The following is a 72,089-nucleotide window of genomic DNA, read 5'->3' as shown; positions in this document are numbered from 1 at the left end:
ATCTAGCCTTTAATCTCTGGAGTGGAACTCCACTGTGGTGCAGCAGTGTCACAAAGTCAAGGCTCAAGGCCATATTCACCTCCTATCCATCTTACTTGCTCACAGAAGTACCTTCAGGATATGTTCTAGGGCAGCCCAGCTGGTACTCAGAGAGATGAACTCTGTGTGCACCCAAAACATGGAAAAGCACTCAAGGGCACCCTTATTTCCATGCAGTGCACACAGGCCCCACATTTCTGTAAAGTCTCTGCCTGACCCATTTGCCCTCGAAAACATATCCTATGACCTTTATCAGGTGGACAAGAACACCTGGAGTGAGACAGAAATGTCTCTTGCCACAGGTAGAGATGGGATTTGTGTGCTGCCTGAGCTCAGGCCAACTACAAATGAGAGTGGGAGCGGAGTACCTAAGATGCTTTTGTGCCAGAGGACCCTTGCTCCAGCCCAGCTAGGAGTCCATGCCCCAGGGCTAAAGTACTCACAGCCCCTCTGCCTCCACTCCTCTTGCAATAGCTGTGATCATCTCCCTACCAGCAGCACTGTGAGCATGAACACAATAGTGTGGGAGCTCCTGTGGCTGCAAACATAGGATATAGGCAGGAAAGCTGATCTGACAAAGAAAAAGTGGAAAGGTAGAAGCTCTTTCCTCGAAACACTTCTGTGAAGCACAGAATAGGGAGGCAGAAATGAATAATCATATCGTTGCCAAGTCCTAGCACAGCACAGCCATGAGTCAGGTCCCAAAGAATCGTAAGATTTCAAAGCAAAATGATATTTTTGTTCTTTCTATTTTCCATCTGATTTTTTGAGTCCCTAGGGTTCATATGCAACCATTTCCTCCATTAGAAGAATCAAGATAAGGTTTTGCCCTTGTCACTTATCTCCAGAAAATATAATTGAAACAAACACACCAAACAGAACATAGATTCCAGTGAAACCCCCAGAGCTATTAGCCTTCTACTAATCAGAGAGGTGTAGAGAAGTTTAGAAGAGCAGAAGAAAGCTGGATGTGTAAGAGAAAAAAGCTACACACACCTCTTTGAGCCTTTCTTTAAGGCAATCAGAGACTGGAAGACAGGAGATAAATTACAGAGGGTGGTAACAGTCATACACCTTCAGAGAAAATTAAATTCTCATTAGTTTTCTTTCCACCTCAAAGAGACTGCAGCAAGTACTGAATTTAGCTAAGACTGAAATGTTGAATTTTAGCTAAGAAAATTAAAACTCAGATGTATAGTATGGATAATTAGTGGCATGGCTAATTGGTAACTTCCACAATCTGTTCTCCTGTGAAACATAAGATGATTTATATTTATGTAGACTGCAAGTGTGAAAGTAATGAAAAAGAAACATTTGTGTATTTGCAAACATTGCATTACTTTTTTTATTGATCAGGGTGCTATTAACAGAAATGCATTTGAAAAAATTCACTGATTTTTTTGTCGATGTGTGATGCACACAGATGAAGTTGTTGTGGGAAAATCTAATTGACATTCATCTTGTCTTCCCAGCAACATCCACCACATCCGTACTGCTTTCCTGTCCCTACATGTTAAAGCACGCCGCTCCTGTCTGGGAGAAGGCCCTGCAGATCACATCGCTGAAGTACAGATCTGAGAATCTTTATGAATGTGGGCAATCCAGATGCAATTGACATCTTACAGGAAGCAAAATAAAGAGGGTTTTGTGTCCATGTTTACAGTGTAATGAATAGTGAGTTTAATATCAGGCATCAAATTTATCCAGGTAATAAATCACACCAAAATAAATCAAAGTCTTATTGTGCTGAAAACAGCCTTTTTTCTAACTCGTTCTTCTGACATTAAGTCTTTGTATTGCTGTGAAACTTGATTGGTAAAAGCAAGTCATTGAGAAATATGAAGTTTCATAATGGAAACAAAGGCATCAGGATTTTCATCCAGTTTAAAAAATCTAATGTTAAAAGCATAGACATTTAATAATTAATTACTGAACTGTCATCCCAAGTCCCCACCATTTCAAAATTTCTTTTTCAGATCCAAACCCTTCTTTCTTTTTGTATGGTATCCAATACAGACATATTACAATATTCCCAAGGAAACATAAAATTCTCTGCTATATCTACAGGTGAAATCTTTGCAACTTTCTAAATTAGAGGATTGTGTTAGGCAATGTTTTGGTTCCCTTAAACATATTGAAATACGCAAATGCTTGTGCGCATCTGCAGAGAAATGGAGATGCCTGTCTGAGGAGTCAGTGAGGAGGCACACATCAGCAGGACATTGAGCCTGAGGTGCTGGCAACCCCCAGCCTTCCTCTCATCAGGGATCACTACCACCTTTGTGCCTGTGTCACCCTACAAGCAGATCCCTCAGCCCTGCTCAGCTTGGGGCAAGGCAGAGCTCATGCACACCTGCCTGCAGAGGAGCACATGGCTGATACCAACAGCCACTCACCTCGGTGATCCTCCAGTGCATACAATGCCCCCTCTCCTCCTCCACAACTGTTTTACCCACGAGGGACTTCAACATCTGACGTTGTTATGCATCTGAAGTGCAAGTTTCTTGCAGCATCTTCACCTGAGGGATGGTCTCTTCTGCTAGGAGATGACATGCTGGTGGTGCCATCAGTCAGGTCAGCAGAGGAAGTATCTAAAAGCTCATCTATATTCATACACGCTCAAGTTCACTTCCCTGCACCCTCGTCTCCCCTCTGCCCCTGAAAAGTCTTTCAGCTGCAGGGAACTTCTCCGGCTTGTACTTGCCTGGGCCCTTTCCCAGCTAGTTCCTGAGTGAACACAAACATGACTCAGCTTTTCCTTTGAAATAGAAGAAATTTGGTTCTCTTCACATTTCCAGTTTGGTATGCTATGACAAAACACAGATCTGTCTTTCACTTTGTTTAGAAGATGTGACGCCAGTAGCAGTTGTGGATTTAATTATATTTCATCTGCAAGAGAATCTCAGTTATGGTTTTTATGTCTCTTCTGACCTCAGAAAGCCAGCTTTAAGCAGATAGTGCATTCTTTAATGTCACTGATTGTGACTAGATCTGACTTCGGTCCTCATAAAAAAAACTACTACTTTTTGTCCAAAATGTTTATTTTGGCAATTTAAAAATATCTCTTTCATATAGATATATTTGTGTGTGTGTATAGATACATATATTGAATAAATGTCATTGCATGATGACTTGTATAATTATTATTTTAATTTCATATGGAGAATGCATAATGAATGTCTTGGTACATAAATACATTATTCAAAATGTCTTTCATGCACGTACACCAACAGTAAAACTTCTCAGTAATCCTTAGTCAGCACAACCATAAGAACATAAAAAGAAAGAAAATATGTTTGCAAAGGTTGAACTCCCCTAACTTATGCCTCTCCAAAGAAAACCAACTTTTAATAGTCCTCATTTTGTTACAAATTTAATAATATTCATTATACCTGATACATACTTCCTATAAGCTATTGCTTAAGGATTTGTAGCTGTGCAATATTACTGTCACCTTGGCTTAGATAGCTCCTCTGCTCTAGCTTCCTAGCTCTGTATCAGAGATGTTTTATTCACTTAGCTCAAAACCAGCACCCCTCACTGCTTTGATGTCCTCTTCTGGTGGGACTGACTTTTTTATCACAATTTAGTGACAGACCTTTAAAAGCACCTTGAAGCAGGAGAGGCAAGGAGGAGCTGGTATTGCATGTAGCAACGCAATAAGCGGAACATTAGAATAATGGGGAGGGACATGTAGCTATTAGAAAAAGAGGGTGGATCAAACTCAGTTCAGCTCCCTGCCACAGCAATGCCTCACCTGTGGCAGGTGTGGATGACTGCAGGACTCCCAGCCCCTCTGCACAAGGCAGTTCAGTACCTGCACCAACTTCTGACTTAGGACACCTTGGGGTGCCTGGTCTTCTTCCAACCTCTTCAGCAACCCTCAAGAACCAACTTGGGGTCACAGGTACCACTTCAACACAGAGAGGTTGAATTTGAAATTAACTCCAGTGGGTAGAACCAGCTTCTGCTCAAATCACTGCCTAAAACCCAGTCCCCAGCTTTCATCAGGGACAGGCTCACTTTTATCCATGACGCCTTTCTTCTTCTGACTCTTTCCTACTTGGCCCGCTCCCATTCCTATGTCAGTGACATGTCTTTTGTGTGTCACTTGACTGAACATCAGTGGAATATAGTGTACATGAAACATATGTAAGACATAGGGGCACCTTCTTCTGCTGGAGAATCAGCTCCCTCACAAGGAAGGTTGTTTTATTTTCCTTCTTTCTTGTTCTGGGAGGGTAAGGGAGAAAGAACTGACAAAATGATATTTTGAAGATGTAGTCCCACTTAAAAAATAAAACAAAGTGAGCAAAGAGGGAAAATTCCTTTTCCTGCATTTTTTGTGATACTTCACTCATAGAATCAGGCAGCAACTCAGGGTTGGGCTGGTGGGTGGCTTTGTCCTGTACAACATTGCTGTGGCAGGACAAGGCAATGCGTCTGCCCTCATCCTGAAATCAAAGACCTGAGAAATACAGTGTCTACACTTATGGCTGTTACTACTGGTATGGCAAAAAATATGTAAATCTGGATTTGAAGTATATTGACTGGGATCACAAATACCACAACCCTGTCTGCAAAGCACTGACACTAAAAATTCAGATAGTACAAAAAAAATCTGTGATGGGTTTACTTTGTCTGGTACCTGCAGGCTTTATGACTGACCAATTACCATGCCTGCCTGATCCCCTCTAGAGTTTAACCAGCCAGGCCAGCACACACAGGCAACAGAAATGTGCTTGATATGATTACATAGAAATGCGATCCTGCGCCATACCTGATCTGAAACATGTACTTTTGGGAGATCCAGTCAAATACGGATCCAATGTTAGTAGTCATGAATTCATAGCTCAAGAGGTTACCAGATAAAAAACTCCAGGCCCAGAAAACAGTCAGGGATTCATGGAAATTGAAGGCAAAACCAATCAGTATTGCAAATTGCTTCTTCACATAACAAAGCCTTTAAAATCTTGTTCTTTAAAATTTTAAGCAATTTTTAATTCACTTAATGCAGTGGATTGTACTGCTTTTCTGTCAGGCACTTTTTTCAATCCATATCATGGGGGAAAATGCTTTTCAGAAGTCGAAGGATTGGCTGGAGGAGCCAATTCTTAGGCTAAGTGTGTTGGGGGAGATATTGTTATCAAACTGAAATCTAGCTACCATACAACTTCACAGCTAAGCACAAATCATGAAACTAACCTTTCTGTTCACTATTTGGGAGCCACAGTAGCCCCTCTAAGATTTTACCTGGGTTCAAAGCAGTTTCCTGGTTCAGTTTGATGCGACTTTTAAGCACTAACACAGATCTCGACAGATCTCTGCAAGACATCTCTGTGTGCTGAGCTAACACTGGCAGTGCAGAGAGTCATTCTGACAACTTTAGTAATGCTCTGAGGAGCGATTATAAAAATATTTAACTTGAACAGTTTCTGCTTTGTGCCCCTGTAGGTTGGTAAGAGCTTGTTTCTGCCCACTCCAGGCAGAGCCAGTGTGGCTGGGCGTGTGTGCCTCTGTGGGTGTGTACCACAGCCACCCAAGGGCGTTGCATATCCCTTCCCTCCCTCTGCAACAGCCTCACTGGCCTGGGGCAAGAGAACTCCTCCCTGACCTTCTTCACAGGCAGTGGGCAAAAAGACAGCAAATTTAGCCCTGGGGGACTGGGCTATTGATCACCAGTCCCTACGGTAAGGCAGGACCAACAGAAAATATGAGCTATTGTGCAGTTTGATCATGATCTACTGATCCTCCCTAGGCTGCTGGAAATACTCTTGTCTCAGTGCAACACCCTGGCTATAGGCTTTGGGGAAACTGCTTGCAATAATTACAGTCTGTCATAACATGAGTTTATTACAATGGTCGCGTTCTTGTAATAGGCAGAAATGTTTTTTCCCTTATGAAATACACAGATGCTGGAAGATTTATGTGGGTAATGCAAACAATAATGCCTTCACAGATTACAAACCACAGCTGATCTGCATATACTGTACTGAAGAAACACCAAGAGCAGTTTATAAAGTCATCTGTCTAAAGCTAAGATTTCAGTAAATTATTTACCTTCAAGGAAGGAATGTACTGTCTTTCAGTGCTGCTTCTAATTTGTTGATAATTACAAGTTATTTGCTGCCACTTAAAACTTGGGGAGAGGGTGAGGGGTTTTGTCTGCTCAGGGGGGTGCCTTCTGTTGGCATTTTAAGAATGATCAGGCTCCTCCAGGAACCAGGTACAGCATCAGTCTCTTCAGGTAGCACTAGCATAAGCGGGTTTTAATATCTGAACTCTATTATTATGGCTGCCATGGCTGAACATAGCAGTGGAAACTTCGTCTGTCACAGAACAGGCAGCCAGACCCCTGAACTGTAGCTTGCTTATAATGATTATGGGAGCTGAAGGTCCTTAAGTCTAAAACAGTATTTCCCTACCCTTTTGGATCAGAGAGCTACATAATTTGGGGGTGAAAAAAGTTCTCTACTGAATAAATTTAATTGCTTAAATTGGCCTACTGCATCCTTTCAGAGCTCTCAATGTGCTTGATGCTTAACTTCCTACTTTAATTATTTTTTGAAACCCCAGAAACCCCCAGTATCCACAATACCCAATGCCAATTAATTCTATTTTAACAACGTTTCATGAAGTTTCATCTCCTTTTATTAATTTATTTGAACTTCCCACCTGATGATTTTGCCCCCTAATTCTTGTACTACAAGAAACACTAAGCAGTTCAACCCACATCCATTTTCTCCCTTTCGCTATGTTTATCAGTTGCTAGTTTATCCTCTCTCAGTTATGTCTCCTTGGGCTTAGAGATCTTGGTGTATTCAAGTATTCCTAAGATGAAAGCTATTCCATATCTTCAGTGATATTTGTTGACCTTCTCTATACCTTGTACAATGTTCCTGTACCCTTTCTGAGAGGAGCACACAGTATTCAGAGTGGGTGCTGTATCACAGATTCATACAGCGGGGTAGTTTTACTGCTATAAGCAATTTAGTATCTTCAGCTACTAATTCAATTACATTTTGGAAAAATGCAAAATGAAGACTAAAAATAAATGTTTGTAACTTCAAGTTACAAACAGTAACTTCAGTGATCTCCCACTGATTCTGGGACCTGATAGTCAAGCTCAAATTTCTCAAGTCTAATTACTGATTTGGGGAATCTAATTGCCTTACTGGAGCGCACAATGCTAAGTATTTTTGAGGCTGTATGCAGATATTTACCTGCCTACATTCTGTTTGAAAACTCATCTCTGGGGAAAAAAAATTGTAATGTTTTTGTTTCCTTCTCCAGATTGCTATGTGAGAATAGAGTGGGAATGAAAACTCATTATCTTATAAGTTAGAACACTACAAATAGCAAATCTCCCCTCTGCTTCTTTTTTCTACTGGTATTTTCTCTGTTTGCTCCTAGAAGTTAAAGACACAACCTGTTGCTGTAATGGGCCAGAAGGAGTCTCTTAAAGAACTCTATTAAGCGAACATACATATGTATATGATTTTAATGGTCACACAGTAAGGAAAGCTTTTCACTTTATGAAGCTGGCTATAACATATGTAGCCTATATACAAAGTTATATTGCATAGCTACAGCACTTTTTATCACAGAGCATTCAGGTACTTTGAACAAGACCTAAATCAGTATAGGTTCTCAGAAGCTCATGGAGATGTGATGGTTGAAATTAGATAAGATTAAGCCATTTTCTGACCATGGCAGAACCATATCTTTCCTGACCTTTTCCAAAGGACTTCCAAGGGCTCAAACAGCATGATTTACCTTGCTATAGGAGGTCCAGACAGTCTTTATACAGTTGCAAAGATTTTTGGTCACAGCCATACTGCTGACAAAGGCATTATTTACACTGACTGGTCTGATAAGAGAATGTAAACACTTTAAAAGTGCCATTCCTCTTGCACAATTAGCTCTTGGCTGCTGAATCAGCGCTCTGGGGACAGCCCTTCCTGCCAGCCAGCCCTCCTGTTGTTTAGCCTGCTCCTCTCTGTGCTGCCATTGCACCATCTCTCTTCTTTAGGACTCCACATGAGCCTCAGAGAGCCCAGCAAAGCCTTTTGCCAGTCAGCACAAAATTATCATGCTCATTTTCTAATCCAAATATTTAATAAACTAAGAAATTAGAATAGTAGCCGAATGTGATAACCAGTGACAATTCTTACTGTACATGCATTTTCTTTCAGGTGAAGTGCACTGTTCTGAAATTACCGAACCAACTCTCCTAGATTAAAAATGTGAAGACTTCCAGATAACTACTGACTAGTTTAAAATATTTTTTGTTTAATTTGTAGGTTCTTGCAGAAGCCCAATGACACCAGGTAGTAAACTGCCGTGCTATCTGAGTAGACACAGACCTATTGCATTAGCAAAACAGACAGCACCATTTGAACTCCTTCATCAATCCTGGGTAAAAATCAATGGATTCAAACCTTGGAAAAAGGTTTATCTTTTATTATCTTGTAATAGATAACAGCAGAGCTGATCCAAAAAGTGTTTGTATCCCATAAGCTGCCATCCACACCTGTCAGCCCTGAACCCACACCTTCCCTGAACCATAGCTACCGTGCAGGCTGAAAGACAGCAGTACACAGTCTGAGTGCTGCTAACTGGTTGAGATGCCCAGTAAAAACAGCAGCTGTGGCATGGGAGTGTGGAGAGATGACAGAGCCAAGCTCTCCTTGGAGATGCACAGGGGTAGGATGAGAGACACACACTCCAACATGGGAAATTCCAACTAGATACAAGGCAATTACTTGCACCATGAGGGGGACCAAGAACTAGCACAGGTCACCCAGAGAGGCTGTGGAGTCTCCATCCTTGGAGATATTTAAACATGGTCTGAGCAATCTACCCCAGCTGACCTGCTCTGAGCAGGGCACAGGGCAGGTGGACTAGATGATATCCAGACATCCAAACTCAATTATTCTGTGATGCTGAGAGTTTATGGACAGTTACTATATTTCAGTTGAAGGAGCACTAGTTAAGAGGTTATGAGGATTTTTATATCACTGTAACTATCAAGGAGAAGTAGCAAAAAAGAATTTAAGAAAATTCAGGGACAAGAAAATAACCATTACCTACTAAAAAAAAAAAATAAACCAGAAATGTAGATGTTGGAGAGATGCTTCCCAACCAAATTATCAGCTGGCAGCCCAGCTTATCAGGAAATGGAGTTCACTTAGTCATGGGGAATTTCCAGCATGCCAGAGTGTATTTGAAATCAGATTTGAGATGAAAAATACAGATCATATATTTTACAGGAAAAATCAAAAATATCCAGTTAGTAAAAAAATTTAATACTGTTAAAAGATTATCACATAATACACACACACACACACACCTACCTGCATGAACACAAGTAAAATATAAATAAATATTGAAGTGCAACAAGAATACCAACACTAAAAATTCAAGAAAAGTGATACAGAAGAATCAAAATAAAACAAGGAGAGAATATCCCAATGGGATCTCCCAATTCAATTTTGAATTTCTTTGAAACTTTCCCATTGAAAAAGCCATTTGTTTTCAACGTTCTGCTTTGTGAAATACATCTTGTACCCTGTGGAGCAGCATTTTCCAAAGGGAAAGTTCAGTTTCAAAACTTTACATCAGTTCTCTTCAACTATTCCTCCATGAGCCAGTATCTTTGAGGAATACAATTTCTATTATCCTGAGCCAAGGTTTTCCTTTCCTCACAATAAAGCAGCGAATTCTTCATGTTTGTTACACATTCCTGTCGTGTTTTATAAAACGGCATCTACAAATTTTACTGCCCTGTTTTTTTCCGGACCACCCTAACAAACAACTTCTGCTTTATTTTTAGAATTAGCCTGTCTTACTGGCTTTTATTTTCCTGTGCCACCCTAACATGATTTACTGTAATTCAAATTTAACTATTAGTTTGCTGCACTGCACACCTGATTACAGCACAAATAATACTTACCGATTTCCCCACAAGTCCCCCATCACTTAGGCTATTTGAGTACCCAAGTGCTGACAAACAGAAAGGACATAAACACTGTAACTTTCTTACTTCAGAGTATGGAGGAGAGGTAATCAGATTGGCTTCCCAGAGATCCCAGAAATCCTAGCAATCAGTCCTCACAACATTGAAAGCTGTGACACTGTGCAGTATGTCCTTGGGTGTAAGTGTATAACATTTATGGAAGTGAGTTATGGCCAAGAAAGGAGGTCTGTACTTCCAGTGGTGTAATGCCACGAAAGATCATGTTAGAAGAACTGTATTGCAAACCTCTGTATTGTGCAGTTTCAAACTGATGGCAGTGAAAAATGAGACTGAGTGGGGCTACTGCACAGTTAGTGTCTGAGGCAGCTGCTGCTCCACAGTTGGTCAGGAAAAGGTTAAGATTTTCTGGAAGTGGTGTCTCCACAGATGGCAAATTCCTCTTTCTGTTCAAATGAGACTGTCAAAAACAAAACAACCTCTTTCCCAGAGAAAGAAAACTCATTTTCCACGAATTCAACCCTCTCTTCTTCCACCATTTCCTCAGCTGTTGGTTCAGTGCCAGCTCTCTGCATCCTCAGCCCTCACTCCCTACAGTTCTCAGAAAAGATTGTGTTGTTTCCCAGCCCTGGTTGCCCTACTCTTGCCGTGGACATTACGTTCCCTTTTCCCCTGCTCTCATTCCTACTTTTTCTCTCTTGCCTTTGTAATTCCATCCCCAGTCTGCAGTAGCATGTGCTGTTTGAGCAAAAGACACTACCTCTCCCTATAAAATCTGACTCATTCACACCTCTGAACTCAAAAAGTTAATTGCCTCGGGGGTTCATTCATCTCAACAGCATCAAGCTAAGCCTATTTTTCTGATGATTCTGATATTTCAAATCTGTGTGTTACCGGGTTTTTTGCAGATCTTCACTAGTTTTTCTGTGACAATCTTCATTTTCTTCACTGAGAAGATGTTCTTTAAATTCAGCAGACTTAAAGAGCTGCTTTTGGTAGGCTTTTTTTTTCCCTTCCGGCCTTCCTCCAAGGCTTGAAAGGCTTCTCTTACATTCTCTCTTTTCTTTTTTTATCATGTAAGAAGAATTAACTGTACATCACAATGGATAGGAGCTCAACCATCAGAGTTAAACATCTTAATTAACTCCTTTATCCTTCTGTGAATGCCTGAACACTCATCTGTGAGAATGTGGATGTACAAATTTGCCATTTCTATGAACCTGAAACTTTTTCAGTAGGAGACCTATTTCTTCAGGAGGTGTTCTAATTCTGTTCTTGTCTATGGCTCTGGGGCATCCGTAACTTACACATTACGGCATTTGCAGTCTGTCTCATATTTTCACACAGTTATATAAATAGGGGGGTTTATATTCTAAGGATTTATATAAAAATCTGCCCAATAAAATAAATAGCCTTTATTAGGTAAACAGGTCACTAGGAAACCAAAGTATTGGTTATTGTAACTTGATGTGAAAAAACACATTCGTATGAGAGGGTCAAATTTTTTAGGAATTTCCATAGAATTTCTGAATCTCAGACGTTTCTGTAGATCTTGGCTGCGTGTGCATGCAGATGCTCATTTAGCTTGTATCTACATACATGAATCACATGGCAAAAGTGGAGCTGCACACTGATGTGGCAAGGATGGACTGCTAGTGGTATGGCTGGCTATAGTGTTTTCATCATTTTCAAGCAATGCAACCTCATATAATTGCTTTGTTTTGAGTACATACAAAAACTGCGGCAAAGCTGAGGAATAAAATCCCCAGCCTCTGGGGGGGGCCAGGGCCAGTTTTGGTTTTAGAGCACCTAAGGCGCTTGTAACAGAAAACCTCACTTCTGTAAGAAGATCCTGCATCCAGGAAAAGAAAAATACTTTCCATAAACTGTGAAATCCTTTTGTGATGAAATATTATCACGTGTATTCTAAGTATATGACACACAAAAATTATTGCTTCACCATCTATTCCTACTGTGTGTCTATGTTTTGAACTCCACTTTCACTCCCTTCCTAATTCTAACCTTCCCTAATCAGCACCTCTCCCAAAATCAGTGATCTCTGCCAGCACCTGACTGCCCAAAGTGCCCTTGTGTACCACGCCTTAGCTGGCTGGTTCACTGATGACTGTGCCAATTACTCCCAATGAGAGAGGGTTTCATGGGCAAAAGGAATGGAAATCAGTCTCTCGTTTTGTTAATCATAATTCCAATTATGCAAACAATACACTATTTTTTCTTTTAGGCCTGTTTTCACAGTAGTACCCATGAATTTTCATGTAGCCTTTGAGTAAGCTGTACTGACTGCCTAAGTTCTTTCATTATAAATACTATCTAGAGCTGTTGATCCCTGGGCTTTCCTAGCTCAATCAAGGGTGAAATCTAGCTCACTCAGTCTCAGCTAAGGAGCAACTTGTTTACCTAGCACTCAAATGAAGTCAAGCCAGTCAGTTTCTACTTTGAAAATCCTTACAAAATATGTCTCTAGTAACTACAAGTTGTTTCTTTGTTGCTAAATCAAACTATCCTACGACAAATTGTCACTTTTAAACAAATTGCAGTTGCATAATTCTCACATTTATGTAGATAAATGTTAAATGAGAACAATGTGGCAAAATTCCAGATATCTTACTGGAAAACAGAAAGGTTAATTAATCCTCAGTGTAGTTTAAATCATGAACAAATAAAAATGTTTAAAGAGTTCCGCGGTTTAGGTTTCAGCAGAGGTTGCTACACATACAGCAAGACTCTGATGCTTTTCATCAGTGTGTGTCTGGTTGCCCAGAGATTTTTCTGTATAAGTCCCAGAATTTAGAGATTTACTTTTATTCACCCAATGGGCCTTAGGCTGAATGGCTGAGCCAACTTATTAGGATGCTGAGACATCCTTCTAGTTTAGGCTCCTCATTTCTCCCCTTTCCCATCTCCCCAGCACTTGATATCTTTTCTTTTCCCTGCAGAGATCACTGTTGTCAGTTCCACACCAGAGACAGGTGATGACCCCCAGTCTGGCATTTCTTACCACTGGAGACCCAAGGGTGTACTCCATGGTAGGAATTTGCCTATTGAACATGTCATCAGACAGCTCTGACATGAAAAACCTTACTCTTTTGCCATGGTTTCTTGTTCTAGACATCATATTTTTCCAAAGGTCTGACTTGTTCATTTATAGAAAAAATAATGAGCCATTTTGCTCCTTGTAACATTTAGTGAGAGATCATAATTTCAAGGAGACACCCAGATTGATAGTTCTGATCCTACATCAATCAGAGGAGCTTTTTTCCATGACTTTGAGGGAATCAATCAGCCCCCAAACCTCATGAATGATGCTTACAGGTGAGTTTGTATTTACTGCTGGCTGTTCGGGAGTGTGCCATATGAAAAATCAGACCTGCAGCTGCTGTACCAGGGACCTCAGCCCTGAGTACACGATCCACTGCCTAGTGCAGCGAGCGTGACCAGCACAAGAAAAAGGCGACACACCCAGTATCAATGGTTAAAGAGCTGAAACCTGATCTGATACCTTTGCAGAAGGACAGAGAGGTAAAGGACTATTAATGTGTATTATGAGAAGGATGTGAATTTGAGTGGTGAAACGGAACTGTGAGATAAACCACAGGCAAAACTATAGATCTGAGTTTTGTATTTATTTTCTATGAGAAACTAGAACCTTGCGCACAAGAGCACTTAAATCTAGGGATTAGGACTTTGGACTTGAATCTAATCTTTCCATCTTTTTAGGCTTTTCAAAGCTGTGTTCAGATTTGATCTAACACAAATTCAGACCCAGACCCAAAATCTCAATTCAGACCCAACTCTACTGAAAATGAGTTATCCAATTTATGTCATTTAAATCCAAATCTGTCCAAATTCCTAGGAAGTTCACCCTCAGCTAAACAGATTCTGAAGTTCTATGGTGATGTTCAGGTTCAGATACCAGAAACATCTGGAGAAATTAGGATACACAGAGTAGGAGGAAAAAACAAAGATGGAAATCAAAATGAAAATAGTGAGAGGACCAGCTGACTGCCAAGAGAGGAAAGACACGCTGAGAGGGCAAAGAAGGAGACACTACTGCATAGCTCTGTTCACACTTCTGCCAGTTGTAGAGTGGAAGCTGTAGAGATAGGTCAGCATGCAATGTCTGTATTATAATAAATCTTGGTTTTCAGGTAGACTTGCTGGAATGGAAACTCCCATCCTAATGTGATGCAGCTCTGGGACTGAAACTGACTTGTACCTCTCTTGGAAATGATGGCACCTGACTGCTTCCACCTTGTGAGCAGGTATTCAGTATTTCAGCCAGTTGACGCACTGACATATGGTGTAGACATGACATGAGTCTGGGGTAACAGGCCCAAGCAAAAGTAACTTAGTACCAGTGACATCTCTTCAGTGGTTAAAGACCCTTATATTGAAATTCAAATCTCGGCTTCTTCTAAACTGAAATGGTAAAATTCTTTCTCCAGCCCCAAGAAGGTCATTTCCATAAATGGAGCCATATGTGGAATATTACTGTCTCAGTTTTGCTATTCTTGATAAGGGAGGAAACCACAAATCCTTGATTGCTCTGTACTCAGAAAGACAGAAGGAAAAACAAGTGGCAACATTAAATGACCACTTGCTGTGCCAGCACAGCCTGAGATGTATGTAAAAGCTGGTAAGAAATAAACCTGAAACAACCTTTTTTTGATTCTCAGCAAGACCAAAGGTATAAACCTCCTCACACACAGTGTCTCCTTGGTCAGCAAGATCCAGATGGGCTGTTGAACTCAGCAGAAACTGCTCTGTGTCAGTGCTCACTCTCTCTTGTGGGTCACCACTCAAAATAACTCCCCCAGGTGCTGCACAGAACCAAAAAGGTCATTATTCAAACAAGAAAGGTACACTTAAAGAGTCATGCAAAAAGCACCTTTCCACTGCCTTTATAAGGGCAGTGACACTGCAGAAATTCAGCAAAATTATCGTGCAAATCTCAACGTGATATTGTGAGTTTTCTCCTTTTCGATTATCCACATTTTTATTTACCTATTTATCATGTGCACATGTGAAAACTGTGCATCCAGCCCCAGGTGCAATTGTTGCTGTACTGCTTTGAACACAGCTCTGTGCAAAGCTTTGGCATACATGGACCAAGTACAGGCTCCAGTGAGACCGACACAGAGCAGCAATGGTCATGCTGCAGAAACACTCAGGGGTAAGAGCAAGGCCATGTGTGGAAAGGAAGCCCAGACTATGTGCCAGAGAAGCCTGATAGGATAAAGAGGTCTGAAATTGCAGGGTAGTTCTAGAATTCAGCTAAGACTTGAAGAGAGCTGCAGTGAACAGAAAACTGGACTGAACAGAGCCTCACAAAACTGAGAGGAAATCCTAGCAGTGTTTAAAAACTTCATGAAAAAGAGAAAGCAGAAGCAGTAGCTACAGGAGCAATTGAGATCAAAGGTGGAGGGTTTTTTAAGGTGGAAGAGTCATAGAATCACAGAATATGCTGAGTTGGAAGGGACTCACAAGGATCATCGTGTCCAACCCTTAGCCCTGCATAGGACCATGTGCCTGAGAGGATCATCCAAATGCTTTTTGAACTCTATCAGGTTTGGTGCTGTGACCACTTCCCTGGGGAGCCTGCTCCAGTACCCAACCATGCTCTGGGTCAAAAGCTTGCTTGTATTATGGAGAAAAAAATTGCAGAGCAAAAAGAAATTAAAGTGGTAACCAGAAGAGAGTAGAGAAGAGAGGGGTTCAACAAGAGATCAGACTCCAGCAGAGGTATATTCCCTGCTTCTCATCCTACATACCCCTATTACCAGCCATAGGGTGCCTGTAGCTTGTACAGAACCAGCATGTTCCCTAGACAGCTGCTTGATTGATCGTATTCCTCTTTAACCATTCTGGGATGTGTTTTTAGGGCCTTTTGGCTGATCAGATCTACCTACATGACATCACTGCAGTGGGCCAAGGAGCTATAATGACAAATCTGTTCTGGACTCTTGCACCCATGAGTGTAGGCACATATAGACTTTGGGCATGAACTGTGCTCAAAATACACCAAATTTTTTAAAGCATTTTTTCCCCAAATTGGTGGCATAGCCCAGGAAATGAAATCTGGTCTCTAGAGCATTGCTCTGTGACCTACAGTGCATTTCTAATTCCATACCTCAGACATAGTGATTTGGTGATAACTGTTCACAAAGTGAACTTGACATTACCACATAGCAAACGCTGGGAAGTATCTTCCAAGTTAAAACATTTGCAACTCTTTGACAGATGTGGAGAAAGTTAAACTAAAGTGAACCTCTCTTTTTTTTTTTCTTTTCCTTTTGTGAAACATTCAGCATTTGGCTCAGCCCCAAAATTATGTTAAATGTACTCTGTGCTCACACAAGAGTTTGAGGATGTTGAGCATCCCGGAGGACTGGGGACACAAGTCCAAGGCTAAACTTTTCTTAGGAAAACATTTCAGGTTACCTTTAAAATCATAGGCCAAATGGCAACAATAAAACAGGTAATAAATTACTATCATAACCAGAGCCCCATATCTCCTTGCAAGCAAACATCTGAACAAGACCAAACTACCGGCAGTACAATAAAACACGAAGGGTGTGGAGTTTGTGTAACATGAAGACATTATTTCTGCTTCATGAATCTACTTATAGAAAGAGGAATGAATTTCTGGGAAGTAAGCAAGTTCATTTAAACGAAAAATAAATTTCAAAGTGAATCATAAAAAGGGGAGGGTAAATGCAGAGATTACTTTGTTTTGAACTCCGTACAATTGTTCAATAAAAATGTCTGCTATTCAAATTTAATTTTTGGTTTAAACATTATAGTTTCTTTTGCAAAAATTTTGTTCTTATCCTATAGGCACTTCTTTCATTACTCTTTTTTTTAGGCTCTGGCTTCACAGGGACATGAGAGTTCATTCCCATAACTTTGCTTCCAGGATTGTGGGTTGCTTATAAGTCTATCGGAAGGTGTGGAGTGATACTTTCAGATATGGACACCAAGGTTTTCCTGCAAAAACAGGACAAGTCAGCTCAAAGTTGGAGAAACTAGATGTGTCACTACTGTAGAAAATAAAATAAATCCCATCCTCCATTATTTCTTCTGAAGCTACAATATAAATTTCAACTATAAGGAACCTACTTCTGATTTTTAACTTAAAAATGCATATTTTTAGAGTAGCAGGGGGTTATTTGGCAAGTCAGCCCCTGCTTTTTCTCTGCCTTTGATCCCAATTCCACTCTTCGTGGTCCTCTTCAGCAGGACATATCAGACATTTACCAATGTCAATTTTTATCAAATGTTGTAGCCATATTTTACTCACAGTTTCCTTATTCTCCTGAGAGCTGAACCAGCTGACATTTGTGAATTTAACTGTTAGCATGATATATCTTAATTCACATTTGTACTCCGCACAGAGTGGCAAGGACTGCCAGAAGAAAAAAGAATTTTTAACAGTAAAATTTCCCATGGCTTTTAATGGACCAAACTCCCTATGGTTTCCTACTGCATTTCCCTGCCCTTGAAAATCCAAACCAATATTAATATTTAACAGTTTTTATAGCAACCCTTATACCAGGTTTTTAATATTCTTTAAACAGATTAATGAATCAAACCTTCTAATACCCAAAAAAAATACAATTGGCATTTGTATACATCAGATCCCAAAGACCTCGAGAAGATAAAAATAAAACCCAAAGTCCACTGGAGCCAGAGAAAAGACATGAGGTGACACCAGGGACATCAGGACCACGGGTTTTGCCATCTGCTGCACTAAAAGCTGTGAAAAAAAAAGAAAGTTCCTTATTTACCTGTAGGCTTGTCCTTCTCTTGTGAACATCAAACTCACCTGGAGCATGAAGTGTTTCTGGAGATTATGGTGTTGTTTTGGCCTGGTTAATATTGCTTTTTATAAAACTTTTTATCTTGCTTTTCAAACAATGCTAGCACCAAAATGACCTGCCAGCTTTTGTTTTTAAAGTAGTCTGACTGGTCAGATTACCAGGAATAACTATTAAAGCCAGGGGCATGTGGTAGCCAGAGATCCTCTACACTTGTAAACAAGTACTTCTATAAAACATTGCTTCAAGCAGAGAAATGTGGCAGATAAGGCACTGCTGGATGACAGTTACATTTTCCTCAAAGTAGGAAAAAAAATGTCATAGTTCCCAAAGGCCCCATCTCTGTAGGCCTGAAATAGAGCAAAAAATTAAAAAGAATGAAAAAGAAAGCAAACACTGTTTTCCATTTGTCAAGAACTGCCAGTAATAAAAAGACAATGAACAAGCCTTTCTTCCACTGTATGTAATATTTTTGCATCTTCGTGAATGTTCTGTATACAAAGTATACATAGAGATGTCAAGAAAAATAATGCCATTAGTGCAACTACAGAGTTGAGAAAACAAGCACTTCAAAGGCAGGAAAACAAAGTCTTAAAATGAAATGCTATCCTTGAACTTTACTCTCCTATATTTATTCTAAAATATGGGATTTGTTATAGAAATAAACAGCAGAAATATTGGTGATACCAACAACACAAAACCTGTAAAACCATTTTTTATACAACTCAGCATAATATCCTCTACCAAAAATAATGTTCGGCCCTTCTACATCTGTAGGCTGGAGAACTTCTGCTCAGCTAGTTTTCTGCAAGCTTGTCATACTTGAATGGCAAGGTGTATTAATTAAACTAATTTTGGTTAAATCATCTTGTTGTTTAGTTATCCTCGCACAAAGAAAGTGTGGTTTTGTTTGGGAAAAAGGTTTTTAATGTGTTTGGAATGAAAAATGCAGTACATGCATTCTCCTTTATGTGAAGGAACAAATTATGAAACTCAAATTTAGTAAAATTGTACACAATTGGGACAAGGATTTAGAAATCTAAACTAAAGATCTCCTATCAGTACTCAGTATTACTACTAATATCTTTTTTTAACCCACTCAAATGGTAATGCTCTCATAAATTAGGCAACACACACTCTGAGTACATCCAATTTTTTTTTTGTTTTGTGTGAAATAAAAATAATAATGAATTAATTACCTGTCTGCATTGATATACATCAGGGGCAGTACATTAAATGCTTTACAAATTCATCATTGAACAAAGTGTTTCTGTAGGCTAACATAAATTAAATGTAATATTAATTCCTATGTTTGGGGATTAGAAACAAGAATTCTTGCAGAAAGATGGAAGTTATTAACTGGAAACACAGAAGAGAAAACTGAGGATACCAAGACCACAGCACACCCATTACACCCAAATGTAACTATGAACTAAGTAATGTGGTCCTGGGATATGTTTCCATTAGAAGTGGAACAATATTCATGGCAATGTGCAATGCATTTCTTCACCTAATTCTGAAATATTTTCTATACAATTCTAGTCACCCATTGTTCAGAAGGGATGAATTCAGGATGCAAAAGCAGTGCAGATGACTGGCATGAGCCAAAGAATGGATAGGCTACCAATACATAAGAGCACAATAGGTTCGTTTGTTAAACTTAGGGAAATGAAAGTCATTAGTGAAATAGGGATACATCATAAACACCAGAAAGCTAAAATAACTTCTTCAGCTACTGGATAATGCTGATACTTGATGGAAATTGGAAGTATGACATTTTCACCATAATTTAGATTTTTAACCAGCAAAGGAATAGGGTTCTGAAATAGACAATAAGAAAAGTGGAAATAGAAACCTAACTGGGTTTGCAGAGAAACACGATTAACTTGTGAAAGGGGTTGTATGATACAATTGTTTGCAACAGGACAGACACAGATCATCCAAAATGTCCTTCTGAATTGTATCATCCTACCTAATTGGTATTAATCCTATAGGTATGGTACAACCCACAGGATTTCCGGGGTTCAGCCATCCGTAGAAGATTGGGCATCACCAATGTTTCAAGGATTGCAAGAACTGACAAGTACTACCATCTCAAACTTATTTTTTAATTTAAATTAAGAGGTCTTGGGCAATGCCTACTCATGTTTACTTCTTTCCTGAAATCACTCTGGCTTGCTGTGGCTATAGATGTGCAGCCAGTGGTAGTCAGTGCTGAAAGCACCTTCAAGTGCATGGGTTACCCAAGTCCAGGCTGTGCCGTTTCATCCCTTCCCAGGCTCCTCTGCTGAGCACTTCCCAGTGACACATCCCTGCTGCAAACTGCCATGCATTGAGCACAAGCACTCAGAGAGCTGGAAACCCGGCATGAAACATGCAGTAAACCCAAGGGACTGCAGGAGAGACTAGCAGTGTTGAAGCAGCCAGCAAGAGGACAGTTTGTTAACATGAGCTGTGGATCTTGGAGTGTTCCAAGCCCAGCTCTTTGACTTCATCCTCTTTTCATCAAAGACCATCTTTCTGGATGGATGGGGTAGTCCCACCCAGGGGTCACTTTCTGGTCTATTTGCAACCTTGTCACCACACATGATGTGGAAAATTGCGGCTATTGCGTACTGAAATGAAGTTTTGCTCACCTACAGCCATTGCCTGCCGTTCTTCCTGCAATCTCATTAAGCCATGTTTTGCTTTGCTGACACCAATGCTGCCAAAAAGATCAGCTGGCGAAGGAGACTGTGTTAGTAATGTGGCTGGCACCCTGCCTGCTGCAGTTGAGATCACTTCTGAGCACTGTCTCTCTACTTGTGGACTCAGAGGGATGGTCTAAGTCTCTCTCCTGTTCAGCTTCTCAATGATACAATGTGCTTGCAATTGGGCTATTGCACTGGCCTTGCCCCATAGCAGTGATAATATCTATAATTGCTATTTTTCTTGCCTTGTATCTTCTCTTCCCTAACCTGAGTTTTTGTACTACTCCATGATCCTGTGTCCTTGTTCTGCTTCTAAGGCTCCAAGCAGCCCTGTAGCCCATTCCCCTTAATTCATGGAAAAGACTCTGGTTTGCTGGGAGATTTTACTTAAATTGTTTCTAATTTGGGTTAGAATGTTTCTTTTTCAGGCATTTCCTTAGGAAGCACTCATCACTCTCATTCAGGCAGGTCTTGTATTTCAGAGATCAGAGATGCCAAACACAAACTCTGTCTCCTTTGCACAGTCTATAAACAACCTTGACTGTAGAAACTAGGATAGGGTTCATTTCACTTCACCTTAGCCATCTAAAAGTCAGCCTCAGTCAATCATTTAGATTCTCTCTATAATAACAGGAAAGGGGAAATTTCTTTCAGAAGAAAAACTTCTCCCACTCTGACAAAGTGGGGCAGTCTCACCCTCTGGAGAGGTCTCTCTCCACTGAATGCAGAGCATGTCTAGGACACTTAAGACTCAGAAAATAAAGGTAGATGAGATCGATGATTGATGGTCTATGTCTTGACAGTATTTCGTAAACAGAAACTAATTATTTCTGGCTCTTAAAAGCTAAATAAAACTTTTAGCCCATTTCAGAGAAGGTAAATAGAAGTGCATAGAGAATATATGACCTGTCAAAAGACAGACTGGCAATCACTGTCATAGTCACAAAACAAAGACAAGAGACCTTCCATCACAATGCTAAGACCATTAAAGCATGCTTCTTTCAACAAACATCTTTTTACTTGTTGCCAGCAAACACCTCAACAGCAGTTTTACGGGGGTTACTAATTGCTTGTAGTGCCTTGCCTTTGAACAGCAAAAAAAAAGTAGTCACACACAAAGGATACTCTGGAACTGAGTGGCCAGTCCATGCCCTCTAACTCTTTCAAGCAAGCTTGAAAAAAGCAGTAAAGTGCCACATCCAGAGCAGTTCTAAGTGATACTTCACTGTTCCGGATTCAGTAAAATTCCAGTGGAGACAGTTGTACCAGAAAAGTGTTTGTTTGTTTGCTTTTTTGTTTCCCAGGAAAGAAGGGATATGAGCAAAAGCAGTCTTTCCTCTGATCGTAACTGTGTAAGGCTTGTGAGCTCCAAACGTATTTTCTAGTGTACAGCAGACCTTGAGCCTTCACAAGTACTATGTCACTTCCCATGTAAAAAGTAGGCCAATAAAGCTTCAAGCTCATAGGTTATCCAAGCCACTATATATGTGTACCTGTAATAATATATGTACTTACACATATTTGAGTGTACCCAGAAATGTTTGTACACAATTTTTGAATTTTTAGGAGCTAACTCTTGATACTTAAATATTTGTTCTTACTAATGAAGTATACAGCTCACCAGAAATTTGCAGGCACCTGAAGGAAAACCCCAGAGAGATATTTTTCACTTTATCAAGCTGGACTCAGCCTTCTAAAGAGACCAGCAAGATCAGGAAGGGAGAAGTATGGCTATAAAGCCAAGGTGAATAATTTGTGGTGCAATGTAGTTGTAAGATCACTGGGTAAATACCCACCACGTCTCTAATCCACTGAGCCACTGAACTCCCCACTGCATGAGGAGGGTATGTTGTGGAGCAGCTCAGCTCTGTCATACAAGGGGCTTCATAGGAGCCCTGAATTCTTACTGCCAGCTTATCAGAAACAGTCATAAGACAAAGAAGGAATTGCTCTTTTTCAAACAGTTCCGTAGCTGAGAGCAGAAAATAGTGGGTTTGTTTGTGGTAAAGATAGCAGTACACCCTGCACTCATGCTGCTACTGTGCAGAAAGAGAAAATGTAAGAATGCAATGCAATAGCATTTTAATTTCAGGTTGCAAATACTCTGCTCCTCATGCCCCAAGTTTCATGCCAAGGAAAAGCTACAGCATGCCAGAAAGGAGCTCTTTTCAGTGAGCAGAAACAAAGCTGAGGAAACTGGAAAACTACACTGTTTACTGCATTTAAACCCCCTTCTTATGGTAAGCAACAGCCACACCAGCAAGCCACAAACCAAAAGACACCTTAATGGTCCAGGAAGTTCAGAGATCTTTGAGTTAAATATTGAGTAATGCAGGTGCAGGCTGCAGATGGGAGGTTTGGGTGTGAAAGCATGCCAAGTGCATAACAAAACTCAATTGAAGAAAGCCAGTACTAAGATCTCAGTCTGAATTCATTGCACATAGATGGCAGGAATTCCACAGATACCCTGTCTGAGAAACAAGAGAGTTTTCAAGGTTCCTCAGTGTGCGAGCCACTGGCATAAAAAGGGACCTGCATTGCTTTGCTTTCTCTCAACTAGAGTTATCACTAGGCACACCCAAGTACATCTCCTGTTAAATATGCGGGGGCAAATAACTTCTTGGTGCAACACAGCTGAAGAGAATGCAGAATTTAGCCTGTATTCACAGAACCAATGTGAATACAGAATCACCTTACTTCTTTCACTCCTTCTATGCACTTTGTGTTCTTCTCTCCACTGGAATACGTGAGCCATTTTTAAGATTGAAATAAACTGTTTTGGTGTGTTTTCTTATCTATCAATACAAAAACAGGAACTCTAGTCTGTAAAATTGACAGAAGTTCAAGCAATAAATGAAATTATAAAGGGAAGGGAAAAAACCCCCACAACAACACAAAAAAAACCCTCAAAGACAAATAAATGAGGAGGTGGGGGTGTATTTGGAAAGAAATCAGTTCGGCCTGAAAAGATGTGGCATCTTCCTAAAGTAAACAATTCTTGCTTGGCTCCACAGCAACATTGAAGCAATGCTTACTGCAAGTCTTAAAACAGTGGCAACCACACAATGGAAATCCACCTTGGATAACATTCCACTGAAGACTCAATAGCTTGTTGGTGAACGTACTGGCTTAGAGTTTCTTAGATCAGGATCTTTAAAGGAAAAAATATAATCTCCCTAAGTGTATGATGTATCTCTATTTAAAATGAATTTTAAAGTGAAAAAACTGTAACACCAGCTTGCCTTACTAATGTCTGTCTACATAGCTACACAATATTACTTATCTGATTCCTGAAGGTGTTTCCTCTTGGAATTGTTGAGATGTTTACTAATATCAAGAAGATGCAAATATTTGGTTCTTACCCCATCATGGTACTTCATCTGTAAACTATAGGAAGTAATAACATAGGTGACTCCGTTGCACATAAAGCTTAGTGAAGAGCAACTCTACTACAGTAGCCTCTTGCATTTCCTTGGAACTACTGACATACTGGCATTAAGAATTTGGACCATTGTTCATAACAGTGGTTTTGATATATAAAGCCTGCACTAACTACTCCATTACTCTTGACACATACTTAAAAGAGAGACTTTATGATTTATTCTTCATGTCTTGCATTTCTTCGCTTAGATTCCATTTCTACCTAACCTTTAAAGCCAGCATTCTAAGTTTACACATTATTAGTTATTATAACTGCAGTATATTAGATTGGACACATACATAAGCCTTTGTAGAATCCAGGAGACTTCACAAATACTGAAATTCTCTCTTCTTGAGTATATCTTTGAAATTTCTCCTAAAATTGTACTCCAACTTCAGGATTTAAATAGGATTTATCATTAAATGGGCTGTTGCTGGCTGTTAACACATGGGTGAATTTTGTCGAGTGGGTGTGTATGTTGATTTTCCACTCTAGAATTTCTGATCCTCCCAAATCTTCATTACTGCCTGCCAAGATCACTGTTGTTGGTTTTGGGTTTTTGTACACCTGAAGACACATTTATGACCTTTGTGGTCAAAATATTCCATATCTGATCCTTTTTCCATTCACCTTTAACCCTCTTCCCCAGCCCTGATCATAACAGCTTAAAAAAAGTTTAAATGGATTGATGACCTTTTAATTAATTAGCCATGTAACTAAAAGCTAGTTTGTTAACAGAGTAAGTCTTGGTTTCTGGAGTATTGTGGAAAAAGCATGTTGCTGAGGACTTCTCTAAGTTGATGGTGCCCACATAAGTTCTAACTTTCTAAAGTGCTTATTTCCAAGAACTTCCAGCCCCAAAGGACTGGTGGTTGCAAAAATTTTCCTTGGAAGATCTGAGAGTTTAAAGACCTCAGACTTAGTGGCAAATTTTCCAGGAAGTTAACAGACCTTTTTGAGTGAAACATTAATTTGTATTTTGATTTATATAATTATGTCCCTAAAGTAATAAAATTCAACTGCTTTTGAAAATGAATGTTATTTTACCTGTCATATTTTTTTTAATCGTGTTTCCTTAAAGCTTGACCTCTAAGTTGAAGTATCTTTTCTATTTTCACATTACATCTTAAATAACTCACACATTTTATTCTCATCTCTGAAACCCAATAAGTAAAAACTCTGATTTAAAACTTCTGTATTCTGAACTCATAATTCTTACCTGCCATAAGCACACTCCAAAAAGAGAAGAAACTTTGTGCCAGAATAGAATACTATAATTATATCACATTTCTTTTGAAAAAGTCGAGTATTCAAACATAGAACAAAAAAAAAAAGTTGTAAATTGCATTAAAAGTAAGAGCCATTAATGTTATCCAAGAAAAAAAACAACATGTATTCTGTACAAAACTGTAGGCTCCACAAACTCCAAACACTAAATTTCCAACTATACCTGACTGACCAGTGGCAGTTTATCCAGGCCTTTTATTAGAAGTATGCACAATATATTGCCCTCTCCAGATGCTCTCTGAAAAGGTTTCATAAAGAAGGGAGATGGCAACAGGCACAATGGAAGGGGCCAAAGAAAGACTTTGAATATTGCATGCCCTGAAGAGATGACAGAGCAGATTCGATGCCTGCAGAAATAAACACATCATGTTTATTTATTTATAAATTATTTTATTTGTAAATTATTTATTTATAAATACAGCATTTATTTATTTAAATAAATCAAGCTTCAGAATTGCTACAGCAGATTTTTATTATGGTATCTCTAAATAACTGTTTACCAAAGGTGGAATTTCTTCACTGATGTGAATCTGCTTTTGCCATGTCTCACCAGAAGGTTTTCCTGAAGCAGTTCCTTTGAGAGGTGCTCACCATAGGAGTAGCTTTGCTGTTCATAAGGGATTCAAAGAAGCCTGAGGACAGCATGCCTTCAGTGCAGACAGAGGAGAGTAAATTGAAAAGCCATCTTCATGTTCTCATAATCTTGTTCTTCTTAGTTCCATGTAATCCAGACATCCCAGACAGACTCTTCAGCTGGCACATGAATAGCAGTGCTCTCCCAGCAACAATACACTTCAAATGCAGCCCTTATAATATTCCCGTGGCTCTTCCCACACCCACCCCTAGTAAAAACCTCTTACCAAGTTTCTCAAAGTATCTTTGAACCTTTGGAAAGTGGCCACACATCTGCATCTATTCTCGTTTCAGGTCAATTGTCTCCTCTCTAAAGACCTCTTCCTCTCTTCCATCTCTCTTGCATACTATGAAAGGACACAGTAAGGATAAGGATTTCATCTACAGATTTTATAGATCCAACAACCCATGTTTTGCTGCCTGTGTGACCCACAAGAGGTGAGATCTAATTTCTGGATAGTTTTTAATAACTTTTTCCTGTTTTGGGAACTGTTTTATTTCTGTTTAAGTGTTACTACAGATACTAGAATTCAGCCTCACCAAGTTACATAGCCAGCCTCTGCAGAAGTGAGGGCAAGGGTGTCAGGAGGGACATAACACCCTCCTGTGCAAATCTGATGCAGAGAGCATTTGCTGCAAAAGCGCTGGGAGGGAAAGGTACCCTTCACACCTCTCTCTAGGTCTGAGAGGCTGTGTGCCTGCCCTGAGGCCCACAAGGGACTGAACATGGCTGAAGCATCTGGGAACAATTGTGTGAAACTCAATTAAGACAGTCATTAAGAACATTGAAAGGGTAATAGCAGATTTTGTTCGGACACAGAGAGACAGCAACACATACTAGCAGACATTCCACAGCTTGGAAACAGAAATGAAGGTACATTGCATTTGTCTGGACTACTCAGGACAATGACGTGCACAGAAAGCAACCACCCTGGAAGAAGCTAACTCTAGGCCCAGGGTGTTGGTGTGGCCATGCATCCCAGCTAAGGAGCCCAAAAAGCAGAGCTAGTGAGTTGTCATGTCACCGCTGTCTCCATGCCCAAGACGTGCGGTGGTGGCTGGCTCAGCATGGTTCAAAAATCACCAGCTTGCTCAGAGCAAACTCTGAGCAATCTTACCTAACCATGGTGGTATGCTTACAGCCTCAGGCATTTTCCTATTACTCATGAATATTTCTTTATCATATGGTAGGGAAAAAGAAGTTTCTAAACCAACTTGTAAATTCATTTGGTTTTGTCACCATCATGTTCATAATTTTGGGAATTACTTAGAAAAAGTCCACTATCCTCAAAGTCTATCAATTCTCTATTGCTCCACCAAATACAGCTAAATTGCAAGTGGATACCTCCATGTGAGAAGGGGAAGGATAGTTCACTGCTTTCCCAATGTTTTCAAGAAAGCAATTTTTAGTTCTTGACCTCTTGAAACATTAAAGCCAAAGTCCATAATTCCAAACTGAAATAGGCTTTTGAACATTCAACAAAGAATCTAATGATTCAGACACTAATTTTCACCCTTCCCCACTCACACTACCTGTTTTCTATGACTGAAGTGATGATCATGCTTCCCTATTTCACAGAGCTGCAGCAAAGACAAATTCTCTTAGCGAGTATGTGGTGCTAACATCAAAGTCTGACGAAAAGGACTGAAGAAAAGCTGAAATGGAAAATCCCTGCATCCAAGGCATATAAAATGTCTGTTTTTTATTTAAACTACTGTCTGTTGTAATCTTGCCTTTCTTGACAACTGCTACAAATGCTCCTTTTACAACCAGTACTGATGTTGTGGCATCTTTAATAAAACAAGGAGAGAGCTCAACAAAACAGAGATATGAGGGACAGTCATTTAGGACCAGAAGTAAGATTTAATTAACATCACATGGCAATATAGGCAAGCAGATTTTGTGAAGAGAAGCTTTGTTTCACCTTTTGTGCATATACTTGCTACCCCAGTTTTATATCTTGCAGCTCCTCAAATGCCAATTATACTGATATCAGAACTTTTAACCCATACATAGTTTTTCATTAAACAAAGGCCATTTAGATACTCTTCACAAGCTACAAGTGCAGTGCTGTACTTGAAATAGTCTCTGACACCATTCAAAATGTACAGTTAGTCCACCTAAAGAAGCAGAGTTTTCCCAAAGCATGTAGAACAGGTCAGACACAGCTCCATCACATTTGTGTATTTAACAGACAGGGTTTACGTAAATATAAAGAGGGATAGTAAATGATCCAGCACTGAGAAGACAAGTCATGACTCCAGTGCTTGTAGTGCATACATATATACACAGACAATTCAATCCTATTTCCTCCTTCAGTCATCAGCAATAAAATAAAAACCCACACACAAAACAAACAAACAAATAAAAAATAGCCCAGGCTGCCTTGAGAAATGCCAACAGAGAAGAATTTCTATAATATACTGACTCCCCCACTGTCCTGATTTTGGCTGGGATAGAGTGAATTTTCTTCCTAGTAGCTAGTACAGGGTTGTGTTTTAGATTTCGAATGAAAATAATGTTGATAACACAGATGTTTTAGTTGTTGCTGGATAGCGCTTACTCTAAGTCAATGACTTTCCAGCTTCTCGTGCTCTGCCAGTGAGGAGGTGCACAAGAAGCTGGGAGGGAGCATGGCCAGGACACTTGACCTGAACTGGCCAAAGGGATACTCCATAACATAGAGTGTCACACTCAGTAAATGAACTTGGAGGATTGGCCAGAAGGGACCGATTGCTGCTCAGGGATGGACTTGGAATTTGTCAGTGGGTGATGACCAATTGTATTGTGCATCATTTGTGTTTCTTGGGGTTTATTTTGCACTCTTTTCTTCTTGGTGTTTCCCTTTTCATTACACTTATTTTAATATTATTATTAGATTTTATTTTATTCCCATCAACCCACAGGTTTAACCTTTTTTCCCTGATTCTCCTCCCCATCACACTGGGGGCAGGGGCAGAGCAAGCAGCTGCATAGTACTTAGTTGCCAGCTGGGTTTAAATCACAACACTCACTTTTTGACAACCTGATTCCTTCAAAAGTGTCTCAAGATGCACATTGAAAACCTTAGGACTTAAAAAGAATCTGGTTGTTTTTGAAAATATAATAGTAGCACGAAGTGATGTAGACAAAGGAACAGAAATGGTGAGTTTTCCCTTAAAGCTTAGACTGGAAAATGTTTTTCTGGTCATAGTCTTATCTGATTAATGAAAAATTTTGAAGGTGTTTGGAAAAACATATTGTACAAATGCTTTTCCTATTGTATTGAAAAAACAATGAGTACAACTGGAAGACTTGCACATATTGTGAAAGATTTTCTTTACTTCCATGTCATTTAAAGGTCAGTATTTCTTAATGAAATGCTGAAAAATAAACTGGAGACAGGTACCTAGTGACTCCCCCAACTTCAGATATTCTGAATGCCACATCCACTTTTAACCCAATACCTTTTCTTTTACAATCCCATAGACTTTTTTTGAATTATAACTACTGTTGGAGTATTTCAAAGAAATTCAGGCCACTTTTACCGATCAGTTCAGTGTGGTTCTTTGCTCAGAAATGCCAGTGTGACCTTACCATTTGCTGAATCTGTAAATAAGTAATTATTTGGCTTACTTATTAAGGTAACACACCCTAGCTAGGATGAAAAACCAGAACTACAAGATAATCCTCATCTCAAGTTTCTGTTGGGTGTACTGTCTCAAAGTATTTGCCCATATTGTATAAGTGAAATTTCATCTAGCCTTCATATTGTAGTTGGACGTGTAAGGCACAGGTGGTCAAAGCAATAGTCATCTAACAGGTGTTATCTCTCATTAATTTATGAATATATAATCTTGCTTTGCAGATAGATATATTTTCCTATATTTCCTATATTATATTGCTAAGTATATAACAAAAAATTCTGTCAAATCACTTTTCATTAAAACAGGTGGATCAATAATGGTATTACTAGATATCTGTGTAGAAGGCAAAGAATTACATTTCATAGAAGAGGTCTATATTTTATTCTATAGCTGATATCACCCAGAACATTAATATTTTTTTAATACACTGAAATTCTAAATATCATTGCTTTATAAAAAATAATTTGGAAGTATCATGAAAATGCAGTTATGTTAAAAAATTAGATATGGTGATATAATAAAAAATATTTTTGTAATTATATGTTTTCCAAAAAAATTTTTTTTTTTTTTTGATATGGTGATATAATAAAAAATATTTTTGTAATTATATGTTTTCCAAAAAAATTTTTTTTTTGCTTTTGATACTTAGAATACAGAGTAACTGAAAAGGAAAATAAAAATTATAGCATTGCTGTTTAAAATAGAGAACAGCACTTGTTCTGTTTTTACACAACAGATACCATTCTTAATGGAGAATATAGGACTACATATAGGTATGTAAGATTGTAGCCACGGGCCATTCTTCCACTTGGTTGATAATGTCTGCATTATGGGAATTTTAACTTGTAATTTGTTCTCATTCAGAGAATAAGAATGAATTCTATTTAACAAGTACAACATCTTATAGCTAGAAGCTGCCATGAACAGCCTGATTTTAAAGTACATAATGATCCTTATCTTCCCCTAAAAGTGGTACTTAATGCAGAATCACAGAATCACAGTGTTGGTCAGGTTGGAAGGAAGCTCAGGAAGTCATTTAGTATAATCTCCTGTTCAGAGTTGGTTCAGCTCTGAGTTCAGAATGGGTTTGTCTAGGCTTTGTCTAGTCAGATCCTGAAAACCTTTTGAAAATACATAAGAGCCTCTCTGGGCAACCTACTCCAAAACTTCACAGCAAAACAATGTTTTTTCTTGTTTTGGCTACAATTCCCCTCCCTCATTCCCTCATTTTTGGGACCAGTCTCCCATTCTCACACTGTGCTCCTCAGCTTCAACTTCACCTTCTCAACAACCTCCATTAGGTGTGTGGGAGATGCCGTTAGGTCTCCTGACACCATTTCTTCTCCAGGCTGTCACAGCCTTTACTGAAATACTTATTTTATATAGTGATATTTTTAATATACAAAAATTAGACAAAGATGGCAGCTAGTACAAACTGGTCAGAGTCTGCAAAGGTTTTTCAAACAGCAAGAGAAGGAACAAATATCACACCAATTTCAGTACACTCTTCAGTCAAACAAATTAAATTCTACATTTTGTCTGATAATCATATCAGCACCTCACAATTCGGGGAAGAAATGTGCTAACTTTTCAGTAAGTATTCAATGACAATTGAGTAAAAGAGAGACAGCATTTTTCAGCTCTACATTAACTTTTCAAGTTCTGCTGGTATACGTTTTTCAAACAATACCAGCTTTGCAAGGAAACAACAACAACAAAAAAAACCTGTTTCCCAAAACTGCATGCTTTTGGAGTTTGTTTTTGAATATTTAGCATTATGAGTCATTTTTGACTGTGGAAATTCCAGTAAGTCAATGGAGTTACATCACACCTGAACTGGACTCTTTAATTCTTGACAGTATATCCTAAACTACACAAGCAAACAAACTCCCCAGATGTGAAAGGAGGAAAAAAAAAAAAAAAAAAGCAAAAATGGGGTTTACCATCTTCCATATTTTAAGACAGCTCTCAATCACCCTAATTAGACCCACAGTTGTTCCTCCATTCTTGCAGGACACATAAAAACCTGTGATCTCTGGATATATGAGACCTACAAAGGTCAATCTGTATCCTACTCAAGTTATATAAAGCTGAAGCCATGCATAATAAAACATGACAAAATGGGTAAATAAATTAATGAAACAAACAAAAAAACCCTCAATAAAAAATATTTTGAAATTTACCTATTTTCCCATCTGTCAAGCAAATAAATAATAACCAAAGGTCTAGTAGCCTTAACTATAGCCTACAACAGTTAGATAGCCTTAACTGTGTTCTGGAAGATCCAAGGTTTTCCTTGATTTTCCCCCAGGAGTAACCTGGCATTACTCTATTGAGCTGACTATCTGAGCAAAGTCAAGTGATATGGACCTCATTATGTGATATGGTACATGTGATATGGACCTCAATGGATGTAAAATAGACACCTCTAAATTACTTCTTGCACAGCAAAGTCAACTTTGATCTGTTAACAATTCAACTTTCTGTCTAACTGGTGCATTACAAGATTTTTTTGAGAATAGCAAAGAGCAGAATTACTTCTCTCCACTTCCCATCAATTCAAGACTTTCAGAGCATATTTTGGAATATGGAACAAATCTTTATACAGTGAAAGTCAACAGAGGAACTCACTTCTTATCCACGTGTTTCCCATTGCTTTCTGTTGGGAAGGAACAGTGGACAAAAATTAAGAGCAATAGAACATTTATAACCAAACCACCGACTGCATATATTTTTCTATGAGTGAATCACATCATCTTTCTGTTTCCTGTTCTACACTATGAGAAGAAATTCCAGCCCCAGTACTGAGGAAAACGTCATTATAGTAATAAAGCTCAAGAACAGTATTGAGACAGGGCACCTACACACTGAGGCTGTGTCCTTCATTATAACATCATCCACACCTCTTCTCGAGTTCATATCAGCATAAATTTGAGGAGAATTTGGTCTCCAGACCCAACAGTCTTCACACATACATATTGGCTATTGCTTCCAAAATTGTTATTCTTTCTGCTGTGTCCCCCAACTACATCCTGGACACAAAAATCTTTCTACACTTCAAATAATGAAATTCAAGCTCAGCACCCTTCAGTAGCAATTACATCTGCAACAAAATCATGTCTGTTCTCAAAAACATCAACATACAACAAGGAATTCAACACAGACAGCCCCCAGCCCTCACATGTTGCCTCTGTAATTTTGATTACTGAAGTGGACTTGAGGGCAGAGCCTCAGAGAGTTGATTCTTATTAAAAGCAGCCATGTGCAACTCAGTGATTTTAACTAGAAAGAGCAGCTGTCCATCCTTTCCTTAAGTGAGGCAGTGAACACAAAAGAACCTTGTGTTGTGGTGTTTGAAATTTGTTTCTACACAAAATGTGAATTAATTTCAGGGCTGAGGAACTACAGTAATTTTCTTGGTCCTCGGGACACAGGAAGGGGCAGGCAGGAGGAGGAACCTGGGCTAGGTCAGGCAACAGGGCTCGTCATCCACATGTGGGCAGGAGGGAGGCAGGGAGGGGTTCACACATTTGCCTCTGCCCTAAGCCCCGTGCACCTCAACACCAGCTCTGCCCAAGCTCCTCCACTGGTTTCCTCGTGTCCACACCTGTGTGACAGAGCTGGGAAGCCTGGCTACTCACCACCACCTTGCCCTTCCTCCAAGCAAACAATAAGGTCCCAGTTATGCAAACACCCAGTTTGACTCACAAGTTGCTCACAAGTAGCTAGAAGATGAGAGCCCACCATTTCAATATGGGAAGTTTCAATGCAGTAGAAGTGCATCTGAAGTTGTGCTGTGAGTTTTTTAATACCTGCAAAGGCCTTTCCCAGGGACACTACCCACACAACTCCCAGAACAGCATAGGAATATCTGCCAGAAGACAAGGCTGAGTCATAGAATTCACAGAAGGATATGTCTATACTATAGTCACAACTGATGTGACTGTAATACTGTGTAAACGTAGCCAGGCAAGCTTTAAATTAGCTATCCTGGACACTGGTAGTAGCCTAGCCTTTGAGTTCAGGCCAGCCTAACCACTAAAGTATTTACCCAGCTCTTTGGGCATGTTTTCCAGACAGCTACACAGTCCACACCACCACAGCTAGACTGCTACTAGCTCCCCAGTTGACTAGTTTTAAACCAGCTCAGGTATGTCCATGACTGCAGCATAGACATACCTAAGCTTTTAACTCATTTAAACTTCTATTTAAATTCATACTGCCTCAACTTCCACATTTCTAACAACTTGGAATTAAAGCATGCATCATCACCATACTGTGGAGATTAAACATTTGGGGTACAATAAATTAATAGCAGTTTAAGTATAAAATTTATGGTTCTTCCAAGATGTGAACTGTGTTTAACAAAAGTAATGAATATTGCTGGCTATGTGATGACCTCTCCCTCATTCCTTCCAGAAGCAGTTCAGTGAGTACCAGATGTATGAGGTGACTATCTGACCTGAAACTCTGCAGAATAGAGTAAGTTTATACATGGATATCCAAATACTTCAAACATGTCAAGGCCTTACCCTCTATCTGTAGACTAAGGGAAAAGTCCACTGATTCCAGCGGACATTTTCCCTGCATAAATATCACTGACTATATATATAGTACATTTTGTAACACAGAGCAACTTGGAAGGAATGCCAGCTGAACAATGGCATTGCCTGGGTCCAGCAAACTAATTCCACTTCACCCCATAACCTGAAGCTCAGTTAAGGACTGAAAAAGTACGCAAAATTCTTGACTACTTCTTTTATTTTTTTAACCAATTTTTGGGAAGCCGATTATGGTTTTTACCTATAAAAGCCATAAATTTGCGTACAATTTCAGTCACATTCATCACAGTGGTAATTCAGCTGAATCAGGGTTCATTTCACCAAACGGCTGGATTTCATCTTTTAACAGACATCCGAATATATTATACCCTTTCATTTAACATTTTAATACCAATTTGTTTACACCAGAGATCCATATGTTCACTTCCACTCACTGTACATAAAACCTCCTGTCTGCTTATATAAGAAACTTGGGAACATGGATCTCAAGGCCCCATCATATCAAATGCTCCATCTCATGGCAAGGGCTCATGGCATGTGCTACAAACCAAAGGACACTCAAGCAGCATTCTTTCTTTCAATACCAGGGATTTGCATATTTTCTTCCTTCCGTTTTGAGAGAGAAGTCATTCAGCATGTCAACCTTTGAAATGCTACGGGGATGATGGGCAGAGCAGAGATGGAGGAGGTGTTGTGCTGTAAGATGTTAAGGGCTGCCATCAACCAGTCCTTTGATCTAGAAACACTTCCAGACCTGCTTAAAACTGCTGGGTCTGCTAACCAGATGGCAAGGACTCTCTCTGCTCCCAGCTTCTCCATCTGATTTTTCAATTCCCATTAAAATCAATGAGATTCTGCTCCCTTCAGAATTTGAACTTCCCTTCAAGTTTTGGAATTGTTAAATTATGAAAAACCAAATTCAAGAAGGAACAAAATGCTGACAGGTGTATAGTATTGCTTGACATTGCAAAAGCATCATTCACAATTCCTCCCTCTCCTCTCTACCACTTCACATGAAAACCCTAAAATTACACTGGATTAAACCAGGTTCATCTGAGGCCAGAACTAGGTAATAGCAAGAAAAGCTGGTGATTTCACCAGAAGCAGCATGCTGGCTACTACTAAATATTTTGGCATTTTTCATGATTTGATATCGAAACAGCTCTGCCTCTGACCTAAGGGTTCTAGTTAGCTGTTTAACTTCTGCTAGTCTCAGAATAAAAAGAATGCAAACCTGGGACATAACTACTTTATCTTGACACGTTCGTGCAAGAGAACTACAGCAGCTCCTTTTCACAGCCCTAATGAAATGTTTTGTGCCCATGTGTATGTTATAACACAGCAATTCTGTTTACTTTATAGGCTTACAATAAAAAAATGACACTTGATGAGCTACATGATAGTATTTCAACAATACCTTGTTGTGACATGATACAATGTAATTACTTAGCAGGAGATACTACAATTTATTGTTATGCCACTGAGTCATACCCTTCAGGGCCTCAGATTGTTGTCTTAATTTGCTTTTTTAAAGCCATATAGACTACCAAGCTAAGTCAAGGGATGCACTGAAACATCTCAGAAATAAAGACATAGACTGAACATGCACACAGCTGTGGCGTTTGAAAACACTTCCCCAACCCTTCCCCTTTCCTTTTTCGTTTTGTTTTTTACAGCATTATTGACTGAGTCTATAATAATCAAAGAGAACAGACATTTCAACCCAAACATACAAAACCCACAGGTATATTACATTTAGGGTCCTTCAGGCAGTTAAACACACAGACTGGTCCTACAGAGCTGGAGATATTCAGTCCCTACCACTAACTTTACCAACGAAAGAAGGTAATCGGAGTCCCACAGGATGACCTCTCCATTTACAAGTATCACTGGCTTTTCATCTGTCCACACAGTTTGCATTGGACAGGGCCTTGCCAAGCACAGCATTCCCCTCTTCCTTAGCCTCATGTTTAGGTACCATGCATCAATCAGGAGAGGACAGGACTTTATATGGCACACTACAACCAGTGTAAACACACTATTGCGAATTAGTGGCAGCAACTTTCCCTAACCAATGGAATCGAGACAGTCAGCCAAGATAACTTTTTCAAAAAGTATTGCTTCGAGTGAAGTCCATCGGCCTGTTCGTGGGTATGAGGTAAGTGCCTCCCATCGCACAGACAGTGCGTGCAGTGCACCCCGCCGAACACTGCCCCGGGCAGCAAGGGCAGACCCAGACCCAGCGCCCCGCCGGTCCCTGCGCCCCCTGCGCCAGGAGCGCCCCCGCAGCGCGGCCCCCCGGGCCGGGCAGGGCAGGGCAGGGCAGGGCGGCACCGCCGCTCCCGCTGCGAGGCAGCGCGGAGAAGGGGCGGGCTGGGTCACGCACACACACCTGCCCGGGCCGGTGCCAGACACACGGCTGGGCAGGCAGGGGCGGCACGGGTGGGGAAGGGAGGGAGGAAGGGAGGGGACCGCCGCCTCAGGCGACGGGGGGCCGAGGCGCGGGGAGCTGGCAGCGCCTCTCCCCGCCACCCACTTCCCTCGTGCCGGAGGCGGGAGAGCACTCAGGGAACGACGGACTGAGCGCAGCCGTAAAATCCACCCCGGCAAGGGCCCCAGCAGCCGGCGGTCGCGGCGGGCGAGCCGCCAGGCCGGGGCGGAGCCGGGCCGACACCTCTGCCCCACGCCCGCCGCGCTCCGGCCCTCGCCCGGCCCCGCCACCTCCTCGGCGCGACGGGGCGCGGCGCGGGCAGCCCGCGGCGGCAGGGCCGGGGGAGCCACCGCCCGGCTCCGCGCCGCCCCGCGCTCTTTCCCAGCCCCCGCCGGCAAAGCCAGCTCGGCGGCAGCGGCCCAGCGTGAGCACCTCCCTTCCTTCCCCCCGGGTGCTGGGTGTTGCTGTTGTTTTGCTGCCGCCGCCGCAGGTCGGCCAGGGTGGACGCGGAGGGAGGGCAAGAGGGAGGGGTGCGCCCTGCCGCGGGGCCAGTGCCAGGTGCACGCCTCTGCCTTACACACGGACGGGGAGGAGGAGCTGGACGGGCAGGTTTCTCAGTGGGGCGGCCCCGCTCTCCTCCTCTCCCCTCCCCGGACTGCTGGGGATAATTAGTGTCTGTGCGAGGCTGTCTACCCCCGGGAGGCTGGGCGGGTGCGCAGGCACTGCGTGCCCGGCTGGTGAGCGGTGATTCGCCCCGGCCCCTCGGCGGAGCCTCCACCCTGCGGGCGGGGATCCGCCCGGCCGCGCTCCCTGCCGTGACCCTCCCACCGCCACTCACCCCGCCGGCCCGGAGAGCCTGGCAGGGCGAGCGGCGCCGGCGTCATGTGACAGCGGGGCCCGGTGCCAACAGCCCGGGGGGAAGGCGAGCAGGCGGGCGGAGGGCGGGAGCGGGGCGGCGGGCGGGCAGCTCCTCCTCGCACACACACCCGGAGCCACCGCCGAGGCGCCTCAGCCGCGGGGACGCGGGACACGCCGGCCTCGCGCTTCGGAGCCACCGGAGCGCCCCCAGCCCCCGCCACCTACCGCGGCCCCCGGCGCTGCGGGAGCCGACGGAGACCGGGCGCGCACCGCACTGCCCGCCGAGCGTAAGTTTGATGGGGGGGGGGATGCGGGGGCCGGGCTGTGCCGGCTGCGGGATGGAGGTGCCGGAGGAGGAAAGTTTCCAGGCGCTGAGAGCAGCGTGGAGCCCGAGGCGGCAAGGGATGGGATGCCGCGGGAGCCGCCGCCGCGCCGGGGGTGGCGGGAACTGTGTCTCCGTCGGGTCGCAGCTGCGGGGAGGGGGGAAGCAGGACTGGCCTCGGGGTTAGCGGGGTTCTCAGCAGGGCGGGGGAACTCCGTGCGCGGCCGGGGGGAGCCGGGGCTGCGTGCCTCCGTGTCCGCCGGGCGGGCAGCGCACCTGCGTGGCCAGCGGGGCCGCTCGGGGGGCGCCTCCCCCGGTGCCCTCCCCCGCGGCGGAGGCTGAGGCCCTCCCGCCCGCCTGCCCAGGGCGGGCGGGCCTGCGGGTCGCCCGCCCCTCGGGGCTGCTCTGCCGCCCGCGGGGCCGCAGCTCCGACATCGTTCCGGAGCGGGACAGGCAGCCTCGGGTAGAAACTGAAGAGCCATCAGATCCCGGGCGGGATATAGCGCCCGAGCAAACGGAGGTGGAAAGCTTAGCGGTCTCAGTCGGCTCCGCGGGCGGCGGAGGGGATGCCGAGGCAGAAGCTCGCCTCCTGGCCGTGCCCCACCCGCAGCGCGGAGCGGGTCGGCAGCGCCGTGTCCCCAGTTTAACTCCCGGTGAAGTTAAGGGTGAAATCAGCGCCCAAAAATCTGTCCCTCGTATTGTCACCTCATCTTAGCAGCGTTCGGCCGCTGTTCCGGCGAAGGTACAACGTGGAACTGCCCGGCAGAGAAGTGTGGAGTTAGAAATAACCGCTGTAATCACCTTCCCTTTGATGGATGCCGATTTGGGGGGGGTTCCTCTCTTTTTTCCCCCTTTTTTTTTTTTTTTTTTTTTTTTTTTTTTTTTTTTTAGTATTTTGTTTGGTTTTAGGGTTTTTGGGGGAGTTTGTTTTTTTGTTTGTTTTTAACCGAAATGGGAATAGGAGTTATTTGCTTTGGACCGACGTCAGGTGAGTGCCTGGCACTGCAAGGGGAGCCGTGGAAAAAAAATAAGGCTTAGCAACACGAGCCCGCCCTGGGAGATCACAGCACCTAACTGGAGGTTGGGAGAAAGACCTGTTTCAGAATAGCTCAAGTGGTCGTTCAAGAGTTATATAAAAATATACATTAAAGTTATTTTGTGCCCTTCCCTTGTACTGTACCTGCACTGTTTGCTGTGTTTTATTTGCTTCCTTGACTTTGAAAATTCAGGAAGTGTCACTGTTTGTGGAACTGAGCTCGGAAGGTTTTACTGTTGGGAAAAGCTGAATTTGGATGTCTGATAGGAGAGCTCTGAAGACTTGACTTTATTTAAACTAATATGCATAAATGTACATTACCCATATTGAAAACAGGATTACATGGCTGCTCACTAGTGACTTTTCCATACAATACTTCTAAGGTACACTGACCTGATAATCACATGAGGAGTTGGTTCTTGTGTGAACGGAATTACATCTGGATTTGATAATCCTGCCTGACCCAGAAGATACTTATTTCAAACTAACTTTCTTCTTGTATTTTTAAGAATATATTGTCTGGTATCAAAATACAAAAAGTTGAAGCTGACTCGAGTAGCCTTTTTTATTTTTTCACAAGGAGGGTCACAAACAAATGTTTTTCACAATATTTCTTTCTTTTTCTTTTTTTTTTTTTTTCCCCTGTGCACCCCGTTATTGCCATGTCTCAGACCATGAGGGAGACTGGGGGTAGGGGCAAGGGGGGTGGGCAGAAAAGGATACTAAGTGGTCTCTTCCTTCCCTGAGAATCCGAGCAGAATTCCCTCCAAATAGCAGAGCTACAAGTGAGCCCTTAGGTACTGTGAGGATTTGACCTAGGTACCACCTGCTTAGCCAAAAGCAAAATCTTCAGATAAATAATGATGTAAATGTGAGTTTAGTTGAAGGCTCAGAGGTAATAGAGATGGGGGTTACACAACCACCAAATTATTTATATTTCCAGTTATTCAGTATGAAGAAAGGAACTGATACTATTGGCGTAAAATCAACACCTACACATTGCTGTGTAGATGCTGTACTAGCCAGTTGTCACCCCATGTGCATTTATTAAATTCCAGCCTTCAAACCCCACATTAGTGTTACTGTGGTAGTCATCCATGTAATTTGCTGCAACATGTTCTCACATTGGATAGTATTAGGTGTCCCGCCCATGGTATATCAATAACCAGTGCAAAGTATGTAAGAGAAGACAGTATTTGAAACCATTGCTTTGAAGGAAAACAAGTGATGAAGTTATTCTACTGTATGACATCTAGACAAGATGTGCTACTCTTCTGCCTCATGTTGTCGGCTTATTTCATTTATTCAGCTGTATATTCAGATACTTCTAAAATAAATGTATTATATCCACGGAAAATCAGGTTCTGAAATGAAGTCTGAGTGCATATGGACAGGGATGTGGAAGGCTAAGCATGCAATGGCTTAGAAAATATTCTTTTGTTCACTGAGTGATGTTCATCCTCAGCTGTTGAGCAGTGCTGAGCAAGAGTGAGCCACTGTCCAGGAGCAGCCCCAAGCTTTACAAATCCCTCCTGCAATGGCCTCATCCCCTAGTCTGTCTGTGAAGAAGGTGCTCACTGTCAGGCTCGGTGCTACCTCTTTGATGTTATGAAGCTGTAGCTGTGTTTAGCTACTGGCATTCTGTAAATACAGTAATACACCAACTGGTCGAAGGGAAGGTTTCAGCAAATCCTCATGACTTGTGGTGTCTAAAAATCTCCTGTTTCCTCACGTTAAGGGAGCCTGTTTGTAAATAGGGCAGGTCCCCTGCATAAGGACAGTGTTTTTATTCACACCCAATGAACAAACACCTCCACCCACTGTTGTTGTTTTAAAAGACTCCAGCTGCTCATGAATATAGGGTCAGGGAGGGCTGCCTAAATGTTTCTCTGTGCTTTCTCCCCAGCGCAGCCAGCAGAGCTGTTTCCTGTTCTTTGTTTCAAGGCTGGGGTTTGCGTCACACATTCCAAGTGGCATATGTGGTGCTCTTTCCTGTTTCAGGCTGTTTTCTGGCAGTTTGGTAGCTTCATCCAGGCCCCTTGTCACTGCCCCTCAACTTCCAATCCCCACCCGATGAGTTATCATGTCTCTACACACTCAGGATTGCTTAAGATGCCTGTGTTATGTCATAACGAGGTTTCCAAGTTAACCTTTAACGCACGCCCTCGACTCCAATGTAGTTCTGGGAGTGAACTGGAGAGCTTTGCTCTGTTCGCTGAAAACTTGAACTCAAGTCTCCAGAAAGTTATGAGCCAGTTTTCTGCTCTCGCTCGCTCATCAGCTGATCTGGAATATCTCCATTAAAGTCACAGAGTTCCACTGATCTATAAAGAGTATGAGAAGAAAATCCACATCTGTCAGCTTGTACTTATAAGAGGGTTTTGGCTTCCGCCCTTACCCAAGCTGAATGGTCCACCATAAGCACTTTGTGTTTCCAGATCTCAAGAAGTATTTTCTCCTTATACAAACTAGAAGATTCGCTGTCCTGCAGATGTAATACAGAAAATGAGACATTGCTAGTTAACTTTTCTTTGGTGTTAATAAGTACTGCTGTCCCACATTTTCTATTTTTGAAGGCATAAAATTAATTTTTTTACTCCTGTTTTATATTTATCTTTACCCCTCACCCTATTGCAGGCAGACATAGTGAAATATTGAGAGGAAATTAAGAAAAACATAAATCTTTCTGTTCCTTTGGGTCTGACAGAAGAAGAGCTAAAGGACCCAAGCCAAAGGTCTTTGAAATCAAGAGAAAGACTTGCATTAACTTCAGTGTGCTTTGAATCAGGCCCTGGATGAAAATGCAAGATGGAGTGTTAATTCTTCTCTGTCAGTTATAGCCTGGAATATGCATAGCTTCTGTACACACAGAAATACTTCCACCCTTTCATTTTACTCCTTTGGTTTTTTATTTCAAAAATTTTTTAAGTAATCTCTTGGTTCCTGCTCTTGGTCTTCTGGATGCTACAAGTTAGCTGTTTGTGATCATTGCAGATATCTTTTAGGAAGTATCTGAAATACACACTTTAAAATTGTTTCAGGGCTTAATTTTATGCAAAAAATAATTTTTATTGAATTATGTGCACATACTTATATCAAACTGTTTTTTGTCTGTTCAGAAATCCAGATAATAAGAAGTATTTGGCCACACAGTTTTGGTAAGTTGCTTATTGATTATTTTAATTTGTTGTTCTCAGTTGTTTTTACTTTGTTGTTTTTCTGTTCATTTTAGAACACCATAGATGAGTTTATCCATTAGAACACAATTAAATCTTCATTCTAGTACTGCTAATTTGCACAGGATTTCAAACATTTAATCTTTTTTTCCAGTGTCAGGAAAAGAGTTACATTTAACTATGTTTGGTACTGGAAACTGGTGTATAATAAATGCAGTAAATTTTGTGGTTCGCACCTTTTTGTAGCCAGAAGTTCTACAAAATAAGGAACTGAGGTTAAAATTATAATAGTTTTGTAAACCAACTTTTAAATACTAATTAACACCGCTAACAGGAGGCCTTTTAGAGTTCTTTTATGGTGTCAGCATTCAAGCTTTGTGTTTTCATTCCGAGGCTAGTTGCTTCCAATCCAGAATATGAAGTTTGGCAGAGCTAGTTTTAGGAGAGAGGTTTAACTCTTCCCTGTTAAGCATTTACTTGATGTCAGAGCTTCCTTTAAGGGTTTTGTAGCTGTAGGTAGTAGTTCCCACGGGAAGGAAGTGTAAGTGTAGATCAGCCAAATGGAAAGACAGAGCTCCAACAGGTTTTTAATAGTAAACTAACTCAGAATGGAAAAAAAAATGCAACCAAATGTGTGGTCTGCCTATCATACAGTCAGTGTGTGTTACCAGCAAACTAACTTGATCCATGAAGGCATGACAGACTTTCCACTTTTAAAGAGTCTAAGCTGCTTTGATCACTGTCACATTTGTACCCACTCTGTATCCAGCTCTTTCCCTTGGTTGTTTTTGTTTGTTTGTTTTTTCATTTCTGTAGGTGCATAGAAGTTCATCAACATTTGCCCAGATCCTTGTTCAAATTAATCATTTAGGCTATTATTCGTAAATGTACACTTCCTTTCTCTAGGATTAGATTTCTGTCTTCTTTCCCTTACTATAAAAAATGTAGAATCTTCTTTTTCATTTGTTTCCTGAAATAGCAGAAACCTTTGCATAAGAGAACAGTATTTTCTGTCATTCTTTCTTCATAATAAAAAGGCCTAATATTTCACCTTTTAAATTATCTTAAAAATTAACCTCTTAAAAAAAGCACAACAAAAATAACGAAGTTAGGTTTGGAAGGGAAAGATTATCATACCATTCCACATACTTCACTTGTTTTCAAAAGTCTGATCTTTTATCCTTACTAGACTGTTTCTCCTTCTAAGAAGTAGCTTGAGACAGGAAACCAGACAACAGTCTGCTCTGATAAGGGAGAATATTGTCTAATGGAGGTGCCTCAAGAGCTTTTTTTTTCCTCCTTCTCTTAGGTTCAGTAAATATAGAACTGAAGGTTGAACAGGGTTTACATGGGCTCAGTTTTTCCTTGGTAAGGAAGGCATCTTCTTAACAAGCAATTCAAGAACATTTTTGCCTCAAAATTTTTACCTACAAGAAAGCTATTTCCAGGCATGTGGCTTCAAAGAGCCTGCAACAGTATTATCGTAAACTTAAAGGAAATACCAATTAGTCTGCTACACAGGTGATAAATAATTATGTCAAAGCAGTTCTAGGTCAAACAAGGTGACATCAGCAAAGTTATGATGCGCAAATTGTGCAAAAACACAGGTTTTTCAGCCTACTTGCAGTCCTGAAAGGAGGAAGGTAAAAGATTCTCAAATCTTTGCTAAAAAGCAAAAATAGTTTGAAATACTAAATAACAGAATCCCATAGAAATGCTCTTTTTCTTCATACCTGTCAATAAAACTTAAAGGAGAAAATTTTTGCCTGCGTATCATTTTCTTTTACATAATATCCTAACTTTTTCAACAATTATTACTCTTTCCTAGTGGAAATCCAGTGAATGAAAAACAAAGAAGGCTGCTGATCAATGAAGCATTTTCTTGGGGTGCTAGTTCTTCATGATTCTCCCTCTGCTCTGTTCTTCATGGGCAGGCTGGTCTGGTCTCTTCCTCCAGCACCATGTCTGGACCTTTGTTCCTGCCCCCATTCTTGCTTGCTTTGACTGATTCTGACTGCTGTGCTGAGCTGGAGAGTTTCCTTGCCTGCTGCTATTTTGGGGTTGAGTGCAGTTAAGCACTTGCTTACTTCCCATTAAAGTCAATGGAACTTTAGAAACACTTTTTTGCTGACTCAGATCTTGATGAGCAACTGGTCCAGTAAGTGAAAACACATTACTAGCCCTGGAAAACTCTTTTTATACCTTCCCTATGGAATGTTGGCCTCAGAAACTGGTTTCTTTCTGTCAGACTCTCTTTCAAGGCTCCACTGAAGATGACTTCTCACCTGGGTTCAGAAAACCTCCCTGCCCTTTTGGATTTCATCTATGGAGAATCTTCTGATAGTACCACTTCTGCTTAGTACCAGGAGAAGTTTGACTTGAGGCTCACAGGAGAGTTGTTTCAAAGCAACAGCCTGAGTCCCAGAGGGCTTGGACTGAAGAGCTTTGGCTGCATGACTTAAAGTTGATTGCTAGATACCAACATGCTGCAAGAGCTGCAGTGTCTTTACAGAGAGCACTCATGCAGTGCTAATTTAGCAGATACCATTATATTGTTCTGTAATTAAACTGACAATAACAGTCATACCTTAAAGCTTCTAGACAAAGCCTCGCTGTGCATGTGGCAGCATTCCTTTGCTTCCCCCAGGCACAAAGACTGAGGAAGCAAACCCCGTATGTGCTTTTAGGCAGAGTGAAGAGAGGCAGAATTTATGGTCACCACCCCCGTCTGCCACAGGGTCAGGTCACTGACTGTTCTTCCAGGTATTTAGTGAAAGCAGAGGCTTTATGTTAGAAGGACACTTTGTTGTTGGATGCACACAGTCAAAACTGGCCCTCTGCCCCACCCTTTCCTTTCATAACAGGTTTGCAGAGTTGGTGGACCTTGAAGGTAGATGTGTAGAGCTGCTGGGAGTAGCTGCACTGCGGTCGCTCTTTTCCAGCTGCTCTGCAGTGTAGATGTGTAGTCTGGGTGCATTCTTTAACCACTTTGCACGTTTCATCTAGGGTAAATAATCCATACAAACCCTTATTGTCTGAATGCATGTTAAGTATCTTTAAGCTTTCATTTAATTATGTCTTTGAAATAATAAACCATACACTCTGGATCCCTTTCCCCACCCACAGCGTGGGGGGGCCCAGTTCTAGTTCCATCTCCATCTGATGAACCATTCTTGAGGGACAGGGAAAGGGAACTCCATCGACAGGGTTTTTCAGGCCCCGAGCCTGGAGGGGAGAGGTGCCCTCCCCTCCCCCCACGCACGTGGCCCCATGGCAGGCACAGAGACAGCACAGCGGCGTGGAGAGGAGGCAAGAGAGAGTTTATTGCTGGGGATGTTACATTTATAGGGTTTAGGGGGATTCACAGAGTAACCAATTAGAAGTCTCAAGGGGCTTACAGGAACACCCAATCACAGGAAGAGGTTAACAAGGTCCAATGGGAAACACCTCAGGACACCTTTCCCAGGACATTCCTGCATGGGAGATAACCTGTCCTGGGGGGTGTTGGGAAGAAGAAACACGTGTTTGCAAAGAGACCACAAAAGGCCATTTTAAGACATGTTTAAACAAGTTTCTCATCAGATTTAGTGCTACAATACACCTGTCAGAAAGTTGGTGTCAAGAATTCTTCAATCCTGACAAGGCGATAAGCTCTAATGATAATGAACTTCCCTTCTGGAATAGAGACCTTGCTGTATATTGTATATTGGATCATAAGGACAGAGTTTCTGTTGTTTCTAGCTTGCTGTCTTCACTGGACTTCAGATAGGAGAGTACTGAGGGACTTTGCCTCGACTTTACCTTGCACCTGTCCTTATTTGCATACAAAAACCAATTGCTTCATTCGTCTTTCTGAAGTACAGGGTGTGAGCAAAATCTTATCAAAAGCCATGTCCTGTTTGGACAAGTTGGACTGACTTGGCAGAGATCCACAGGGTGGAGTGAATGGGAGGAGGCAAGAAAGTAAAACTGGGTGGCTTGTTAGCTGAAAAAAAAGAGAGAGCAAAAAAAAGAGAGGGTGGAATGTTTGCCTACCGGATTGCAGTTAATTATTTAGTTTCAGATTACATGCATTTTAAATTCTTTTACCCCACATGAGTAAACCCTTTAATGCAAAATAGTTTACATAATAAAGTGAAAGACAAAGACCTTATTTTTTAATAGACTTAATATGAACATATTGTTGTTGCCTCACTGATTTTCCAGAGCACCTCAGGAGTGAGAGATGGTATTTTGTTTTTCCAGAAGTTGGTTGTATATACTAAACAATTTGCAGGCTTTCAAACAAATACATTCTGAAATCATGGTGTAAAGTAGAACCCAACTGTTTTTTCATTCCTCTGTAATAGAAACAGATAAGATTGTTTACCTTCCCTATTGCCCCCTTCTCACATGATTGGGATTTTTTGAGTTAGTAGGCATGCTTCTACAAATACACTGGGAAAAATTACCTACTTTTTAGTAAAACTAGTATGCTTTATTTGTGTGTGAGTGTACATGCGTGTGGTCCAAGCTATCAATTTGGAGCATTATTTTTAAATACAAAGACCATTGTTTTGTGGGTTTATTTATAGCCTTAGGAAAGTATCCTTTTGAGCTAAATTTTAAATGCCAGATCCAAAGCTGGTTTGTAATGATTCTGTTGCAGTCCACCAAATAAGATCTGGATAGACAGGACCAAGCATTACATGCTAATTAATTTTCCTTCTTGAAAATTGGTTTCCACTAACTATCAAATAGGCAAAATAAAACCTGCTGCTTAAGAATAACATGATAAAAATGCTGGATTTCTCTACTGTGATATGGTAATAAAAGTAAGGTTTTCCTCTACTGCTCTTATATGACTGCACTTGAGAAAGACTGAGAATTATTTTTCACTTTTATTCAGAGCAGTACACTTTCTGTTGTCTGTGTCAGTCTAATTCCTACACAGTAATTTAGAGCTATCTCGGGAAACACTCAAATGTGTAGCATGACATGTCAAATGTATATCAAGTCTCTTTTCACACTTTCTTGAAAAGGAGTAACTCTTAAACTAAAGAAATCCAGTTTTAAAATTACAAAAATGACAGAAAGTATGAGCATCACTGCATTTACTTAGAAGAAACTCCTCTTTCTTTTCCCTTCCTTCCTGCCTTCCTGCCCTCCTTTCCACCTTCCCTCCTTTCTTCCCTTTTTTCTTCTTGCTTTCTCTCTTTCTCTTCTTTCTCTCCTTTGTTTCCTCCTTTCTTCCTTCACTAAAGTACAAATTAGTGTGTCACATTATCTATGCACATGCAAACTAAAAATTGGAAGTTTTCTGAAAACTGAAGGAATTAGTTCCAAATTCTTATATAGGCAGTCTGAGTGGCTACATTTTACTATAAACATTTTTAGTGTCTAATATAACTAGGAGTATAATTTCTTTCTGTTTTCACATATGTGTGAGAACGAGTGATGTATAGATACGTGGATGTATTTCTGGGAAGACAGTCTTCTGAAACATCAGTTCTAGCTATGTGAAATGTTAAAAACCTGAAAAGATAACTAGATAATGGTTATCTAAAAGATAACCATTCAAAGAAGTATGGTATAATTAATAACTTTCTCACAAATGTATTTAAGGTATTTACAGAATTATCACAACCTTTAGCAAATAATGCTGAAAGTTACACAACCACTCCTAAACTAAAACTACATAGTAAATTTAAACTGGAAATTACATTAAGCTGTGTTGTTTCTTTCACTTTGGTTTTGCAATTTGCTTTTGTCAGGCCTTCAACTTTTGTAAGAATTATGAAGATACTTTAATTTACTTTTGCTACTTGTTTCCATTATTCAAAATGCACACTGTTGTAATATATTTTCAAAAGTCTTTAAATGTTATTTGTATGCCTGAATAATTAATGGTAGACTTGTAACAACTCATGCCATCTTTCTCTGGAAGCTTTTAACAAATTTTGATCTATAAACACACGTTAATTGCAAGATTGTTCATTAGTGTAGGCTTGTTAGAATTTTTTTAATTTGAGCGGCTTCATCTTAAAATGTTCGTTTACATTTCTGAGAGAATTTTCCAGCCACAGCTACAAATCTGTTGGTGAGCCTTCAGCCTGTGCCACGGGGTGAATTGCCTGGATGGTGGAGTCTGTCTGTATTTGCTTCTTTCCAGTGCCATCTACTGGCCAAAAGGGAATTGGTGTCATTTATTTTTGTCCTCACATCTTAATAGAGGTCATAACACTTCCAGGCAGGACTGTGAACTGTATGGGGTGTGGTCAGAACTTGCTCCTTTAACATCAGTCATAATGTATAACGTCAAGTGATTTATAAAAAGCTTGCCAGCGTCTAAATGTTATTGTGAACAACTTTCCTTTGCTTTCCTTAGTTTCTACTCTGTACCCTTATGGCTTTGCCTCAAAGAGGTATCTCTGCCTTTCCTTCACAGCATCTTTCCAAGATGACCATGACAAATGTGTAGAATGATAGTAATGAAATGCATCACACTAAGTACTTTAATTTCAGGCATTTTGAGATTGGATAAGAAAAGGCAGCTGAAACTGCACAGAATGCAAGCAGATTTTTTGAAGTGCTTTTCTTTTGCACAGTTAGCACAAATAGTTGTTGAATTGTCACTAAATCCATTATGCCATGGAAATAACTGATGCATTTTTTTATGTTGTCATTGCAGCATGTTGAATGTAGTCCAAGTTAGTCCTGGATTTTAGTTTTTATTTTGCATTGATTATCAGTGTCATTGTATGTGAACTATTGAACATTTCTGTTAGAACTCTTAGAAGAGAGATATCCTCTCCAGAATCAGTTCACTTGTATAAAGAAAATTCTTCTGAAGTTGTAATGCTGGTGAGAAATGCTTAGTCTAAACTGTGATGTGTTTAAACACTGACAGCTAATGAAAGTGACAGTTCTGTGGTCTTGGTATGCTGACATGCACAATAAAATTCAAATTAACTTTTGTTAAATTGAGCAAATGTCTCTTTGTTTCAATAGCAGTTTGGAAAGAATGAACTTACAATAAATAAAATATTTAAGCTTAGTCAAATATTTAAGAATCTGTGTTAGAGATTGATAAGTATTCACTTTAATCTGACAAAATAGTAAGTTCTCTACAATTCAGAAAGTTGATTAGGGTGGCTTTCTAACACTTTGTCTTTGCCTTGCAGGCCAGGACATCAGAAGCATCAGAACAGGTGAATAAAAAAGATGCTAATGTTTGACCCAGTCCCTATCAAGCAAGAAGCCATGGAGCCTGTTTCAGTGGTAAGACTTTTAAAATATATTGACCTTTATGATGACTGTTTTTTTCATCTTTAAGTCGTACTAAGGTTTCGTTAAGCTTTGGACTAGTTGGGAAAGCTTGTGAAGCTATGTTTTGCTCTTAATGCACTCAGATTCACATTCTGAGAAAACTTTCTGTCGTTTATTAATTTATTGCCTTAAATGACCTGACCCATTGCCTGTCAGATTTTCTCTGGGGATGGGAGCAACAGCAAAGTTTCAATAGCTCCCATCTCCAGAACAGAGGAGAGAACATCCAGGAACTTGTGAGCTCTGCAAATATGATCTCTCTTGTTTGTGGTGCTGATGGAGATGGGTTGAAATTAAGTTGCTGTGCTTCACAGTGAAGTGACAAGAGCCTGTGGTTTCAGTGTTACACCTTTGAACTAAATGAACAGCTTCTCACTGTCCCTTTTTCTGTTTCTCTCTTGGTTGTGACAACACATGCCTGGGGCAAACTCTGTGCTCTAAATCTAATCCTAAAAAAAAAAAAACAAACAACAACAATGGCTTTTTGCTGGGTAAACTAGTTGCACTGCTTTACCATGTGAACAGCTGAGAACTAGGGCAGTGGAGAAGGAACTCAGGGGAAGGGGGGCGAGAAGAGACACTACTTTGAAATTGGATTCATTTTCAGTGAATTTGATATATAAGGTCATCTCAGAGAAGAGTCTGATAAGTAAGAGCGGCAGGGAAGTGTAGATGGGAGCTGTAAAATGAGAGTTGTGAAGATACAGGCTGCTGCTGAAGGGAAGGTTTTGGCTTTTCTCCCTCCTTGCCAGCTTTGTGTCTCCTTTGTGTGACTGAAGAATTGTGTGGCGCTAGAATGATTTGGATCAGCTCACTGAATGGTCAGAACTGCTAACCCACCAAAAATACTCATTTTTTGGTCAGATTGGGAAGCTGATCTGACTCATTCTGTGCAGCTGCTCAATATTTGAACAAGGGGAGCGGGGAGGATGAGGGAACGGGGCCTCCCCTTTCAGCAGTAGCCCACAATAACATCAGATTAAGTGTAACATGAAACTACACCCCTAGAAAGGCTGATCAATTAAAAGGGTGAAGTCAGTTTACATAACTTAGAGTGCATTAAACTCATGCTCTGAATGGCATCTTTTGGTGGAAAGTTTGTTTCCTGTTTTATTTAAAATATAGAATAATTTTCATAAGTTTAAATGCATCTATAAGCAGTCTGATTTCTTCAGTGCTATTGATAACATATTTTGGGAATTAAGTTTATGTGCATTTTAAAATTACAGTTTGACTTTCGTGGGGTTTGTTTACTTGAGAGCAGTGATAGAAAAATAGCTGTCACTGAAAGTGTGAATATGATGAATTCCAATATTTGGATCAGGAAAGAACCTTAGTATTGGTCAGTCTGTCTGTCGGTTTAATCACAATTATTGTGTAACCTTATTAGCTATGATTATCTAAGGATATCTAATGGTGTCCATCAAAAGCAGAAAATGGTCTGGTTTTAGGAAAAAAACGCTGTTACTGTCTTTTGGGCCATCTTTTGTGGACATCTGCCTTCATCCCCCAAAGAAAGTTCTGCAGTGGCTTGCGGTGATGCATGAGGCGCACAAACGCCCCAAACAGACTTGTACTTCTGCAAGATGGACAGGCTTGGTACCTCAGGAGGCTCACCAAGAAAGGAGCAAGCAGTCTTTCCCAGGCGAGCAGATGAAGTCAAAACTGCAAGGGGAAGAACAAGGGAGCATTTCTGAGCCCAGTGCATTTCAAGACTGTAGTTCCAAATGTTGCTTCTCATCCTTCTCATAGTGGTGTGGTGTCTTCCATGCGTTGGACCTCTGGAGTGTTCTTACAACTCAGTGTGATCACTCTGACCGGCCATTAGAGACTACTCAGAGCATTTTACCAAATCCATATGTTTTTCTTTTTGTTATTACATAATGAGAAAAAAAAGGACAATATAAAAAGCAGAAAGTCCAGAAGAAAGCATGTTTTTTGAGTGAGGTTCCCCTCATTGGATACTACTCTGGTTTCCCTCAGGCTAAAGACCATGTGCATTTCAACTTATTTACATGCACAGGCTGTTTAGCCCTAAGCCCTCGAGGTCCCTAGCTCTTCTTGGTCTTGTGGCTTCCTTGGAGCCCTGCTGACACATAGTCCCATCAGAAACTGCTTTGGAGGCACCTCTCACGGGAGGAATTGTGATATGGAGAGAACACAGAAAAGGATAGCACCCACTGACTGAATTAGTTTTCTTGACCACCTTTTGAGGAGGTGGAATGGAAAAGAAACTGTCAATGTGAGATTGTGGAGGTGCTAAGCATATCACTACAGGCTGACATAACCCAGAAATCTAAAATCAGGATTATTTTTATTGCATCCTTCGTTCTAGTAGTATCGTTAGAGGCCAAATTAAATTGAGACCCTTAGGAATTATTCACTCTTCTATCTGAACATACATTGTAGGTGTAAAGTCTGTCTTTAAAACATACCATTAGTTGGAGTGGGAGAAGGAAATTAATAATGATTTTGACACCACTGTATTTCAACGTGTGCGGATGAAAGGATTAACTTCTTCTGAGGTGACTGAAGTTCGCTCTCACAGTATTTCATCACTCTACCAACAGCTCATGCCATTTATTGAAATGAATTATTGAACACATGATAGTTCTTAACGAACCAATGACAATGTCATCTGAGTCCTACCTAAATATTTGCTGCAAGGACTTTTTAAACATTTGGACAAATACCAGTTACCATTTGGTGAAATAAGTTGCTCTTTTGTGAGTTACCATCTTTATTTGAATTTAAATTGAATTGAAACAGTTTTTCTATCTGTAGCAGAGAAAGTGCCTGACCGGAGAAGACTCTTGGTCAGGCACAAGAAGTATGATGCTGTGAGTCATTATGATGGGATTTGTTGCTAATAGAGTATCTAAATATTGCCAATGGAGTATATAATATAGTCAGGTCTAAAGGGTTATAATACGTGCATAAGCAGGTTCAGCTAGAAACATGCAGGTGTGTAGTCCTTGGCCTTGCAGCATGTACAATTCCAAAGGAGCAAAGCATCCGTGGAACTACTTTAGGATTTTATCTCTGCATGTGACTGAATCTTGGCACTTTTACTCACCTGCTCAAAAATGAGTGTTCCAGTCTTTGCTCTTGATGTACTATGCAGACCTCCCTGCTGTGGGAGGGGGAATCTGTCTGGAAGCTGCCTACTACCTTGGGAGACCAGTTGGCCCCATCTCCAGCAGCATTTTTACCCTTTGGCAAGCCAATGTGCACCAAAGTCTATCTCAATCATCAGAGCTCCCCATCATGGAATGCATTAACTGTGTGAGTATCCAGGCAGTTACTGCTGCAATTCCCACCTGGCGTTCTTGTCTTAGGATAAGGTTACACCTTGGGCTGCTTGTTCTTTAATAGACTTTGTGACTAAAAGCATTTAAGATTTAAATTGCGCAAGCTTTTTCCTTTCTAGCATTCTTGCAATGAAACAAATGTTCATAGGTGGTGACGTTGTGATCGTCCCTGACAAACCTGCAGCACTCTAAATGCACTGATGTTTAGTGATGGAATGTTTAATTTATTGAAGCTGGGTGAACTTTGTACTATAAACGAATAACAGCAATTCTAACAGAAGTACTTAATATTTCTTACATGGTTTTTTTCCAAGAGGCTGGCCAAATTTTAAAGTTAAATTAACAGGGTTGTGTAGTTTATAAAAGACTCGGTGAATTGCTTGAAAATCTGCTCACCTGTACAAAAAATAAGATGTTATACTGTGGCAGTATAACAGAATTTGGCAAATTATATTAGAGCAGTGCTTGGTAATGTCCTCTTGTGGAAGCAGTAGTCGTTCCGAATGGTAATAGGAGTGCATGTGAAATATTTGGGCAGTCTTTATGCTTGAGAGATTGACAAGAAGGGAAGCATAGTGATTCTCCTTTGGGATTTACTGTTTTAATTGTATGAGCCACACGGATACAACTCAAAAATATGAGAAGTACCTTTGATTTATTTTCTAGTTTCTTTGTAGCTTCAGTGCTCTGAGTTTTATATGGACAAACAGCAAAGAAAGGTAAATGAATTGCTTTGTAAGGTCCAAAGAGGGAAAGTAATGATACCAAACATAAAAAGAGCCAGATGGGGACTGTAAGGAGATATATATTGAAGTACAATCTTGCATCATTATAATGATCTACTGTCGTGACATACTGTTCTGCCTAAGGATGTTTGAGAAAGCGGAATGTACAGGAAAGTGAGAATTTGTTGGGTTTTTTTCAATCCCAAATCAGATCAAACTCCTGCATATGCTGTTAATTCCCACAGAAGAAATCCAAGGAAAATGCATCACCTTAAATATTTTAGGAACACAGAGCAATGGTGTGTCCCATTTTCTGTCATTCCACTAGAATACTTTGCCTAATCTAGGACAGGTGAGAGAAGACTGCTTTTGCAGACTGTGAAATACACTCCTGCTTCCTGCACTTGGAGGCATTTAGAAAACTAAACAGAGGTAGTTGGGCTTTTTTTTTTATTTGTTTGCTGTAAATAATGCTCCTTATTTACAGAGAGAGACTGTGAAGTCTTCCTTACTCTCCCATCCTATATCCCCAAGGGGTGCTGTCTGCTTCCCTGGCAAAGAAAAGAAAAGCTACACCGAATTTGAAAGCAATGGTTCATATCAACCTAATGGCAATCACTGTGTACCAGGACCTAGAAACTGAAACTTTGCTGTGCTAAAAGATGCAGGAAGTTTAACTTCAGAGCCAGGGTAGATCTGAGTGTGACTTACTCCAAATGAACAGGTTTTCCACCAGGCTTCATCGGTAGGGAAGCAAAACTGTTTTCCTCCAGTGTCTGATTGACAGCAGATATTTTCTTTTTCATTGTTCTAGCATCCTTCTCAACTTTTTCATGCTTTTTTCCCCAAAACCATAATTTGTCATACCACATTTTTCTGTGACAACTTTATCTGCAGTTCAGATAGAATAGCAATTAAAACTGCAGAAGGAAGAAAAGTGTAGGAAAATGATTCAGCTTCTCCAAACTGCCAGAAAATATAGCTGATACTAAATCTGTGCCAGCTTAATTACAACAATGAAAACCTTCTATGCAAGATAATGCAAGGCATATGGGGTAAAATACCAAGTCCCTAAAATAATCACTTCTTTAAAACATCATTATTTTCTTTCTAATTCTTGGAAAGTATTTCTTGCTTATCTAAATACATTCTACTTAACTTTTCTAATTTAGAGTTCTCTGCACAACATTTTAATACTTTGGTATTTTTTTCAACACACACACCCACCTCTGGTGTCGAAGAGTTGAAAGAGGGTAACTGTTCATATAGAAAGGTTACAGCTGACCAGCAGCCTTCTCTGAGATTTAAATTGCACAGGCTTTTTCCTTTCTAGCATTCTTGCAATGAAACAAATGTTTGTAGGCACTGGCATTGTGGTCATCCCTGACAAACCTGCAGCACTGTAAATGCACTGATGCTTAGCAGTGGAATGTTTAATGTAATTTGTTGAAGCTAGGTGAACTATAACCCAATAACAGCAAAAACTATAAACCAATAACAGCAATTTTAACAGAAGTACTTAATGTTTTGTTCCTGTTTAAATTTTTATTTTTTTCTCAGATTTAATAGGTAGTAAATGCTGTTAAATATTAAATTCTATCAATATTTGCTGGTCTTCATCAGTTAGAATGGTAATGATTTTGTTCCTTGGCTCAGCAGTACTGGCAAGTCTACAGACAGCACTGCTTGCAATAATGACATTTTAATAAAATTGTGAGAAACCAGTTACCATCAAAGACGAATGTTTTTATAGATCGAATTTGTAAGAATAGTCATAAAGAGAATAAAGTTTCAGAGGTTTTAATGTAATATTTACTGTTTGAAGATTAATCACCATTGTGTATGCTGCTTTGTTTGAGTATTTTATGGAAGAGGTGACTCAGCTTTGTTGTTTTATCACAGTGCTTTGAATGCAGCAGGAAAATTTTATATTTTTTAAACTCACTATTTCAAACAGTAACTGAAAAGAAGAAAACAACATTTGTGTAATTTCTCAAAAACACTTTTAGTTAACATTGAAAACCAGGAAGACGTATTACTAGAGGTTTTTACCACAGGAAAAAATAATTGAAATGTTATGGAAACAATTATATAAAAATACAGTAGTTTTATACTTCTGATCTGTTTCACTTTCTACCATTTTGAACATTTTTTTAATCCCACTCATCAAAGTAATTTTGGTGTCAAAGAATTAATCAGTTTTTTAAGATTAGTGTGAAACTGCTTAGCCTTGATGTGAAGGGTTACTTAACTAAAATCCAGAGATAACATTTTATTTAAAAAAATTGACAACAGGACTAAAATTCTGTGTTCACTGCTTGTTCTGTGTCTCTCTGCTATGTTAGAACATCTCATCCGTTTCTGCAGTAAATTAGCTGTTAGTAAACAACCTCAATTTTCAACAGTTTTTAAATGCAAAATGGGTCTGGATAGTTGTTTAATAATACTGTACTCTGCAGTGTATGTTAATACTTCTTGGTTTATAAAAATAATTAGTATAAATAACATAATAATATATAAAATTATTATTAAAATATGGAGATCATCACATAGGTCAAGATTGGCTTTGGGGTTTATATTGTAATGAGAACTGCTAGCTACCATTAACAGGAATATTCTTCCAAATGTTTATCCCTATACTTTTTTTCCAAAATCAGACTGGCTAGTTAGCCGCTTTATACTCAAAAAAAGGTTTAGAAAGATTTAGAATTTTCCTTTTGCACTCTTCAGTTTCTCACCCATTACTTATATAGTGTATTTTTTATTGATTGTTGAGTTCAGATACATCATTTCTTGCTTTAGCGATTGATTGTTTAGCAATTACTGTAGCATTTGATTGGGACCTATTACTTGGAATTTTAAGTCAAATTTAACTCCCCTCTTGCTAGAATTCTTGACCCGCAGTATATACTTCTGTGCTGGGCATTAGCAGCATGTGTCTCCCAGATCAGTTAAGAAATATGCAGCTTAGTGTATAAAAAGCAGTTTTTAAGGGAGAAAATAGTTGAATAAGCCTTGAAGATTTGCTTTCATAATCTGTTTTACATTGCTTCTGAAACAGTGAATCAGTACTTGAGTAACTTCCTTTGTGTGGAATCTTAGGCTTTATTTAATTCACTTTTATTTAGAAAGTACAATAAAGTACAATAAAGTGCTCTCATTAAACTTTTTTATTTTGCCTCAGTTTTATTAGCTGTCTTTCTTTTTCAGCAGTAACTGTGTGATTTATTATTTGATTTTCTTTATTTCTTTTCCACTCCTTCTGACAGTCATACCCATCCAATTATATGGACCAAATGAAGCCAAACAAATACAGCGTCATTTATTCTACACCAAGTATGTTGCACAATAAATTCTACTCCAGCCCTGAAGGACTATCAAATGGAATCCAGATGGAGCCAGTAGACCTTACGGTAAATAAACGGAGCTCACCACCTTCAACTGGAAGTTCTCCGTCCCCACTAAAATTTCAGACTGTGCACAGGAGAACTTCACCTGGATTGACTCTGTCCTCACCCAGCTCACCTCTCAGTAAATTCACACCATCACCCCCAGGAGTACAGCCTATTTCTATGCCAATAACAATCCCACCTGTAATGGCTGCTGCTCTTTCACGCCACGGACTGAGAAGCCCTGGAATACTCCCAGTTATACAGCCTGTTGTGGTCCAACCAGTTCCTTTTATGTATGCTCCCCATCTCCAGCAGCCCATCATGGTGTCCACAGTTCTTGCAGATGAGATGGAAACTCCGAGTAGCATGCAAGGTTGGTGTTAGAGTTCTTTTTTATGCCATCTCATACTGTGAAAATAACACAATATCCAAGCACTTGTTTCCTGTATTTCTTTGCATTTTAGGAAATGGAACATAATTCCTGTTCTTCCAAAATATTCAGGCATAGAATTTGTTTTGCAAATATTTTACCAAACTTACCAAGTTTATAGAATCACAATATGACTTAGTTTGAAAAGACCTCTGAGATCATTGAGTCTAATCTTTGACCAATCACCACCTTGTCAACTACACCATGGCACTGAGTGCCACATCCAATTTTTCCTTAAACACCTCCAGGGACGGTGACTCCTCCACCCCCCTGGGTAGCCCATTCCAATGTGTAATCACCCTTTCTGTGAAGAAATTCCTCCTGATGTCCAACCTAAACCTCCCCTGGTGCAACTTGAGGCCCTTGCCTCTCATCCTGTTGCAAATTGCCTGAGAGAAGAGACTGACCCCCACCTTGCTACAGCCTCCTTTCAGGTAGCTGTAGAGAGTGATAAGGTCACCCCTGAGCCTCCTCTTCTCCTTGCTAAACAACCCCAGCTCCCTTAGCTGGTCCTCTTAGGACTTGTGCTCCAAGCCTTTCACCAGTTTTGTTGCCCTTCTTTATACCTACATAAAGCTGTTTAACTACTGAGATTTGGATTGATAAAAATATTGGACTGATGAAAATGAATAGAAGTGCTTTGAATCATAGGTCATCAGGAGATAGACTAAAACTGGAAAATTTTGTATTTAGCATGAATTGTCACACTAAATATAGAACTGATGGATTTCTTTTGTTTTAACTATAGATTTTTATGTATATTTTTTATTTCCATAACTCTTCATATTTTTTATGTATTGCCTTCCCTTTCCTACCCTCCCCCATACAGTGCCTGTCATTGAGTCTTATGAGAAGCCTACACTGAAGAAAACAATCAAAGTAGAGCCAGGAAGTGAACCATCGAAGACTGACTTCTATCCTGAACAAATGTCACCTCCAATGATGACCTCATTGTCTCCCCAGCAAGTAATGTTGCAAGAGTAAGTAGCCAACAGTAGTTCCAAGATCAGCAGAAGAATGGAAAGCAGTTCATTGGAGTATTTACGAGTTTTGAGGAGTGGGAAGGATTGTTGCTGTACTTTAGAACATGTGGTAAATACAGAAAAACATTCTTCCCTCCCACCACTGCCACTGTGAAATGTGATTTCAACTTTTTTTTCTCCCTTCTTTAGCAATATGGGAGTTGATACATCTTTATATATCACAACCACATAGATCTGCCATTTATATAACACATTTCTGAAATTATGATAGTCCCAATCCTACAGTTTACTGATAATAGAACTCCCAGTAAGCCAGTGATAATCTGTTTATGTAAAACTAGCAGCAAACTTGAAAGATAGCTAAAAGAGATTTCATACTGATCTCTTTATTTACGTTACTTGAAATATCTTTCTTTAAAATGAGTGTTGTGACTTTCTCTTCCTGGAGGACTTCTTTGTTTTTTCAAAAATTTTGGCTGCTTGGTGGAAAGAACTTCTTTGGGCTTACAAGTTCTCTGTATATCCAGTGAAATTCCATGCTTACCCAAGGCCATTGTTCTGTGGGTGATATTTTTGGCAGCTCAGGTAGTTTCTGAAGCTGTCCTTCCTCACAGCCACTTGTTTCCATCCCAGTACTAACTTGTCGAGCTGGTATAGCCTTTACCAGGGCCACTGCATGAACTAGATCACAGATCTAATTGGGTTTAAAATAGTACTGTTTGCAGAAGGCAGGGCAAGGGCTAGAAAGAAGAAGTTAGTAAACCTTCTCATTGGAACCATTAAAAATTTCTCAGGAGGCATCTGAGCAGCCACGGGCATCCTTTCCATTTCCTGTTTTCCTAGGGAAAACTCTGTCAACTTATTAAAACCATGGAATGGCCCAGAGCCCGGCTCATCCTTCAGCAGGCAGTGCTCTGGGTAGGCATGCAGGCTGCCAGCGTGGCCTTGGCAGGAGCTGAAGTTGGAACTGAGCACAACTCATAGCACATAAGCTCAGAATCCATTTCTGCCCTTTCTTCCTGCTCATTGAAACCCTTGGGGCACTTATATTTGACCTCATCTCATAGAGTAGGGAAAAAGGGCTCCAAGCCAGACTCTCAAAACCCAGTGTGAGTGTGATTCAGAAAGAGAAAGGGAGCGTAAGGCGGGTGGTCTCCTGCATTTCCTTCAGCAGGCTGCCTCTTCCTCCTGCTCGTGGCCATTGGGTTAGAAGGTACACTGCAGCTCCAGGCCTTCTTGTGGGCACCTCTCCTTGGCTTCAAACAAGCTTCAAACAGCTAGCTTTTATAAACTATATGCTGTTAATTTTAAAATAACCTTATATGTTTTATTATAGTAAACATACAATAGTAAACATCCATGTTTACTAGTTGCTTACTTACCTTCCATAATGGACCTGCCACACAAGGCAGTCAGGTCTTGGAACTAACTACTGCTAAGTCAGGACTATCAAATGTTTCAGTTTAGTTTTTGTCTTTGTTAAACCTCTTTAACAAGAGCAAACCAGTAAGTGCTGTTCCTGGCTGGTACCACACCCTTCCTCCAGGGCTGAGACTTCTACAGACTTGTCACCTGCATTAGTGATTTGCATTATAAAGTTCCCAATGAGTCCATTTTCCACAGGAAACCCATCCGCTGAGCAAAGAATATAAAATTTGGTGTACTGTGTAGATAGCTTTGTTACAAAAGAAATTTCTATAGTCCGTGTTTCCAAAGCATCTCCTCTGCTTGCCCATACAGAGCATTATGTTTATGGAGACCCTGTCCTTGCATTGTAACAGCTTAAATACCTACATAGCTGTCCTGTAGAGCTGCAGTTCTTGATTATTCCTAAACCCAGCCCTTTCAAGCTCACATTCAGCTGTATCCAAAACAAGAAGTTTATAACTTGTATTTTTTTATCTTTATATCGTTAAAAAATACATAGACAAATCACACAAGTTACAGGATGAGAGATCTAAACCTTTATAAGAAAAACCTATCGTTTGTCAGCGTCTGCATTAAGAGCTATAGTTAAGCAATGACGATTTTGTCATTTTTCATAGGTTCCAACTGCCTAAAGTGCACTATTCAGACACATGAGCTACATTAAAGGGACATAGGAAACCTTCAGTCTTCCTTTTGAGTGACTTATTTTGGTTGAGTGTTAGGTTTTGGCATACACACTATATATGTATATGTATGTATGTATGTATGTATGTATATATATGTATAATGTTGGTGGCATTTCTGTAGGAGTGGCGGGACTTTCCAGTACCTCTGATAATCAATGTAACTATGTAATAACTTCCAAAATCAAACTTGAGGTAATACTCTCTAGCCCAATATAAGAAGCTTAATTAACGTATTTTCATGCAAATGTCAAAGTCTCACTCGTGCTGTCAACACAATGTGGTCTGTGGTGAAGGAGAAAAAGCTGTTGAAATTGTAACATGATTTTTGGAAGATACTCTTATCAATTGAAGAGTGACACATAAGTGGGTAGACTTAAATGAATTTGTATCTGGTTGTATAATAGGGAATGAAAGAATGATGGCTGTGCTTTTATTATTGGCACTTACTTAATATTTACCTCTGAATTTTGACACCGCCTTAACCAATTTTTAAAACTGCCACACCCTATCTGATTATTGATAACATTCTGTTGTCTTGCCAGCCTCATCTCCTCTAAAGGGAAAAGGAGACAAATTCTCAGCACTTCTTCTAGATGCTTTGAGATTGAAAATCATCACAAATGGTGTATAGTCGATACCCTTTTTCTCCCTTTTCCCAGATGTTAGCATGTACAGGACTAGCCTTCACACATAATGATTTAAACCAAGTTTGTTTGCTGTCCTAAGCCCGAGCTTCTCCAAAAAGACGAGTATGCAACAGTGTTTAAACTGAACATTACTTTGGAGAACCATTTCTTTGGAAGCTAGAAGTCTGCCTTTCTTATTTAAGAGTGTGTACATCTGTGTCTAACATCACCATCTGGGGTTTCCTGCCATTATAATATTTTTAGCTAGATCTAATATGTACTTAAAGAGTACATCACTCAGCAGTCACAGAACCACCAATGAAAGAAAATTTGGCTCCCAATTTCAAGCTTGTAACTCTAATAAAAGAATTAAAAACAGAATTAAACTTTTCCCACATCACTAATGCCCATCCTGCTGTTTTCTTCTTAAACCATGCAGATTTTCTGTCTTTAGCACATGCCCTTTATTTTGCTCAGAAAAGTAGGTATTCAATGTTTCTGAAAATTAGACCTTAAAGGAACTCGGTGTAAGTAACTAATAGAACCTAGTGTTATAAAACGTAATTCAATTGGTAAAAAACTGTGAAATACAGTAACTGAGAAAAGACAGGAGTTCTAGAAAGCTCATTTCTGCCACATGGAGGAGTTGGTTTTGCAACAAGGAATGCTAATACCTACACGTTATATTCTAAGTTTCAGTTAAAAGCTAAAAAGTATATTAAAAGCTTTGATACGGATCTGCTAATGGGCTGAAAAATGCAACCTTGTGAGGTTGAAAGATTTGTAATGCCACATACCTTTTTGACAAACATACTTGTTGCCTTTTCTAACATTGGTGTGGAAGAAAGAATCAAAGTTGTCCCCAGCTATACAGTATGGTGTCATTCAACAGTCAGCCTTTTAAGAACCTCATATGTTTTCACGTGTGCGAATGTTTATGGTTGTGTTTGTTGCAGAAGTCTGTATGTAGTTAGTACATGTCTTACCTGTGCTGTACCTGTGGGCTTCTAAAGTGAAAAATCATGTTTATGAAGGTGGAGGGACAACTTCAGACATCCTGTGGGTGTGGCACACAGGCTAAGCTCTACTTTTAGGAATTGACGTCAGTGGTACAGGGAGGCCGCACCCTCCTGCCAGCACCAAACAGGAAACTCTTAATTACATTTTAAAGGAGTGGCTGGAACAATAAAGACTGCCTTCTGCTTTGAAACCCTAAAGATACAATTTCTTTAATAACATGGAATAGCTGTTTCCAATTACAAGCAAAATAGTTATATTTGAAGGATAACAAAAAATTGTGAACAAGGAAATTTCACTATGAACTTTGAGAAATCTGGGGTTGACTGAAAAACAAGAATTTGAAGAGAGCTTTTCCTAAGTATGTTAAAAAAAACAGTTACAAAGTAGTAAAAATGGCTACATCATGCCACAAAGTGAGTAAACATTTAAAAATATTACTGCTGGAGTACACAAAATGTGCTAACCCTGTTGAATTTTTCAACATGCATGTAATAGTGTTCTTTCTGCCAAGAGACAGAGTAATAGTGAATAAAAGGCTCTGTTATGAATCACACTAGTTGAGGTTAGCTGTGCTAAATGTTTTTCATTTTTAACATTCAATTTGACTTTGCAGGAATCACCCTTCAGTTATAGTTCAGCCAGGAAAGAGACCTTTACCTGTGGAATCTCCAGACACACAAAGAAAACGTAGAATACATCGATGTGATTATGAAGGCTGCAACAAAGTCTACACTAAAAGCTCCCATCTGAAGGCTCACCGAAGAACCCATACAGGTTTGAGTACTGCTATGCTTCTCTTTCATCAAGTCTGTGGTAAAATAGTAGCCTAAGTTTGTTGTTCCTGCTAATGGCCAGGTGACCACAGGCATAAGTAACAAAATGAAAGATCTGGCATTGAGGATATAATTACAGGCTGAGCAAAAGACAGAGGACATAGCAGGAAAACCCACAGCAAGAGACTGTAAGCCAGAGCAGGTTCTTGGGGTTTGCTGGTGTGCTTTACGTTCACTGGCTCTTCACTCATTTTGTGTCCAATTGCTTGCAGATTACTCAATCTGCACAACCTGTAAACACCAAAACAGTTCAAATTGCACTGCCTCACCTATGACATCACTGTTAAATTTGACTGAGACTTCCATGGGAGTGACCCATTTGCAGAAATCTGGACTGTGTGCCAAATGCAAACACATATGCTCTGTGGACATGCTACCCAGTGGTCCAGTGGTGCTCTTTTTTGAATGAGTGTTCAAGTAAGTGTATCCCCGTCTCTGCTCTCCACAGAAATGTTCATCTTGGCATGCTAAATGAATATATACACATCCAAGGTTTTGCGGCAGTACAGCGGTGTTAAAAAAGAGGGAGAATGACATATTAGAAAGTAATGATTGAGAGAGATTTTGAGATACTTGTGACAATGGTGCCAGTTATTAAATTTCAGAAATCACAAGAAAATTTCTGCCTGCTGTTCTGAATGGCAGCACAGTCCTTTCCCCCAGCTAATCTGGAATGAGTTCCCTGTTTTGAAAATACATGAAAAAATGCTTAAACCTTCGCACTTCTGGGCTTGATGAGACAAAACAAGTGCTAATATGGCAGAGAGAGGAACAGAGAGACAACAAAAAAATAAGTTGTGGCGGGAAACAATTTTTTGGTCTGTTAACTCTGACTACACAGTTTCTAGTGCAGAAATCTCTGCAGCCTTGTGCTGTTTGCAGGCCTTTTCAGTAAGCATTAAAGTACTTGCTGAAATTTGACAAGGCAAGAGAATAAATCTGTCAGATATTTAACTGATGTGTTCATGTCTTAAAATCCCCACTTCTGTGTTTCTTTTTCCAGGTGAAAAACCGTACAAATGCACTTGGGAGGGATGCACATGGAAGTTTGCTCGTTCTGATGAACTAACGCGGCATTTCCGCAAGCACACAGGAATCAAACCTTTTCAGTGCCCAGACTGTGACCGTAGCTTTTCCCGTTCGGACCATCTTGCTCTTCACAGAAAACGCCACATGCTAGTCTGAATGTCTTCTGTCCCTGACTCCTGTCACACCTTTTTTGTTTTTTACACATGCATTTTAATTTGGATTCAGCTGGTCTGGATCTCTGAGTTTATACCATTAAAAGCTTACATATGGTCAGTAACAGATGTTATCTAACCCTCCTATGTCCTTGCCACGGGTCAGACCTAAAGAATGTGAATACTTCTTTTTTTTCTCTCCTGGGGATGCTAAGCAAACCCTTTCTACATTCAGTATGTTTAATGTATTCCATTTGTGAATAAGGGAATTTGTAAACTAACGGCTTTTGTTGGTTTCTTCATATAATCAACCCAGAATATACTGATAAAGTAGTAAATGTTATTGAATATCCAAAATGCTAGTCCTTGCCAGACACTTTCATTTATGTGCCCAGTAAGGGATACACTCTCATTTTATGCTCAACAATGCAATGAATGAACTCTCCTGGCTGTGTTGATTTCTGCAATGTGGTTAATGCAACAGTTTTAGAAAGACATTTGATTTAGAAATCCCCTCTGCCCAAACAGTGAGTAACGCTGAGGAAATAAATCTAAACAGTGTAATTACTTTACAGAAGGATTGAGTCATAGTATCATTTACCCCAGTCAAGAAGAAAAATTGGCAGGAATGGGTCCGTACATAACACCGTGCATCTAAACCAATATTATCTGTCATCTGTATTATCGTGTAGTAGATATCCTTGTTTTTATTGGATAATGCCCCAGTGGATTTGTTAAATGAAGACCTTGAGTGACACTGTATGTCTGATTTCTGTGCAAGTGTATGGGTGGAACACACAGTCAAGAAAACAGCCTGAAGCTGAGTCAGGGGAGGTTTAGGTTGGATATCAGGAAAATGTTTTTCACCCAGAGGGTGGTTGGGCACTGGAACAGGCTCCCCAGGGAAGTGGTCACAGCATGAAGCCTGACAGAGTTCAAGAAGTGTTTGGACAATGCTCTCAGGCACATGGTGTGACTCTTGGGGATGGTCCTGTGCAGGGCCAGCGGTTGAACTCGATGATCTAAATGGGTCCCTTCCAAGTCAGGATAGTCTATGATTTTATTGTACTCTCCTGTGACTTGGCATTACATGATATTCATAGAAATCTACTGCACCTCATTTCAGGGATATAGACTATCCCCCTGCAATCATGCCCCTGCATTTCCTCTAAATAATTTTTCTCTTTACTGTACCTCAGAAAATAGCAATCATTATGTCAAAAATGCTCTGAAACTGTGAGTACTACTTTAATACACTACAGTATTTAAAATTATTAATCCACAATATTTTTGTAAGAAGATGGCATCTGATATGATGCACTTCTGATAAATTGAGTCATGTTTCTGTTTTGGATAAAAATGTACACCAAATCATCCATTTCCTAACTCTGATTTGTGACTCTGGTAGTCTCTCTTTGTAGGTAGGCAAAGCTTCCATGTAAATGTGTCTGTTGCATTAAAACTTCACATCAGCAAGTCTTAATTCCCATGTCTGTTAGCGAACAGAACTCCATAGGTAAAATAAATTGAATTCAAGCAGCCTACAGTTGATCCCAGATATTTTCCCATCTGGGAACCCTCTGAAAGGAAGGTTTCTGTCTATATTAACTGGTAGACTTTGGGGCACTGCAAGGGAACAGGATGTGTTTCTCCACACTCTTATTGCACCAGTGTGTTTTCCTTCTTTATTCTATGCAACATAAACACTATTCCCTGCAAGATTTTTCTTTCTCTTGGAAAATCCCACTGGACAATGGAGGTTTGAGGAGAGGAAGAGTTGCATAGAGCTCTGCAGGAGGAGGCAGGTGGAGTGTCCATCTGCAGGTGGGTATATTTGAGCTTATGGAGCAGTTAGACTGTGCTTCTACAGTCTGTGTAGTCCAACAGCACAAAAATAATCTTGGAGATGCAAGAGTGTGAATGCAAAGAGCCTTCCCTTGGTGATAGACTTTACCACCTGTTCTGCTGACATCCACATACCCATAGAATAAGAGGAGAGGTCTGTACTCCTGGAGAAAAACGCTGCAACAGCAATTTCTATGAAATAGGAAGTGTTCCAGTTGTTAACAAGTCTTGCATTGGGTATATGGAACTGGCAATTTTATTTAAGGAATAGAGCCGTGAACACGTGCTCTACAAAGGGGAGAGCAGAGATTTGCAAAGCAGGGCTGGGAACATTCGTGCTTTTGTGAGGAAGATCCATATGCTTTGTTACAGCTACAAACATCCTCACCACTTCATTAGGGCTGAGGGAAGTAACACTGTGTCTTCTTGTAATTGACCCTGATCTGCTCATCTATGGCGCTGAAAAACTTGGGACATTAATTGGTCTTTTTTTTTTGTTGGTAGGCCAAATTGTTATTGACATTGAGGAACTTGTAGGAAGGAGACAGATATTAATAAACAGCTCTTCCAGATTGGAGATTTTTGTTGGATATTTTTATTGTCAGTGGTAGCAGAATTGGCTTTTTAATGACAGTTTCGTAAATATAGGTGCATCACTGCTGAGAGGCTGTGTAGAACCTTATGGCATCAGTCACAAGTTTACAGACATTTAGTATCCTGGGATGAAAACAATTCTCTGTTCCATTCTAGGGAAAAAAGCAGATACTATAAAAATAAGCAGCTTCATGGCAACTGGTCCCATTTTTAGCTTAACAAATGCAAATGCATAAAATTTGGGATGTTTAAGGAACATTTCTTTCCAATGCTCTGTTTCTCTTTTGAGGCTTTTATAAAATGTTTTCATTAATATGTTCTCTTTTTAAGTATTTTTTTTTAAATCAGAAACAAAGATCAAGTACCCTAAAAGCAGAAGTTCTTTGTAACTAAGAGTTATTTCTGATAATTTAGTCTAGGTTATTTGCTATGTTAATTCATAGCTTATGTACATTTTTCCTGAAAATATTTATGCTAATGGTGGAGACAAATACAGTAGAGATGCAATAGAACTTTAAAATATCTTCATCCATGTGTCTTGTGAAATAGGACAAGAGAAATTTAAATATAAAATGTAAGTATTTGATATTATTTCATTTAAATGCCTTCCTTATAGGATTTTTCACTTATGTCTGTGATGTCTTTGTGGGATGTCAAAAAGGTCACGAACAAATACACTTCGATCTTTTAGCTGAATGTGAAGTTACAACTTAACCAGCTCATCTTGATTTTAGCAAACTTCGATTTGAGGGATACCTTGTAATTTTTAAATATACACAACTACTTTTCAAAGCCAGTCCTTCCATCTTTGCCCTAAAGAAAAGCCAGTTGAGATAGAAAACCCTAGTCCTGGAGAATGTGTATAATTAAAAACCCCACCTTTTTCCCTAGTTGTATTGCACTGGGCAGCTTATAACAGGTAATACTGTTCTATGAAAATGTGCCTGTTTAAGCCATTTGATCATAATAAATTACTGATTTCTAATACAAAAAGTTAAGCATGTATTAATGTGTGAGGTTTATTTAAATATACACCCACCATTCTGCAGTGATATTTCAAATGCTACATCTTGTCCAAATATGTTGTTGTTGCTGTCAAGGTTAGCAACATGTAGGTGAATACAAATCCTTTCTATAAAAATTTACAAAGCATGTTAAATCTCTTAAGAGGGCTACACCAGTTTTCGTTATATTTTACAGATATTAGCACTTTTTAAAATGTAATTTAAAGGGTCAAAATAATCTTTTTGCTTAGCATCTCTCACCTGCAAATATAGCAAGGATGTTTTATTTACTTTAATACTTCTATAAACTATGCAGAATTTTTTAAATAAAATGTAATATATTTTATAAGCTAATAAGACAGAATGGGTAATTAAAGGTTTCTAGCGTGCATTACTATAACTTGCAAATATGGAAACATTTTAGTAATCTTTTCTTACTAAAGATGTGAATGTTTAATGTACTTTCACTGTTTCTACTTTGGTAGTCCAATGGGAATTCAGTAATGACATTTTGTCATGTCAAACTGTGAACATAAATTTGTACTGTACAGTCCTCATACTATATTTAGTATACAGTTCATATGTATTATACTTGTTAATAAAACACTCAGAATATTGTTTGTGGTCATACTGTTGCATGCTGCAAGACAAAGAGCATGACGCAGGTGTGAGGGTTGGAGGAATGCCTGGAGACCCCTGTAGGCTCTGGGGTTTTGGGTGGCCATTCTGCAGGACCTGTTGCCACTTCCCGCGTGTGAGTGCCCCACATGGGGCCAAGGGCAGGAGTACAACACACTACCTGGAGGTACCAGCGCTGCTTCCAGCTCCTGCGTGCTGGAGGAGCTGTGCTCAGCAGCACACTTAGTGGCACACTCACGAAAATATTTTACTTGCTTCTAATTAGTCCGTTGACAAGTCTGGAGCACCAAAGGCAGGTTTGCTTTTATTATCACTCACAAGATGACTGACTGGTCCTGCGAGTAGACTCGCACTGCCAACATGTCAACATGTGTGAGTCCTGCTCACCTCTGGGCACCCCTGCAGGCTTTGCTGAGCGATGATGATGAAGCATGGGGTTTTATTTATTCACACTTTTACAGATGCATAAAAAGAGTAAACCTGGTTGAATTCACTATGCATCTATAACATTTCCAGTTCCTGCTAATTGCATTGGGATGTCGGTCTATTGCTGCCTGGGACCCTGCAGATCAGCCTGATGAGCACCTACACCATGCTTTGGTGACAGAAGGGAAAGCAGGTACAGTGGAAGTGAGCCATAAAAATGAAACCCTGCAAACAGAATTTGAGAAAATGACCGGCTTGTATTTCTTGGCCTCCTACTTGAAAATAAGGACTGCTCATTGTAAAGCCAGGGTCTGCTCACATCATGCCGTTTATTTCTAAGGTTCAGGCAGGAGGGACCAATGGCAGGGGGACTGAGTCACGCCACTGATCCAGCGTGGGAGCTGCCAAGGGAAAGGGCTCATCCTGACCTGTCTTCTCTAGCCCACGCACACCTGCAAGAGGCTACTGCAGTTGCTAGGCTGATACAATTATCTCTTTCAGTTTTCTTGACTCAAAAAGCATTGTGTATGTTCTAGACTGAGCTATCATTTTCAGGAAACAGTGATAATTTAATCGGCCACTAGGTGTTCCCCTTAGTCTGAGAAAAAGGCAAAATTTAAGCTTATGAGACTGTAATTTAAGATATTTCTTTTCTCGTATTTGAGAAATGAAGCTGTTCTCTCTGTCTTACCTGGTATCATTGAGTCTGATCCTATCATACACAGAAATCTGCTCAAGGATTCAAAATTGATCTTTGTGTCTTTACTGCAATTTTTAGCCATAAAAACACTTTAAATGTATCCTCTGCAATTAAAACTCTGGCCTGGCTGAACACTAACTAAGCCAATACACAGTGTTGCTTTCATATGTGCTCCCAGGCTGGTGAGCTCAGGAAGAGCAGCATCTGACACCATTTTTATAAATATGACAGTATTTTGAGAGTTTTACCAGGTACTCGTTTCCTGTAAGTCTTCAAACTTCTTCAAAAGAAGAAGGTCTAAGAACTCATTTAAAAAAAACAATCAACAGTGTATTGCCTCATAAAAAGCAGTGAAGGAAAGCATTTGCTGCATTTGGCTAAAAAAATACATATATACAGAGTTTCAGGGAAAAAGAAAATGGAAGTTCCAACAGAGAAGTGATGAGAAATATTGTCAAATAGTAACTTAAAAGAGAAAACCAGCAAATACTGTAAACCACAACAAAAAGAGCCTGCTTTATCAAAGGAACTCAGAAGTGTATTTTAAGAAGCTGTTGTGTACGGTGTGTAAATAACTGAAATATTTGGCATGTGCATCAAAGATCTGTGAGGTGGGAAGGACAGAGTATAAAGGGTTGTTACAGTGTTAATATCCTAAAACAATATACATGGCAGAGTCAAGAAACTATTCCTTTCACACCCACCTAAAACTTAGGTTTCAGAACAGTCTTAAAGGTGAGGGACTCTTCCACGGCCCAGCCCCTCTATGTTTTTTAGGACATAAACCCCAGTTTGCTGATGGGATTACATTTACAGAGACTGGAAACCCTGATTCGAGAAATTTATTTCCTCTTTTCTCATCTAGTTAACAGATAGACTCTGTGTCTTTAGCCCATTAGCACTAAGTGTGAGTGTCAAGTCATGTCCTTGGACTGTAATTTCTGGGGGGTAGAGAAGTCTTTCGGGAAGGAGGAGAACAGATTTTCTGTTAACATTCTCCACTTCAAAGTGCCAATGAACCCTAGAGAGGTAGAATCATAAAATCATAGAATCATAAAATGGCTTGGGTTGGAAGGGATTTTTAAAGGTCATCCAGTCCAACTTCCCTGCGATGAACATGGACATCTTCAACTAGATCAGGTCACTTACAGCCCTGTCCAACCTGACCTTGAACGTTTCCAGTGATGGGGCGTCCACAACTTCTTTGAAAGCCCTCTTCCAGTGTTTCAGCACCCTCATTATAAAGAATTTCTTGCTTATATCCAATCTAAATCAACCCTCTTTTACTTTATAACCATTACTGCTTGTCTTATCGCAACAGTCTGACCCCATCTTTCGTATAGGCCCTATTTAAGGACTGAAAGGCCACAGTAGGTCCCCCTGGAGCCTTCTCTTCTCCAGGCTGAACAACCCCAGCTCTCTCAGCCTTTCTCATAGGAGATGTGCTTCAGCCCTCTGATCATCTTTGTGGCCCTTCTCTGGACCTGCTCAACAGGTCCATGTCCTTATGCTGGGGACCCCAAAGCTGGACATAGAACTCCAGGTGAGATCTCACCAGAGCAGAGTACAGGGACAGAATCACCTCCGTCGCCCTGCTGGCCATGCTACTTCTGATGCAGCCCAGAACACAATTGGCAAGTGCACAGTGTCAGGTCATGTCCAGCCTCTTATCCACCAGCACCCGAAGTACTTCTCAGCAGGGCTGGTCTGGATCTGCTCATTCCCCAGCCTGTATTGATAACCGGGGGTTGCCCCAACCCACTGCAGGACCTTTCACTTCACCTTGTTGAACCCCATGAGATTCCCACAAGCCCACATCTCAAACTTGTCTAGGTCCCTCTGGATGACATTCCATCCCTCAGATGTGTGAACCACACCACTTGGCTTTGTGTCATCTGCAAATTTGCTGAGGGTGCACTCAATCCCTTTGTCTATGTCCTTGATGAAGACATTAAACAGAACTGGTTTCAGTACAGACCCTGAGGGACACCACTTGTCATCAGTGTCTATCTGGACACTGAGTCATTGACCACTGCCCTCTGGATGCAACCGTCCAGCCAATTCCTCATCCATCAAACAGTCAACTCATTGTTGAGTTATGAGTAAGGTAATTTTTTCTGTTGTGTTAAGAGGAAGGAGATTTGGCAGAAAATAATCCCCCTGGCTTTCCAGTTAGTTCTCAGAGATCAAAGGGGCTGAGGGAGGCTGGGCTTAAATTCTGAGTAATAGCCAATTTGGCACTAAGCAACAGAGAAATGAAGAGCCAACAGGGCACTGTAAGTCTGGCCACGTGCACTGAGAGCTACCATGACTATGGATGCACGAACAGTGCGATACAATATAAGTCTGTTTGTATTCATTTAGTTCTCACAGACTGATTAAAAGTCTGATTGTATTCAATAATTCTCATTGTCAGATGCAAACTAGTGTAGTTTATTGAGCTACAGAAATGCAGGTTCTTACTGGATTGCTGATGATAAACACACTGTCTGCAGAAGCATACATGAATACGTAAAATATGAATAATACAGCCAGCGACAAATATATTAAATTGTAAAATAACTATATAGTGCTAAAATGTGATCACACAGGACAGCTTTCTGAATTTTCCAAGGGAGCACCTGGTATTGCCAAATGTTCTAGTCTCCCCTATATGTGTTCCTATGGGGGAGGAGAGACAGCCTATCGACTGCCCCAGGATACAAGAGTGGAATGTCCTCTGACCTCCTCCCCCACTTAAGATATATTTATATTGTTTTCTTTGAGGGAGGGGAAATGGTAGAGTTACAGGTGATGTAATTTCATGTCTAGGTGTAGTTTGAGTGACTTTAGTCTTACACGTAAAGCATGTACAGGTTTTACTTTATTAGCATATGGGGGAGGTGAAAAGTACTATGCATTTTTGAGTTAATGAAGCAAAGTTCATCTTTCAGTCACCGTTTGGGTAATTCCTTTGGTTTAGTCCCTGTTAGCTGTTTTGACTTTGACAGCGCATGACCACAACACCTCCATGCTGCTCCGTCCTTTTTTTCATGTCTCCCTTAGGGCAGTATACCAAGCTC

At 40.3% G+C, this 72,089-nt stretch overlaps 1 protein-coding gene across 3 annotated transcripts; it reads left to right on the top strand.

Moving 5' to 3' along the window:
- The first annotated feature begins 37,567 nt into the window (after positions 1-37,567).
- On the top strand, positions 37,568-64,391 carry KLF3 (Kruppel like factor 3). 3 transcript variants are annotated; one of them, XM_017804383.1, is made up of 7 exons: positions 37,568-37,649; positions 41,840-41,878; positions 49,060-49,156; positions 56,510-57,005; positions 57,892-58,042; positions 62,419-62,579; positions 63,642-63,953. In XM_017804383.1, exons 3-7 carry the CDS (start codon positions 49,100-49,102, stop codon positions 63,821-63,823), a joined length of 1,047 nt encoding a protein of 348 aa, XP_017659872.1. In that variant the 5' UTR covers positions 37,568-37,649; positions 41,840-41,878; positions 49,060-49,099; the 3' UTR covers positions 63,824-63,953. The 3 variants fall into 3 exon arrangements, with proteins under 3 accessions (XP_017659872.1, XP_017659882.1, XP_017659862.1); XM_017804393.1 differs by lacking the exon at positions 41,840-41,878 and having other exon boundaries at positions 37,631-37,649; XM_017804373.1 differs by lacking the exons at positions 37,568-37,649; positions 41,840-41,878; positions 49,060-49,156 and adding an exon at positions 51,980-52,489 and having other exon boundaries at positions 63,642-64,391.
- Positions 64,392-72,089: the final 7,698 nt, after the last annotated feature.

The sequence above is a fragment of the Lepidothrix coronata genome, unplaced genomic scaffold, assembly GCF_001604755.1.
Source record: "Lepidothrix coronata isolate B3197 unplaced genomic scaffold, Lepidothrix_coronata-1.0 Scaffold0, whole genome shotgun sequence".
NCBI lineage: Eukaryota > Metazoa > Chordata > Aves > Passeriformes > Pipridae > Lepidothrix > Lepidothrix coronata.
This window is presented reverse-complemented; position numbering and strand designations above follow the sequence as displayed.

Excerpts from the sequence above, each read along its gene's own strand:
- KLF3 (XM_017804373.1), top strand. The coding sequence starts at position 52,316 with ATGTACTATGCAGACCTCCCTGCTGTGGGAGGGGGAATCTGTCTGGAA. Across the intron at positions 57,006-57,891 it reads AACTCCGAGTAGCATGCAAG|TGCCTGTCATTGAGTCTTAT; the intron begins GTTGGTGTTAGA and ends TCCCCCATACAG. Across the intron at positions 62,580-63,641 it reads TCACCGAAGAACCCATACAG|GTGAAAAACCGTACAAATGC; the intron begins GTTTGAGTACTG and ends TTCTTTTTCCAG.